The 72089-nt window shown below is 35.6% G+C and overlaps 1 pseudogene across 1 annotated transcript; it reads left to right on the top strand.

The window, feature by feature from the left end:
- The first annotated feature begins 25023 nt into the window (after nt 1-25023).
- LOC307195227 (phytanoyl-CoA dioxygenase, peroxisomal-like) lies at nt 25024-50811 on the top strand (annotated as a pseudogene). Its single transcript has 3 exons — nt 25024-25104; nt 25175-25353; nt 49650-50811. The product of its transcript is annotated as a phytanoyl-CoA dioxygenase, peroxisomal-like (transcript).
- Nucleotides 50812-72089: the final 21278 nt, after the last annotated feature.

Consider the following 72089-nt stretch of genomic DNA (forward strand, 5'->3'; position numbering starts at 1 on the left):
CTTTGAAAAATCTGAAGCATGATAAAGTGACTAAGAGTGTTTGTGTTAATTTAAGAGGCAAACTCTTCTGACACGTTTATAAATTTGTCATTAAGAGTTCACAACTAGTGGTGTCAGAGTTTCTAGAAAGACTGATTATGTCTCATGAATATTAAAATAAAGTGTATTTTAATTAAGCCTTCTAGACTTTATTGCTTGTTTTGTTTTAGATCTTTAAGGCCTCTTAATCAAATGGCAGTGTTTTAATCTAAATAAAAGTACCATCATGCTGGATAATAAATTAATACTTGTGTCTTCTCATTCTGTTTGATTGACGTTATGAGGATAAGATATTTTATACAAATAAGTGATATATTTCACATGCACATACATGTATTTCCAGCCCCCCCTCCACAATCAAGGAGAATATATTTCAGGAAAGAGAAAGCAGCAACTAAATCCAGAATTCCCAGGAGCTGGCCAGGAACTAGAAGCTAGGTTACCAGCTACATGTTGCTGTTCTCCTGTTGAACATTTTAATAGACAATTTCAAGAACATCAAAATGAGACAAGGCTACTCTGTGACCCTGATGAATCGTAACAAAAATAAGCCTAGGGCTTCCCTGGTGGCGCAGTGGTTGAGAGTCCGCCTGCCAATGCAGGGGACACGGGTTCATGCCTCAGTCCGGGAAAATCCCACATGCCGCGGAGCGGCTGGGCCCGTGAGCCGTGGCCGCTGAGCCTGCGCATCCGGAGCCTGTGCTCCTCAACGGGAGAGGCCACAATAGTGAGAGGCCCGCATACCGCAAAATAAATAAATAAATAAATAAATAAGCCTACCCTACAAACATATCTGAATACAAACAAAAACATGAACATTATCTAAACCACAAGAATGGCAAACCTTCCCCTAAAATGGCTATTAAGAAGGATCGCTGCCTCTGTAAACATGTTGGTTTCCTCCTCTGTCTAGTTTTCCATCCTTCTACATGAGATTCATTATAAACCCAATCACAGAATGCTTCCCACCTCCTGACAATATCCCATCCAGGCCAAAACCCCACTTTCTTAAGCCATCCCAAAATTACGTGTCACGTACACATACACAAATGCATAAACTAATTATCTTCAGAAACTTAAGAGAGAGCTGAATGTTTAAAAGGATATCTCAGAGTCTGAAAAGTATCCTGGAAAATTCATATTATATATTGTAGGTTATAATTAATAGAGCTATTTAAGAAAAATAAAATAAATGGATAATTATGAAAAGTTTTTTTTTCCATAGCCTAACAAAAGTTGATTCTTTCTCCCACTACATAGATGGATAGGCAGTAAATATTAATTTGTGATAATATATCAATTTTAATAATTGATAATATCACAAAAATAACGCTGGGTTTTTACATTTTTGTATTTTTAAACTAATGTCAACTATTGTAATTGGGAGTTTTCCTATATTATGGAAGTTATTCATTATTTTTCTTACAGCCTTTGAAATGCCAGTCATTTCAGAATTCCCTTATAATGAAATAAACTGCCTACTGTTGACTAGTCTAAGTCTTACTTCCCATTTCAGTCACTAAACATGAAGAACATTTGCAAAAACTCTTACGTGCTTGAGATGATTCAGAATTATCAATTTTAATCACAAGACAAAAGACAGTTTATGAGTTATTTTAGAGGACGTCCTGAAACCACTTTGATTTACCCCTGGAAATATAAGTATATAACAATATTTGTATTAAATTATTCTGCTTGTGTGATAAGAAAATCTTTGTAGTTACAGCATGCCTGATTTTGCATCTGCTTAAGGGACCTAGTGCACACACCAAAGAAGTCAAAAGTTAAAAACTATTTACAACTATATATTTGGTTATTAAAGTTTTGGAATAATAGAAGTGGCTACTCAGAATTTCTATTTAGTTTCTTCAAACTTCTCATCTAAAAATCAGTTAATAATATAATTGTAGGGGGACCTTGAAGATGGCGGGAGAGTAAGACGCGGGAGACGACCTTCCTCCCCACAGATACACCAGAAATACATCTACACGTGGAACAACTCCTACAGAACACCTACTGAAGGCTGGCAGAAGACCTCAGACCTCCCAAAAGGCAAGAAACTCCCCACGTACCTGGGTAGGGCAAAAGAAAATAAGAAAAAACAGAGACAAAAGAATAGGGACGGCACCTGCACCAGTGGGAGGGAGCCGTGAGGGAGGAAAAGTTTCCACACACTAGGAAGCCCCTTCATGGGAAGAGACTGCGGGAGGCGGAGTGGGGAGCTTCGAGCCGCGGAGGAGTGCACAGCAACAGGGGTGCGGAGGGCAAAGCGGGGAGATTCCCGCACAGAGGATCCGTGCCGACCGGCACTCACCAGCCCGAGAGGCTTGTCTGCTCACCCGCCGGGGCAGGCGGGGCTGCGAGCTGAGGCTTGGGTTTCGGTCGGAGCACAGGGAGAGGACTGGGGTTGGCGGCTTGAACATAGCCTGAAGGAGTTAGTGCACCACGGCTAGCTGGGAGGGAGTCCGGGGAAAAGTCTGCACCTGCCGAAGAGGCAAGAGACTTTTTCTTCCCTCTTTGTTTCCTGGTGCGTGAGGAGAGGGGTTTAAGAGCACTGCTTAAAAGAACTCCAGAGACGGGCGCGAGTCGCGGCTAAAAGCACGAACCCCAGAGACGGGCGCGAGCCGCGGCTAAAAGCGCGGACCCCAGGGACGGGCGGAAGACACTAAGGCTGCTGCTGCCGCCACCAAGGGGCCTGTGTGCGAGCACAGGTCACTATCCACACCCCTCTTCCGGGGAGCCTGTGCAGCCCGCCACGGCCAGGTTCCCGGGATCCAGGGACAACTTCCCCGGGAGAACGCACTGTGGGCCTCAGGCTGGTGCAATGTCACGTCGGCCTCTACCGCCTCAGGCCCACCCCGCACGCAGTGCCCCTCCCTCCCCCAGCCTGAGTGCGCCAGAGCCCCCGAGTCAGCGGCTCCTTTAACCCCGTCCTGTCTGAGCAAAAAACAGACGCCCTCCAGCAACCTACACACAGAGGCAAGGCCAAATCCAAAGCTGAGCCCCTGTGAGCTGTGAGAACAAAGAAGAGAAAGGGAAATCTCTCCCAGCAGCCTCAGAAACAGCGGATTAAAGCTCCACAATCAACTTGATGTACCCTGCATCTGTGGAATACATGAATAGACAACGAGTCATCCCAAATTGAGGAGGTGGGCTTCGAGAGCAAGATCTATGATTTTTTTCACCTTTTCCTCTTTTTGTGAATGTGTATGTGTATGCTTCTGTGTGAGATCTTGTCTGTATAGCTTTGCTTCCACCATTTGTCCTAGGGTTCTATCCGTCCATGTTTTTTCTTTTTTTTAACTTTTTTTCTTAATAATTAATTTTAATAACTTTATTATACTTTACCTTCTTTCTTTCTTTCTTTCCTTCCTTCCCTCCTTTAGACAATGAATCATCCCAAATTGAGGAGGTGGTCTCTGAGAGCAAGATTTATGATTTTTTCCCCTTTACCTCTTTTTGTGAGGGTGTATGTGTATGCTTCTGTGTAAGATTTTGTCTGTATAGCTTTGCTTCCAACATTTGTCCTACGGTTCTATCCGTCCCTTTTTTTTTCTAAATAATTATTTTTTAATTCAATAACTTTATTATACTTTATTTTATTTTACTGTATCTTCTGTTTTTCTGTCTTTTTTCCTTCCTTCCCTCCTTCCTTCCTCCCTCCCTCCCTCCCTCCCTCCTTTCTTTCCTTGGCCTTCTTTCCTTCCTTGTTTCTTTCTTCCTTCCTTGCTTCTTTCTTTCTTTCTTCCTTCCTTCCTTCCCTCCTTTCTTTCTTTCTTTCTTTCTTCATACTTCAACTAATTCTCTCTACGTTTTCTCCCTTTTATTCTGAGCCGTGTGGATGAAAGGCTCTTGGTGCTCCAGCCAGGAGTCAGGGCTCTGCCTCTGAGGTGGGAGAGCCAAATTCAGGACACTGGTCAACAAGAGACCGCCCAGCTCCACTTAATATCAAACGGTGAAAATCTCCCAGAGACCTCCAGCTTCACTCAACGACCAGCAAGCTACAGTGCTGGACAACCTATGCCAAACAACTAGCAAAACAGGAACACAACCCCACCCATTAGCAGAGAGGCTGCCTAAAATCATAATAAGGCCACAGACACCCCAAAACACACCACCAGACGTGAACCTGCCCACTAGAGAGACAAGATCCAGCCTCATCCAACACAACACAGGCGCTAGTCCCCTCCACCAGGAAGCCTACACAACCCGCTGAACCAACATTAGCCACTGGAGACAGACATCAAAAACAGCGGGAACTACAAACCTGCAGCCTGCAAAAAGGAGACCCCAAACACAGTAAGATAAGCAAAATGAGTAGACAGGAAAACACACAGCAGTTGAAGGAGCAAGGTAAAAACCCACAAGACCTAAAAAATGAAGAGGAAATAGGCAGTCTACCTGAAAAAGAATTCAGAATACTGATAGTAAGGATGATCCAAAATCTTGGAAATAGAATGGACAAAATGCAAGAAACAGTTAACAAGGACCTAGAAGAAATAAAGATGAAACAAGCAATGATGAACAACACAATAAATGAAATTAAAAGTACTCTAGATGGGATCAATAGCAGAATAACTGAAGCAGAAGAACAGATAAGTGACCTGGAAGTTAAAATAGTGGAAATAACTACTGCAAAGAAGAAAGAATGAAAAGAACTGAGGACAGTCTCAGAGACCTCTGGGACAACATTAAACACACAAACATTCGAAATATAAGGGTTCCAGAAGAAGAAGAGAAAAAGAAAGCGACTGAGAAAATATTTGAAGAGATTAGAGTTGAAATCTTCCCTAATATGGGAAAGGAAATAGTTGATCAAGTCCAGGAAGCACAGAGAGTCCCATACAGGATAAATCCAAGGAGAAATACGCCAAGACACATATTAATCAAACTGTCAAAAATTAAATACAAAGAAAGCATATTAAAAGCAGCAAAGGAAAAACAACAAATAACACAGAAGGGAATCCCCATAAGGTTAACAGCTGATCTCTCAGCAGAAACCCTACAAGCCAGAAGGGAGTGGCAGGACATACTGAAAGTGATGAAGGAGAAAAAGCTGCAACCAAGACTACTCTACCCAGCAAGGATCTCATTCAGAATTGATGGAGAAATTAAAACCTTTACAGAGAAGCAAAAGCTGAGAGAGTTCAGCACCACCAAACCAGCTTTACAACAAATGTTAAAGGAACTTCTCTAGACAAGAAACACAGGAGAAGGAAAAGACCTATAATAACGAACCCAAAACAATTTAGAAAATGGGAATAGGAACATACATATTGATAATTATCTTAAATGTAAATGGACTAAATGCTCCCACCAAAAGACACAGATTGGCTGAATGGATACAAAAACAAGATCCATATATATGCTGTCTACAAGAGACCCACTTCAGACCTAGAGACACATACAGACTGAAAGCAAGGGGATGGAAAAAGATATTCCATGCAAATGGAAACCAAAAGAAAGCTGGAGTAGCAATTCTCATATCAGACAAAATAGACTTTAAAATAAAGACTATTAGAAGAGACAGAGAAGGACACTACATAATGATCAAGGGATTGATCCAAGAAGAAGATATAACAATTGTAATTATTTGTGCACCCAACATAGGAGCACCCCAATACATAAGGCAAATACTAACAGCCATAAAAGGTGAAATCAACAGTAATACATTCATAGTAGGGGACTTTAACACACCACTTTCACCAATGGACAGATCATCCTTAATGAAAATAAATAAGGAAACACAAGCTTTAAATGATACATTAAACAAGATGGACTTAATTGATATTTATAGGACATTCCATCCAAAAACAACAGAATACACATTTTTCTCAAGTGCTCATGGAACATTCTCCAGGATAGATCATATCTTGGGTCACAAATCAAGCCTTGGTAAATTTAAGAAAATTGAAGTTGTATCAAGTATGTTTTCTGACCACAACGCCATGAGACATGAGATATCAATTACAGGAAAAGATCTGTAAAAAATACAAACACATGGAGGCTAAACAATACACTACTTAATAATGAAGTGATCACTCAAGAAATCAAAGAGGAAATAAAAAAAAATACCTAGAAACAAATGACAATGGAGACACAATGACCCAAAACCTATGGGATGCAGCAAAAGCACTTCTAAGGGGGAAGTTTATAGCAATACAAGCCCACCTTAAGAAGCAGTAAACATCTCGAATAAACAACCTAACCTTGCACCTCAAGCAATTAGAGAAAGAAGAACAAAAAAACCCCAAAGTTAGCAGAAGGAAAGAAATCATAAAAATCAGATCAGAAATAAATGAAAAAGGAATGAAGGAAACAATAGCAAAGATCAATAAAACTAAAAGCTGGTTCTTTGAGAAGATAAATAAAATTGATAAACCATTAGCCAGACTCAACAAGAAAAAAAGGGAGAAGACTCAAATCAATAGAATTAGAAATGAAAAAGGAGAAGTAACAACTGACACTGCAGAAATACAAAGCATCATGAGAGATTACTACAAGCAACTCTATGCCAATAAAATGGACAACCTGGAAGAAATGGACAAATTCTTAGAAATGCACAACCTGCCAAGATTGAATCAGGAAGAAATAGAAAATATGAACAGAGCAATCACAAGCACTGAAATTGAAACTGTGATTAAGAATCTTTCAACAAACAAAAGCCCAGGACCAGAAGGCTTCACAGGTGAATGCTATCAAACATTTAGAGAAGAGCTAACACCTATCCTTCTCAAACTCTTCCAAAATATAGCAGAGGGTGGAACACTCCCAAATTCCTTCTACGAGGCCACCATCACCTTGATACCAAAACCAGACAAGGATGTCACAAAGAAAGAAAACTACAGGCCAATATCACTGATGAACATAGATGCAAAAATCCTGAACAAAATACTAGCAAACAGAATCCACAGCACATTAAAAGGATCATACACCATGATCAAGTGGGGTTCATTCCAGGAATGCAAGGATGCTTCAATATACGCAAATCTATCAATGTGATAAACCATATTAACAAATTGAAGGAAAAAAAAACATATGATCATCTCAATAGATGCAGAGAAAGCTTTTGACAAAATTCAACACCCATTTATGATAAAAACCCTGCAGAAAGTAGTCATAGAGGGAACTTTCCTCAACATCATAAAGGCCATATATGACAAGCCCACAGCAAACATCATCCTCAATGGTGAAAAACTGAAAGCATTTCCACTAAGATCAGGAACAAGAGAAGGTTGCCCACTCTCACCACTCTTATTCAACATAGTTTTGGAAGTTTTAGCCACAGTAATCAGAGAAGAAAAGGAAATAAAAGGAATCCAAATCAGAAAAGAAGAAGTAAAGCTGTCACTGTTTGCAGATGACATGATCCTATACATAGAGAATCCTAAAGATGCTACCAGAAAACTACTAGAGCTAATCAATGAATTTGGTAAAGTAGCAGGATACAAAATTAATGCACAGAAATCTGCGGCATTTCTATATACTAATGATGAAAAATCTGAAAGTGAAATCAAGAATACACTCCCATTTACCATTGCAACAAAAAGAATAAAATAGTTAGGAATAAACCTACCTAAGGAGACAAAAGACATGTATGCAGAAAATTATAAGACACTGATGAAAGAAATTAAAGATGATACAAATAGATGGAGAGATATACCATGTTCTTGGATTGGAAGAATCAACATTGTGAAAATGACTCTACTACCCAAAGCAATCTACAGATTCAATGCAATCCCTATCAAACTACCACTGGCATTTTTCACAGAACTAGAACAAAAAAATTCGCAATTTGTATGGAAACACAAAAGACCCCGAATAGCCAAAGCAATCTTGAGAACGAAAAATGGAGCTGGAGGAATCAGGCTCCCTGACTTCAGACTATACTACAAAGCTACAGTAATCAAGACAGTATGGTACTGGCACAAAAACAGAAATATAGATCAATAGAAGAGGATAGAAAGCCCAGAGATAAACCCACGCACATATGGACACCTTATCTTTGATAACGGTGGCAGGAATGTACAGTGGAGAAAGGACAGCCTCTTCAATAAGTGGTGCTGGGAAAACTGGACAGATACATGTAAAAGTATGAGATTAGATCACTCCCTAACACCATACACAAAAATAAGCTCAAAATGGATTAAAGACCTAAATGTAAGGCCAGACACTATCAAACTCTTAGAGGAAAACATAGGCAGAACACTCTATGACATAAATCACAGCAAGATCCTTTCTGACCCACCTCCTAGAGAAATGGAAATAAAAACAAAAATAAACAAATGTTACCTAATGAAACTTCAAAGCTTTTGCACAGCAAAGGAAACCATAAACAAGACCAAAAGACAACCCTCAGAATGGGAGAAAATATTTGCAAATGAAGCAACTGACAAAGGATTAATCTCCAAAATTTACAAGCAGCTCATGCAGCTCAATAACAAAAAAAGCAAACAACCCAATCCAAAAATGGGCAGACCTAAATAGACATTTCTCCAAAGAAGATATACAGACTGCCAACAAACACATGAAAGAATGCTCAACATCATTAATCATTAGAGAAATACAAATCAAAACTACAATGAGATATCATCTCACACCAGTCAGAATGGCCATCATCAAAAACTCTAGAAACAATAAATGCTGGAGAGGGTGTGGAGAAAAGGGAGCACTCTTGCACTGCTAGTGGGAATGTGAATTGGTTCAGCCACTATTGAGAACAGTATGGAGATTCCTTAAAAATATACGAATAGAACTACCATATGACCCAGCAATCCCACTACTGGGTATATACCCTGAGAAAACCAAAATTCAAAAAGAGTCATGTACCAAAATGTTCATTGCAGCTCTATTTACAATAGCCCGGAGATGGAAACAACCTAAGTGCCCATCATCGGATGAATGGATAAAGAAGATGTGGCACATATATACAATGGAATATTACTCAGCCATAAAAAGAAACAAAATGGAGCTGCTTGTAACGAGGTGGGTAGACCTAGAGTCTGTCATACAGAGTGAAGTAAGTCAGAAAGAAAAAGACAAATACCGTATACTAACACATATATATGGAAGATAAGAAAAGAAAAAAAAAATGTCATGAAGAACCTAGGGGTAAGACGGGAATAAATATACAGATCTACTGGAGAACGGACTTGAGGATATGGGGAGGGGGAAGGGTGAGCCATGACAGGGCGAGAGAGAGTCATGGACATATATACACTAACAAACGTAAGGTAGATAGCTAGTAGGAAGCAGCCGCATGGCACAGGGATATCGGCTCGGTGCTTTGTGACCACCTGGAGGGTTGGGATAGGGAGGGTTGGAGGGAGAGAGATGCAAGAGGGAAGAGATATGGGAACACATGTATATGTATAACTGATTCACTTTGTTATAAAGCAGAAACTAACACACCATTGTAAAGCAATTATACCCCAATAAAGATGTTTAAAATATATATATATATATACATATATATATATTATATATATATATATAATATATATATATATATATATATAGGTAAATTTTACAACATTTACTATCCACATGTTCCATACTACAATTATATATATATATACATATATATATATATAATATATATATATATATGTATATATATATATAATTGTAGTATGGAACATGTGGATAGTAAATGTTGTAAAATTTACCAATAATTTGACTAAAATAATCCAAACTCATGATTAATTTATAAGAAACAATTTGAATTTAATTTAATAGACCCACTAAGGACACGTATTGTGGCACTGATTTTGCATGGAATGACCCGAAACAATGCTGAAATGGCAAAAGCGTGTTTTCAAGAAATAAGGGTATTCGTAAGATGAGCCACATCTGGACATTGCATTTCCAAGTTAAAATTTGTTTATTCCTTTTTTGACTGGATATCTGCACTTTGGTATTTGCAAATTTTAAATGAACGTGACACTATCTTTTCAGGAAATGGCTCTTCACCTTAATACCATTATTTTAATTAATTGATGTAAAGTGAAAACAATGTCTGGATATATCCCAAAGACATCGTGAATTCCAAGTAATTTTGTAAAGAAACAATGAATATATTACTCACCGGTAGCCATTGTCAAGGTCAGTACAGGTGGAATTGTTCTTACAGGGATTCTTTTTGCAGTCATTGAATTCTTGTTCACAAAAATATCCTTCCCAACCAGAAAGGCATTGGTGGTTCTAAGGGAATATGAAAATATACAACCTTTAGGTCATTTCTTATTACTCTTGGTTATTTTTATCTCTGTCAATTTATTATTTTTTTCAATTTTTATAGAATGTCAATACTTGTCAAAAATTACTTTACCGCAGTTTAAAAACTATGTGAATGGTATTCTTTAGTATCTAATTCAATAAAAGTTAATATTTATGTGTCAAGCTCACAATACAGAGCTATTGGTCTTGTTAAAAGTTAATATAAAGTTAGTGTATTAGTAATATGAAGACTAGTGATTGTGTAAAACTAAATAACTAAATGTGGTACTTGGCAACTAGCTCATGAGTTAAAAAAATAACTACAACAAAATAAACCTGACAGCTTTGTGATGTTACTTACAAATAATTAACTTATGTAAGTGTAGTATTGTTCATTTATTGAAATTGTAAAACTTTGCATATTATTTTTCTGAAGAATCGAATTGGTCTATAACAATATTCAAAATACTGGAAGCAAAATTGCTTTTCCTGATTGGGCAAATAGAAAAACAACCCAAAAGACACCTCAAATTATGGTGGGACAGTAATTTATACATTAAAAATAATGTTGAAGACTAGAGCTCTTTTCAAAAAGTTAGAATTTGGGCTTTAATGTTTAGCAATTCTAGATTTAGAAATATGAAAAATTGTAGCATCAATGTTAGGTGTTATCTTGATCTTCTCTGTTCAGTACCAGTAGCCACTGACCACCTGTGGTTATAGAGCATTGAAATGTGCCTGGTCCCAAATGAGGCTGTAAGTATAAAATACACATTGGATTTGGAAAAGTTAATATTAAAAAATATATATATAAAGTATCTCACTAATAATTTTATTACATGTTGTAATGGTAATAATTTGGATATAAAGAGTTAAACACACGATTGTATTATTAAAATTAATTTCATCTGTTTCTTTGGACTTTTTTTTAATGTGGCTGCTAGAAAATTTACTGAACACACATAGATTTTGTTACATTTCTAATGGAGAGAGCTGTGTCAGGTGATGCCAGCCCAACTTTTCACTTGGGAATGGAGTTGAGTCTACATAGTTCTGTGAACACACAAGAGCAGGAGCTCTCTGAGATGGGAAAACATGTTCTGGTGTAATATATTCCAGTACCTTGAGAAGGCCTGGCACCAGTGGACGCTTAATACCTGTTGATTCAACAATGGAAACAATGATAGGAAAAATAATGTAAAATATGAAGTTAGTACACAAAACAGACTTCACAAAGATTCTATACCTTTACTATAGGTAGACAGAAAGTTCGTAGAGTTCAAACATTCCAGTCAACTAACTTTTTTCACCAGAGAAACACATACATTCATGCTCAATGTAGATGCATTTAGGTTACAATAATCCAAATGTATGAGTAGCTCCACTGAGGTCCCAGCTTTAGTTTTCAGCTGCTTGTGAAAAGCAGAGGGATGAGAGTGGCCATACCAAGACCAGATTTTACTCCTGAACATGTGTTCATTCTCCACTCAGAGTTCTCACTCTCAGTACTTATGGTTTGCTGGATTTCAGCAGCAATTTTTTCCTGTGTTCTGCCTCTATCATTGTGAACTTCCTCAGAGTTTGGCAGTATTCAGAAAGTTTTCATTGATTGCATTTAGCTTATTTCTTTTTCCTTCTCTTTTGTGCAAGCGTTACAAAGAGGACTTACATGAAAATTGAAGGTAATGATCATATTTTGTTTAATGCATATGCTATTTGAAATGGAAGCAATTCTATAACAGGCAAGACTAAGCATCTGCTGTAGTGAATGGGGGACCATGACCCAACCTAGTGACAGAAGGGCAGATCAGGATGCAGGATGGATGTCCGTAACCTGTGGACCATGTGAGGTGCCCTTTAGTTATTTCTGGCAATTCACCTTCAAAGGGGTGTTAATTGTTTCTGTTAAGACAAATGCATGAGTATACTGCTGGTTTTTATTTTGACGTATCAGTAGTAATTTGAAACAAATTCAGTGAGTGAGCAAAAAAGCCAAACAAATTTCTTTGCCATTAAAGCCATATATTTCTTATTGGTATTCTTGATGATTTAATAATGAGTAGAAAATTGCCATGCATTTAATGATCTAATTATCACTAAAGTGTCAGGTACCAAAGCAGTGATCTCCAGATATGATGGAATCTGTATGAAACAGAAACAAAGTGATCAAGGAAATAGACATTTTTCTAATATTAAACATGAAAAAAATATAAATGTTGCAGAGAGCAGAATATTAAGTAGAATTAACCCATAGTTCAAGTATTTCTATTCATCTGTTTCTTATTTGATTCAGAAGCATTATTCTGAACTTAGATATTCTTAGTGCAAAGCACTTTCCCAATCAACACTATAAAGTTAATTAATTCCAGTAACTTAAAATAATAAAGCTGACACACTACTTTTAAGCCATATTACCTTGGCATTCCATAATCATATAATAATATTTTGAGTTACTTTACCTGAGGAGGAAAATGTATTTAAATATGTTTACTAAAATGAGTAAAAGTTTGTATAATTCGTGATGTTGGTGTCACATTGTTTTTACCTCTTAATGCAAAGTAGACATTTGTCTTCCTGCCAAATTCAGATAAAAATGTTTTCATAGTTTGAAAATACATAGTGAGTAGGAGACAGGAAAGGCAGAAGATGATAAAAGATGACACAGATCCAACTCAGTGAACTACACAGCCAGTGAGACAGAAGACAAAGTGGTCAAGTTTGGTAGGTATAATAACTACATATATAACACACTCTATATAATATTCTGCATGTAACTATGTAGTAGCAGTTTAGTTTTTCAGGCCATGAGCTAGATATTTTAAATCCTTGTGATCAGTGACAAATATACAAACGTAAGAAGGTTAGCATAATTCTGAATATAAATTTTGAAGTCTGAGAGATGACATTTGAACACCAGCTTTGTGGCTTATTAAATATCCATACATGTATGGGGTATTGAATTTCTATTGCTGTGTAGAAAATTACCACAAATTTAGCAGCTTTAAACATAAATTTGCTGTCTCACATTTTCTGTGGTTCATATGTCCAGACACAGGTGAGTCAAGTCCTTTGCTTAAAGTCTCACCAGGCTAAAACAAAGTATTGACTGGGGTTATGATCTCATCTGAGGCTTGGGTTCCTTTTCCAAACAGTGGTTGTCAGTAAAATTTATTGCATTGTGGCCCTAGGACTTGGGTCTGGTCACTTGCTAGTTGCCAGGCATGGATGGCTCTCAGATCCAGATGGTGTCACATCCTTGGCACATGGCCTTGTCTTCTCAAAGCACAGTGGGGTGGCTTGTTCCTTCAAGGCCAACAGGGGAGCACCTGCTTCTGTGTCTTGTCTCCTTTAAGGACCCATCTAATTAGGTCAGGCACACCCGAGATAATCTTACATTTGATAAATCAAAGTCAGCTGATTAAGGACCTTAGTTACACCTGTAAAATCTCTTTTTCCATATAAAGTAACATAAATGGTAGTACTATCCCACTATTTTCACAGGTCTTACTTATGCTCAAGGAGAGTAGGTTTTACAGGACATGTTCACTAGGAGGTGGAGATCTTGGGGCCATTTTATAATTCTGCCTAACACATCTGCTAACCTACTTAATTTATCTAAGTAAACTATATAAGTTATCTAAGCCTCAGGTGCATTTATACATAAAGTACCAATAATGTCTACTTCATATGCTTATTTTGAGCATTGCATGCAGTAATGATTTGGCTTGGCCTAGTAATGACATGCTTGGCCTAGTGACCAATAATCACCACTAATCAATAGCAACCATTCCTTCCAGGCTTGCCAGACTAGATCTGACAAGGTCAAAGTACAACACACAACAAGTACTGCACTTGAACATAATTATCCATATCTACATTATTTCTTTGTATAGTAAGACCCCTACATACGAATGAGTTCTGTTCTGAGAGTGTGTTCGTTAAGTCCAACAAAGTTAGCCTAGGTACCCAACTAACACAGTCGGCTATATAGTACTGTACTGTAATAAGTTTATAATACCTTTTACACAAATAATACATAAAAAACAAACACAAAAATAAAGAAAACATTTTTAGTCTTGCAGTATGGTACCTTGAAAAGTACAGTAGTACAGCACAACACCTGGCACTTCTTAGCAGTACCAGCTACATCACTGCTGCTTTTACACTTGCTTCTGTACATCCTGGGCTTGAAATAAAGATAGTGTACTACTGTACCCTACACAGTAAAGGATACAGTAAAGTACACAAAAGCACAACCAATTGTAGAGGATCCACGCACGTGACAAAGTACGCCAGACACATGAACTAACTTACGCAACTGGACATGCAAATGCACGTCCACATCTTTGAAAGTTTGAAACTTGAAGGTTCATATGTAAGGAAATTACTGTATGAACAATTTTCATTATTTCGTTATTTTTATTTTATTATTTAAAAGTATTTACTTTTCATTATTTCTTTTATGAACAATTTTTCATTACTATTATTATTATTTTACATTACTTCTTTGTATGAACGTACTGAAGGATAAAGATTATCAGACTAGGAAAACAAAGATGAAAGAGGAGGAGAGAGAGAATCCAGAAATGTATCGATTACAAACACAAACTTAAACAATATGGACAAATTTCAGATAATAAATTAGGAAAATTGATCAAGAAATAGTGGAAAATCTTACTAAATAAGTAAACATTTTTAAATGCACCAAAAAGGGAGATTGACAGTATGCTTACAAAGACAAATAAAATTGCTTCCAAATCTTTAATTCTTCTCTTATGTCATATAGGTGCAGAAAACAGAAAAGCAGGGGAACTACCCAACTTAAATTCTGAGACTAGTAAAGTCTAGATACCAAAATCTGGCAAGCATATAACAAGAAATGCAAACTCAGTCAATCTTATGTGATCAAAAAAAGTAAAATTGAAAAAAATAATTTTAAGTAATTGAATCTAAGAGTGCCTTCAAGATTTGTTCTATTATGAGCAGGTAATTTGTTTTTGTCTTACAGAAATAAAAGTATGCTTCAATAGAAGAAACTCTATTAAAGAAGGAAAAAATGGTTTGACCATCTCAGATTCAGGAAAAAACATTATATAATTCAATACACATTCATAAAAATTCTCTTATCAAATGAGAACTTTTCAGGAATGTCCTTATATTAATAAAAGCTATTTACCAAACAAACAAGCAAACAACAACAAAAAATCCTGCCAAACCTCATTTTGCCAAAAACAACTAGAGAAACTGAGTAAAATACATAGAACAATGATTGAATTCTGAAAAGAACAACCAAAACAGATTGCATCTCATAAATTCTGGAGAGAAGGGAAGCAAACTAAAGTAAGATCACTCTTGCCCTTGATTTTAATGCCAGAACATTTGCTTTCTTAAATTCAGGTAAATAGAAGCAGCTGGAGCTTGCAACAATTTTCCTGGAATGAATATATATATATATATTTGTGTGTGTGTGTGTATATATATATATATATATATGTATATATATATATATATATGTATATATATGTACACACAAATATATGTATTCAACTCTGTTGAGGAGAGAGGTCCATGAAGAGAAGAACAAACAAATGATCCCAAATGTTGAGGAGCAATCATTTGGAGACATTTGTTGTCTAGGGTGAAACTACCCAATGTAAGCAGAAAGCAGCTAAAGTGAATAGCGAAGATTCAGTACCAGGAAAGGTCGAGGTTGGAGTTTAGGGCCTGTAAGATGCAATGGTCCTGCGAAACACTTTTTGCTTTCATGGAAACCCCAAGGTCTAGAAGTAAAACAAACCAGCCAAACTCCCAGCCCAGATCATGCTAAAACCCCACTCTACATTTTAGTTGAGGTCATTGATCTGTGCTCTGTTGTCCTGCCACAGAAATGAAGTGCTCTTTGGAGGAAGTTAACATTAGAGGAAATTTTTCAATATTTGATAACAAAATGTCTGGTATTCAATAAAAAATTAAAGAATGTTGATGACCAAAATTCAAGAGAAAATCAGACAGTAGGAACAGATTATTCAGATATTGTGTTACTGGATATTTTTAAATGACTATGATTAATATATGTGAGAATATAGAAGACAAAATAGAGAATTTCACTAGAAACCTGCTATAAAAAAGTAAAAAAAATACTGTGATTTGGAAATAATAATAATTGAAATTTATTCCATTATTTTAATAAAATCTTAGTAGAGGATTAGTAGTAAATATCCAGACTGAAGTACATAAAGACAAAAGAATAAAGAAGTCAGAAAAAAAAACTGTCAAATATGGGAAATAATAAAAAGAATTGAAATATTAAAGAGGGAGAAGAGAAACTAGATAAGAGCAATATTTGAAAAAATTACTGCCTAAGAATTGTCCAAAGATAACAGAAGACAGTAACCACAGATTTAGAAAGATCTCCAGACCTATGCTGGATTAAGCACAAAGAAAACACTATCTAGGGTAAAACTGCTGATAATGAAAGAAAGAGTAAATCTTAAAAGCAGCCAAAGAACAAAGACACTTACTTTCAAAGGGACATCAGGTCTGACAATTTACTTCCCAACAGTGGAAGCAAGAACCCAGTAGAACAATATGATAATGGACTGAGAGAAATTAAGTGCCAACCTAAAAGTCCACCCCTATGAAACATATCCTTCAACTGGGGAAGAAGAAAAACTCCTTTTAAGAAAAAACAAAGCTTGAGGATTTACTGCAGTATGTAAGATTGCAGGGATTTGATGAGAGACAGCCAGGATTTAAAATCAAGCTCCATGAATTATTAGCTAAATAATAATAAGCCTGCTACTTAATCTCAAGGAACATCAGAAATAATGGTACCTGACTGATGAGGGTGGAGGATTAAATGAGTCCTTAGGATAGGACTTCATATGATATCTGACTCACAGTCAGACACCAGTAACTTAACTAAAATGTTCTCTTACCCGTGACCTTTCCAGGTAATCTAAACTACTCTTGTGCATTGGATTCCTGCTTCTCTGGCATTCTTCCATCTGGAATATCTTCACTTATTTCCCGTGACCTCTGCCCCAACTTTTGAAATTTGGTTCCTCCCTCCAGGTCAAAATAAATGCCACATTCTACCTGAAGCTTTGATCATTTCCTCCAGTATACTTCCCTTTCTCACAATTACTGTTTTATTGTTCATGACACTTTTTATGTATACTAGTTACATACGTGTTCCACCTTATGCTTGGTACTTACCATATTTTAAAATAACTTACTTATTTTATTGTGTATTTTTCTAACTTGTAAAATAGAAAGTCAAATCTGTTTTGTCCACCAATTATCACTATCTTGAATACTATCTTATATTTGACTGAAAGAATGGGTGTTAAATCATGGAATATATATGATATTAATTGTTAATATGTAGTCCAGAAAATATTTTATTTATAATTTCTAGATATTCAGTCATCTCATTTTCCTAACAAGAAAAATTATATTTTAGAATTCCTTTAAATAGCCCTTCCTTACAATCAACTAAAACTAGTTCTATAAATGAGGACTGAAAATCCCAATGAAAGAAGAATAAGACTGACTCCATTATGAAGTGTTTACATATTGAGGTAATTATATTTGATTGTCTTAGCCACAAAATTCATCTTACTTTATGAAACTTACTTTTCGATTCCTGAAAATTTAGATACACACTAAAAGAATAAAAATTTAAAAAACACTTATATTGTTGTCTTTTTCTAATTCATTACTCATATGATCCTAGGAAGAAGGACAAAGATTTAGTTTTTCACTAATAAAATGAAAAAAATTGAAAATCCATAATGAGTTCAGTTCTTGTAAGAATAAAGGGCTCTGCCTGTTGACTTATTGTCCGTTTCCTTTTAATATTATTTTAAGTACTTAGTCTAATCTTTAAAGACTTATAGAATTAACCATAGACATGAAGACTTCCAAATACTGGATAAAGTGATACTCAGGGTTAGACATGAATATGGTCATCTTTATTCTTAAAAACAAACAAGCAAAACTATGTTAACATTATTTCTTTCAGCTGGAGAAAATGATTTATCTTGGTTCTTTAAATCTAAAATGAAATAATATGTATTATTCTGACAGAAAGTTAATGTAATATTTAAAAACAATTTCTATAAAAAGTTATAAATGTTGAATCTGATTGAACATATTCTGAAATAAAGCAATGGAAATATATGTTAAATTGAGTGATAGTTTCAAGGCAGAACTGTTTTAGAAAAACACAACTTCTTTAACTTGGGAAAATCTGATATAAATATGTGAAGAATATGAAAAGCCACACATTAGATGTGGATATTAATAGAGCATAAATGAAACTATGCTGACCTTTTAAAACACTTTCTAAAGGAAATATAAGCCGCTAAGAAATTTAGTCACTGTTTTCATGTAAAGATACTTTTTGCTAGTGATAAAAGAGCAAATTAGCATTTTAGTGCCTATTCTAAATGAGAAAATGACATTAAGCGCAAATTTCCACTTTTATTTGCTATATTCTAGTCAATCTACTCATAAAGTTCATATTATATTCTTCAAAATAATCTCAGCTCTTTGTCTACTCTGCTATTTTGGATCTGTAGTCTCTATTAGCAATCTATTTGTGATAATGTAGCTCTCTTATTGCATGTCCTACCTTCAGAAACTATTTGTGATCCTTTCCAAAGGGTTCCCCTACCTTTAACAATGCTTTTTGTTTGTTTGTTTTTAAAGAAAGAGTTTAAAACTAGAATAAAAGAGCTTAGGCTACCAGCACCAGAATTTTATTCCTCACTGATAACATAGCTATGATGGGAAAAGAGTTTACCTGCCATTGAGGTGTACTGTTCCAGCACATTCTTATATCTTCAATACTGCTTTCCATACTGACTCAATTTGACAACTGGAGATATAATCTATTACATAAAACTTTATCCCCAGGGCATAGATAGTACTTAAAAATACAAAAAAACATAAACTTCTGAGGAACTGTCACCAACATAAAGGTGTCAGAATATGAATGCAATTCTGCTACAGATAGTTTAGATGTTTGGGACAATTACTTTTTGGTCTGAAAGCCAAATGACAATAATACAAGCACACCATGAACCAAAAATCATTTTGCCCCATCAGGCTTTTTCTAAGATACATTGCAGAAGGATGATACATAATTCCTTTTCTCACGCTCAGTTTTCTAGCACATTAGAAAGCCCATAGCATTTTACATCTTTTATTGCTCCAAACTGTCTTAAACATTAGATTATTTGGCTCAGTTATTTTAAAGATTTTTGTTTGTTAATTGTAAATAAGAAACTCTCATACAATCACATTTCCCTAGGGTGTGTAAATAAATAAAGCAGTGAAAAGCAGTTGTGCTCTTACTGAGCAGGGCGGGGAGCCCAGAGCCCTGCTGGTTTAGCTGTCCTAGCCTCTCTCTCTCCACACCAGCCCCTAAGGACAGCATTCACCCACATCAGAGTCTCAAAACGCAGATTGAAAACCACTGATCCATTCAACTTATTCCATTTTATAATGAGAAAGCTGAACCCGTAGAGGCTAATTGCTCAAACTGCTGTAACTAGTTGACGGCATAACAGAATTAGAGGGCTTCCCTGGTGGCGCAGTGGTTGAGAGTCCACCTGCCGATACAGTGGTCACGGGTTCTTACCCCGGTCCAGGAAGATCTCACATGCTGCGGAGCGGCTGGGCTCATGAGCCATGGCCGCTGAGCCTGCGCGTCCGGAGCCTGTGCTCCGCAACGGGAGAGGCCACAGCAGTGAGAGGCCCGCGTACCGCAAAAAAAAAACACAAAAAAAAAATACACAGAATTAGAACTCATGTCTCCTGACTCTTTGTCTAGTATTCACAAATGTAGCAAAAAAATCAGTTAAAAATGTCTGGTAAATTAATACTTTCAGAAATATATTTTCTTAAATATACCATGAAAACAATCTGAGAATTTTGTTAAGGTAACTTTCAAATCATGTATGTTGAATATTCCCTTTTAATATATGAATTCATTTATATATATATATATATATATATATATATATATTCTCTTTTCTCTGTATATTATTAAGTAGCTAGATAGTCTAATTGACACCAAAATGATTCTGTACAAATAGCAGCGACCAATAGTCGTTAACTTTACCCTCATAATAGAGATGCTAAAGGAGAAAGCCCGGAGGTTAACAGTATAACCAATGTTAATCGCTTATAACTGACGTTCTAACATGTAGTTTTAGTTGTACATGCATGGAATAAGGAGATCTACCCTGGCTCTACAGGTGATTTTCAGGTTGGATATGGACAGCTTTCATGCTCACTGAGCTTGATGGTGCCAGGCAGTAGCGACAGTAAATATCATCACTTTGACTGAAGAATGTAGCCAACAGTCACGAGGTGTTTGCAGCCTCAGGATATATGAAAATCAGTGTGGCTGAAAGTTTTCAGACCATGAATATGGAACTCATTTCCAGCATAGTGACCCCAAGGGAAATAAGCATCTCTAGCCATAGAAAAGTAAGCCAGGCTTTTACACAGCAGATGTAGAAGCAAGTACCAAGCAAACAATGTAATATTTGCCTATTGTTTTAGATACTTTCAATAACTCCTTGCAATAGATCATTTTATCACTTGGTAAAGTAAAATAAACTAATGAATATGACAAATTGTTAAGCTATTTCAAATATGGTTTTACAGTTATTTTGACTATTTTATATTATGTAAAACTTTTTGTTCTTGATATTTTAAATTTATTAGGATTTTTAACTTAATTCTGTAAAATTAGGTGGAGGTTTTCTTTAGTTTTTAAACAGAAAGTATTTATGTGTAACACTAGGTAGATAGATGATAGATGGATAGGTAGATAGATACAATATATTGCATATAATTATAGATATATCTAGCATATATAACAATAAATGCATATAGTATATTTCAAATACATTTTACATTATATATATAATCTGAATCTAAAGCTTATTTTCAGAATTATTTAGCAAATACCACATATTATAGTGTTTCTGCCTCTTTTTCCCCCTTTTTTAAACATAATTATTTCCTAACAATTTCCAAGAGGAATTCTAGCACATCACAGTTAGAAGAGCACTGGTTAGAGTCATAATGTAAGACCTAATGTAAGTCATAATTGCCATGACCTTAATGGTTATTGAATACTTTGTTTACCTGTAGGTTGCAGTTCCTTGATAGGAGAGCTGTTTCGTCTTATGGTTAACCATAATGATTTTATCGCAGGTTAATAAGCTACCTTTGCAACAGAATTAGTAGTAAGAAGGGTGAAATAAGAACTCAGCCACAAGTGTTGTAACCAAGAAAGCAGCGGGCAGGAAGGGCTAAGACGGTGTAACAATGCTCAGAAAAGTGTGAACTCCAGTTTCAGATAGCCTCTTGTCATCAGCCTGTTGGGATCCATGAATCCAATAATAATTTCAAGAAGCAAATGTGGTATTCTCAAATATCATTAACTATGAAAGCAAGCCCTCTGAGATGTGTTTGGCATTTTAGAATTTAATATTATTGATTTGATCTCTACTCCCCTTCCTCCTCAGGTAATCAGATGGGTCTTTCTTCTTTTGTTTCTTCTTTTTCTACTTATTTGTTTATTCATTTTGCGTGTGTGTGTGTGGAATCAGGGAATAAAGGCTGTGTTTTCATTCTATCGATAAGTAAATATTTTCTACATAAATTAAACCACTTATGGGTTCTTATATATCTTCCACATATATTAAACCATTGACATAATGTGAATGGAGACAGGAGTGAATCCCCTGGAAGGGTCAGAGTGTTTGGCCTGGTCTAGGAGGCTGCTGCATGTAGGCCACTGAAAAACTCATCTAACTGCTCCTAACTGGTCATAATATTTATATAAATAAACATGGACTAGGTCACTAACTCTTTCAATCTTAAAATGATCATGTTTTTTATTGCTCTATTTAAATTTCCCAGAAGACCCAGGTGTTAACAAGGACAGTGGCTCTGCTGCGCCTAGTGTTCTACCAGCTCTCTAGAGCATTCCTCGTGATTCCTTAATTCCCGTTTAACAAAATTATGTTCTGAAATGACAGCTGGGAACACAGTAAGTTTTTCTTGGAAGAGCCACTGTTAAAGTATACCTTTGTTTCTAATCTCTTAGACCAGTTCATGAGGCAAGATGTGTTTTTAAAAACACACAGAGAGAAATATCTTATCATGTCATAATAATCAATATTTATTCACTAAGAACATCAGATAAATTAATCTTAATGTGTTTTAGTTAAACAAAGTCAATAGCTATTGTCATATACAGAAAGGAAGCAGAGTCTCCAATGACCTTGGATTTGAAGTTTACAAGTACTTTTTCAGGTAGTTTCTTTTTATTCTGTTAACATAAATATTTATAATAAGAGGGAATTTCTAAGTATGAAACATAAAAGTAATTTGTTAATATGTGATAATATTAAATCACTAGTAACTTTATAATCATATATCATATAATCATCTTCTTGCCAAATCATGTAACATTTTAAGCAATCATCTTAAAATTTTAAGTCAAAAATAATTTTGGAAGAACATGTTTTTTCTTTGTCAGAAGTTCTTTCTCTAGGTGTGGTAAGCTACTATCCTGACTAAAAGCCTACCTTCCAAAGATGGTTACTATAAGTATTTCAGCTGATAGTGTTATGGAGATTTCCTTGTATGTTATTTGTTGCTTTATCCCCCTTACTGCTTTTAATATTTTTTCTTCTTTCTTTCTTTCTTTCTTTCTTTCTTTCTTTCTTTCTTTCTTTCTTTCTTTCTTTCTTTCTTTCTTTCTTTCTTTCTTTCTTTCTCTCTCTCTCTCTCTCTCTCTCTCTCTCTCTCTCTCTCTCTCTCTTTCTTTCTTTCTTTCTTTCTTTATGGCTGTGTTGGGTCTTTGTTGCTGCACGTGGGCTTTCACTAGTTGTGGTGAGTGGGGGCTACTCTTCATTGCGGTGCATGGGTTTCCCATTGCAGTGGCTTCTCTTGTTGCAGAGCATGGGCTCTAGGCACATGGGCTTCAGTAGTTGTGGCATATGGGTTCAGTAGTTGTGGCTCACAGACTCTAGAGCACAGGCTCAGTAGCTGTGGCACGTGGGCTCAGTTGTTCTGCGGCATGTGGGATCTTCCCGGACTAGGGCTCGAACCCATGTCCCATGCATTGGCAGGCGGATTCTTAACCACTGTGCAATGAGGGAAGTCCCTAATATTTTTTCTTTGTATTTAATTTTTGTTAGTTTGATTAGTATTTGGTTTGGCATGTTCCTCTTTGGATTTATCTTGTTTGGGACTCTCTGTGCTTCCTGGACTTGGGTGACTATTTCCTCTCCCATGTTATGGAAGTTTTTAGCTTTAATTTTTTTTAACTATTTTCTCAGGCCCTTTCTCCTTCTCTTTTTCTTCTGGGACCCCTATAATTCAAATGTTGGTGTGTTTACTGTTGTCCCAGAGGTATCTGAGGCTATCTTAATTTCTTTTCATTCTTTTTTCTTTATTCTGTTCCACAGCAGCGATTTCCACCATTCTGTCTTCCAGCTCACTTATCCGTTCTTTGGCCTTGGTTATTATTCTGCTATTAATTAATTCTAGTGTATTTTTCATTTCAGTTATTTTGTTGTTTATCTATGTTTGTTTGTCCTTTAGTTCCTCTAGGTCTTTGTTAACCATTTCTTGTATCTTCTCGATCCATGCCTCCATTCTCTTTTTGAGGTCTTGGATCATCTTTACTATCATTACTCTGAATTATTTTTCAGGTAGGGTGTCTATCTCCTCTTCATTTAGTTGTTCTTATAGGGTTTTATCTTGCTCTTTCATCTGCAACATTTCTTTGTCATCTCATTTTGTGAAACTTACTGTGTGGTCTCCCTTGCCCAGGCTACAGGACTGTAACTCCTCTTGCTTTTGGCATCTGCCCCCTGATGGGTCAGGTTGGTCCAGAGGCTTGTGCTGTTACCCCTTGATAAGGAGTTGACCTGATGTTGTAGTGACAAGAGCCTGCCCTGGATATTGTGTGGGGCCTCACTTTTGCTCTGTGGTTGTCACTGCCCTGTTGGTGGGGGCAGGGGGTCTGCTTCCTAGCTGTTGGAGTAGAGGTCCCAGATCTATTACTGAGCTTTGTTTCTGATCCTCAGTGTGAGGTAGGTGGGATTGGAGCATTCTCACTGTGCGAGAAGCCACTGACTCTTCCTCCTCTGCAGCTGTTCTCCTGTGAATGTGCTCTGTTGTGTTCCCTTTCACCCATTGTGAGGGCTCACGTAGTACACTGTTGTTGGGACTGCTCTCAGACCCACCTTAACTGTGGGTGTGCTGGCATTTGGCTCTGGTGTCTCTCAGGTGTTGTTTTCACCAGGCACCAAAGCAGACCCACTGAGGTCAGGTCCTAGGATTGCAGTAGTCATGCACCTGGACCCACTGTGGGAACTATGGATGCAGCTTAGGCTTTGGCCTGGCCTGATCCCTGCATGTACATGCCCACAAAGCTGCTAAAGCCCAACCCATCCCTGCTGCAGGGGCACTTGCTGTCCTTACAGATGTTTTGCAGGCACTGAATTTAGGAGCCATCAGTGGAGGAGTAACTCCATGGTTCACGCAGCTGTGAGGAGGGATTTCAGTGCTTCTTCCTTAGTCACACGGCTCCTGGGATTCAGCTGTGGTTTCGGCCCCACCCCTGGGTGGATTTCCTAGTGCAGGGAGCTATCCATGCCCACCCAGGACAGCAGGGCAGGTCTTGGTACCCACTGATAGATTTCCTAGTTGTGGGGGCTATCCATGCCCTCCCGTGACAGTGGAGCAGGTCCTGGTACCCACTGGTGGAATTCCTTGTGGCAGGAGCTCTCTGCACCCTTCCGGGTAAGCAGGGGTGGGTCCTGTGGCCCACTGACGGATTTCCTAATGGTGGAAACTCTCTGTGCCCTTCAAGGTCAGCAGGGGCAGGTTCTGGGGCTCACTGATGCAATTCCTAGTGGCAGAGCTGTCCATGCCCTTCCAGTTAGTGGGAGTAGGACCTGGTGTCTGCCCACGAGTTTGGAAGAGGCATCCAGTGCCCGCCTCTGGAGCCCAAGATGGTGACAGCAACTCACACCTGCCCCCAGAGCTCCTGTAGGTGGTGTCCTGTTGCCTGGGAGTGCTCACAATGGTAGAATTTCTTATGGTGGTCCCGCCCCTCTCCTTGTGCGCCTCCCAGTAATGGTGCTTTGCTTCTCTGGCGGGCCCAGGCTTCTTCCTAGTACACCCTCAGTTGCCATGGGCCGACCTCTTCAGGTTGCTTCTGCAGCTAACCCTGGTTCTCTCCCTGGGACTAAACTTTGGAGTCTGAGCTTCAGCCCCCGACTGCCACCCACACCGACAGTGGGGTGTCTTAGGTTGGGAAGCACAGGGTGGCAGTGCCGACCATCTGTGCAGGTTACTCTCGGCTTTGCCCTCCACAAACCGGTTGCTGTTCTCCCCTTTTTTAGACTCCGAGACTCACCCTATGTCCGTCTAATTTATCCACTGGTGAGGAGCCTTCACAGGGTACGGGAACCTTTCCTCCTTCACAACTTCCTCCCTGGGGCACAGGCCCTGTCCTGATTTCTTCTTTTTCTATTTTGTTTTGTCCAATCCAGTTACATGGAGGTTTTCTTGTCTTTTCAGATGTCTGAGGTCTTCTGTCAGTGCTCAGTAGCTGTTCTGTATGAATCGTTCCACTTGTAGATGTTTTTTCAATGTTTCTGTGGAAGATGGTGAACTCTGCTTCCTACTCCTCCACCATCTTGCTCCTGCCCTTCTTTATCACTATTATTGAAGATTCTTAATAAAGATACTTTCAAAAATATAGGAAATTAAATATACGTCATTGGGAGTTTAAATATTTTTAAAGTCCAACTTTCCTTAGTGAGATATTAAATAAGATTTTCAAAAATAATATGTATTTATGTAAATCGTAAATTAATTTTTACTTCCACCATTTAATTCAAAAGCAATTATGATCTTTAACATCTTTCTGATTTCTTTTCCCTAAAAGAAATTAATAATTTTTTATAATGAAATTATTATGCAGTATTCTTTATTCATTAAAGTATCTCAACATTTTCAATTGATTTCATTAAACTATTAGATATTTTATGGCTTTGTTTTGCTATTAATAAAATGTGTCAATTTTAAAACTCACATTAAATTATAATAATTATATTTACTTTTATTTCCCTTCCACTGGGATTATTCAAATATGATCATTTTTATTCAACATTTATTGATAAAATATTTTATATTTGGTAAGGTGAATATTGGAAATTTTCTATTACAGTGGCTAGTACTAGCAAACAAATCACCAAAATATACACTTTTTTTCTTGAATGGATGCAAAGAATTATAAAGTTAGCTTTTGTCCCTAAGACGTAAGGGCATGGAATGTTTATACTAATAACGTTAATAACATTTGAGCTCATAAAAATTAATTCTACATAGAACCATTTGTCCTCATATTCAGGAGTAATAAATGAATGTTATTAAATCACATTGTCATAATATTAATAAAGAAAAACACAAGAGAAACAAAAAAATATATAGGTTTTTTAAAATTCCACAAATATTTACTGAATGTATATGATATGACTGGTATTCTAGGTGTTTGTGATTATTTAGTGAACAAAACAAACAAAATATCTCCACTTGAATATTTGCCTAAAAATTACTCTAGTGTTCATATAGATATATCATTCTATTGACCATAAAATAACATAAAAATATCTATTGTCTGTAGGTCTTTTTGCATAAAATATGCAAAATATTTATGCAAATATTTATGCAAAATATTTTGCATAAAAATATTTCCTTACAGATCATGTAAGGAAATAAATTGATATATTTTTATAAAATGGCTGATGGCTTAGCCATCATTGAATGGCTCAGCATACATTGAAGAATAATGAGATAAATAAAGATCATTCAAACTTTTGATTCTTAATTTTAAATGAAGAAGGTAAAATTAAGGGACAAAACATACCTCAAAAAGGTGAATTCTCTAAGTCTAAATTACTCACAACTACCCATGAGTTTCATACACTTTATTAAAGTTTATCACTAACTTTTTCCACATTTATATTATTACCAAGTCTCTTTTGAAGTATTTTGGCAATTGCATTGATTTTATATGCAACTTGACTACTTGATTTTTAAAAGGTTGTTTGAGCAGGAATAATTTTAAGACACAGACACATATATATATTCACACACACACACACACATAAATAGAACCATTTCTAGAGTAGAACATATGTTATATATTAGATTTGTATAGATTGTGAAGCAATTTATGGCTTAGCATTTGTTGCTGAAAGTTCTGTCCTCTTTAAAAATCTGGGACTTCATATAGTAATTTGTAGTCTACTGGCTGCTAAAAATTTGTGTGTGTGTGTGTGTGTGCACACGTGCACGTGTGTATGTTTTGAAAATAATTCATTCAAAATGCTTTTTTTAGGAGTTTCCTTTTTTTTTTTTTAACTAGGTTGAGAAATGGGTACAAACTACCAAGGAATTTTACTCAATCTGGTCAACAGAAAGTTACTTAATGTTTCCCTTAGGGAAAAGACAGAATTAATGATATCTTATAAAGCAGAATTTATTCTGGGTTTTTGCTTCATTATTTACCTAGAAAAGTATCCAGAAAATGGAAGGGATGATTCATTTTTCCAATATGTTAATAGTTTGATAGATTACTTCTAGCTGTGAGAAACTAGACTCCAAACTTGTTTGTTACTATGTTCTGTCAAAATCCCGCAAACAGAAGAACTATGGGATTTCTCTTAGGCTTTGTCAAATGTTCAACATACCTGATGTTTTATTTCAGGAATGAAATACAGCATATTCTCTTTAAACTGCCAAGCCTTGGAACTAACACCATTAATAAGAGTGACTTTAGAATGTAAAGTCAAATATCCATTCCTCTTTATGTGAGGATACAGAGGTCATGCGGTCACTTTGCTAGTGAAGACAAGTACCTATGACAATGTGCGCTCCCTTGGGAGTCTCCAGGAAGAACCTGCTTCCTTGGCCCCTTCCGTCACCTTTAAAGTCAACAGTGTAACTTCGTGCTTCCATCCTTACACAGCCTCCTTCTGTTTTCAAATCTCTGTTTCTCACTTCCTTTTGGAAGTGTATTTGTGATTTCATTTAGGGCCCATCCAAATAATCTAGGATAACCACCTCCTCTCAAGACCATTACTTTAATCACTTATGAAAAGTCCCTGTTACCCTGTTATAAAGTAACTCGCACAGTTCCAGGGATTAAGTCCTGGATCTCTTCAGTCTGCCTACTGTCCATCTGTCTACCCTCTGGCATTCTGTACACAAAGCTAGACCTCTGGTGAGCACATCAAAAACAAAACCTGGTTTTCAAATTAAATTCCATTACATTCTACATTTCATTCTATTAATCTATTAAATTATTCTCATTTTTCCTTAGATATTTATTTATAGTCAGCTACCACTACCATACAACAGGGTTATTACGTTTAGCATCAGTTATGGCATTTATTTTCTATTTAATCTATGTCTCGGACCACATTCATTCCTACTTCATAAGACCCAGAGTAACCTTTCTAAAAATCAAACACAATCATTTTACTCAGCTCTGAATAAGACCCTGTTAGCTGCTACCACTCATGGGACAAAATCTAAACTCTATGTTTTGGAATAAATTGTCCTTTCTAGTCTGACACCAAAACTCCATTCTCTTTTTTTACCACTGCTCAACTTTCCACCCAGTATACCAGGCACTCCAACTACACTGAGAATTACCACCATTATAAATGTGCACTGTAAAATTAACTCTAATTCTCTGCTTGGCAAGCTCCTATGCATCCCTCAAGAAGAAGCTAAGCTTCATGAAGATGTTTTTGTTTGTTTGTTTCTTTCTTTCCCTTCTGCAATGCAGGAGCAATGGCTGCTCCATCTTTGGGTCTCTACACTCATTCATATCTCTGTTGTATCTCTTGTTGTGTGTTATTAACTTTTTAAAATTATCACTCTATCTCTTCAATGTGAATTTGGGCGTGTGGAAAGTACTGTGCCCAGCTCATCTCTGCATCCCCAGAGCCTAGAGCTTGGCAGGAAGCACAGGCTCCCCAAAGGTGATTAGCTGAAGGAACGAGGCCTTAAGAGCAAGTGAGAAAACTACTGCCCATAAAAACAGCCTAATGATGAGCTCTCTCCCTCTCCTCAAGATGCTGCGGTGCTTTCAACTAGATCTCTCCCAGAAATAGTCACTGACTGAACATGAAATTAACTTCTATTTCTGTTTTTTTTTAAATATAGACTTTTACTCCTTATTTCCCACAAAAAAATTTTAAAAATATATAAAACATCTGCTGAAACATACATTTGACTAAGGTTTGCTTGACTGGAATTTTTTTTTTTTTTTTTTTGCGGTACGCGGGCCTCTCACTGCTGTGGCCTCTCCCATTGCCGAGCACAGGCTCCGGACGCGCAGGCTCAGTGGCCATGGCTCACGGGCCCAGCCACTCCACGGCATGTGGGATTTTCCCGGACTGGGGCACGAACCCGTGTCCCCTGCATCGGCAGGCGGACTCTCAACCACTGTGCCACCAGGGAAGCCCTTGACTGGAATTTTTAAACTACCTACTGATACAGTTGTTATATCAATTTTCCACAGCCTTGCCAACTATGGAGATTTTATATTTTCAAAACCTACTTTTCTTAAAAGAGTATGTTGCTAATGCTTGTTATTATTTCAAAATATAGTTATATGACTTTTTCCGTTCACACATTAAATAAAGGAACATGTTTGCAGATTTCTCTAATTTTAAAACTTCTGTATACTGACTTAAATATAACTCTCTCAATCAATCTGTTTTTTTCTTAATTGAAGTATAGTTGATTTACAATGTTGTGTTAGTTTCTGGTGTACAACAAAGTGATTCATATATATATATATATATATATATATATATATATATATTCTTTTTCATATTCTTTTCCATTATGGTTTATTGTAGAATATTGAATATTGTTCCCTGTGCTATGCAGTAGGACCTTGCTGTTTATCCATTCTGTATATAATAGTTTTCATCTGCTAGTCCCAGAAACAGACTCACAGACATAGAGAATTTCTGGTTTTGAATTATCGTTATCAATGAGAGAGAAAGAGAGTGCCTGCTTGCTTTGCACAGAGGCATGAAACAGTATTTTTTCCTAGAAAATAAAGTAAAATAATCACATCAGCTAGGTCACCTAGGCTACTCAATTTAGCTTCTCACATTCTACTTACTAAAGGCTGGGTTGCTTGGTTAATGTTTATTTACCTTACTGGTCAGCCCTCGGGGCTGTTGCTGTGGGTGCTGTAATGGACCACCCAGAGTCCCCTTCCTCTCTGAAGCCCTCCTCTAACCCCTGCTTCCAGGTGATAATCTACAGCTGGGTCCTTCCCTAGGCTTTGTCCTTGCCTGATGAGAGCTGCTTTGGCCAATGTTGTGTCACACCGTCCACCCGCCAAGCCATCCCACATCCAATTACTGGTTTATACAGAGGTACAAGACCAAGCCCCTTGGCTTTCATTCGAGACATCTCTGAAGGGCACCCCAGCTTGAGTGCTTTCTGTGGGATTGCCTAAGGTCTCGGCTACAGCATCACAGCTCAGCTTGTCTTTCTGTCCATTTCTCTTTCCTTTACTCCCTCACAGATATTGCTCCCAGAGGATTTCACAACAAACTCTCTACATGAAAAATCTCATCTCTTAAACAGTTTCCTGTGCAGTCCCATCTAAAAGAGGTAGAGCCAAAGTGGTTTAGCACGTGGACTGAAAAATGGCATTTTGGAGCTGGCTGTGAGTCACCTGGAGAAAAAGGACTGTGGTGGCTGTAGGTGTAGTGTGAATGAACCCAGAACCCAGTGTAGTAGTGCAAGTATTCTGTAAGATGTTACAGCAAAACCTGAAGGAACTTTTTGGACAATCCAATACTATCCCTCCCTTTGTTGGAAGATGACACCAAGATCACTGTCTTGCAAGATAACATGCACCTGCACTCCACTAGGACTTAACCCCGCCTAGCTGGAGGTGTCAAGATCACATGACAAGACTTCCAGACCACATCTTCCTTCACATAGAGGTCACTGGCCTAGCCCCACACTTACAGAGGCAGTGAAAAGTATAGACAATTGTACCAACAGTGGATCCTCAAAGGACTAGTGGAGTCTCACCTTGGCACCACTCAGTTTGGGACCCTGTGACTTTAGTAAAGCAGCTATTTGCATAGGAATGCAATATATGTTGACTATGAATGGTAATGTTAAGTATTCCAGATCTTCTGTGTAATCACTTTATAGTCAAAGCCCACTTTCCCAATTCACCTCTAATTTACATGAATCAAAATTAAATGAGTGATTGAGAAGAACTGCAGATTGAAAAATCTGTAGACATTTTAATTACTAAATATTTTTCTTATATCACATATCATTTAAAAACATGATATTATGGGCTTCCCTGGTGGCGCAGTGGTTGAGAGTCCACCTGCCTATGCAAGGGACACGGGTTCGTGCCGCGGTCCGGGAAGATCCCACATGCCGCGGAGCGGCTGGGCCTGTGAGCCATGGCTGCTGAGCCTGCGCATCCGGAGCCTGTGCTCCACAATGGGAGAGGCCACAACAATGAAAGGCCCATGTACCGAAAAAAAAGAAAACAAAGACAAAAAACACATGATATTATGCAATAAATATGGATCAGATTTCACTACTATTTCATGCTGCTATTATATATGTCTATGTATTAGTATATACATATATGTATATGTGTATATTATATATGTATAGAATAGTATATATTTTATATATAGTATATACTATATGCTGCCATATATACATGTATATATGTTTGTGTACCTATAAATATATATATATATAGTTATAGTTATTTTCATAAGAGGCAAGAGTAGTTAGGTTTGAAAACTCAGTTTTCTTTGACAAAATACACCTGTGGGAAGCTCAGCCTTTCGTAAAACACGAGTATAGAAGGCATCTTGTTCAGTCAATTAACAGATACTTACTGACACCCTTCCACATTCTAAGCACCAGGCACACAGTAATCAATAAGGGAGAAAGGGTCTCTCAGATCACAACACCATCAGGCTTACAATCTGCTAGGAAGACAATGAGAAGGAGGAAAACACACACACATACACATATATGTACACACATACATGTGCACACACACACACACACACACACATACACACTGTGTATAAAATCACCAGAGTCTGTGCCATGAGGAGATATAACAGCTGGTCCCGAGAGTGTTACAACACATGTTTAACAAAAACAAATAATTTAGCTTGGTGGGTTAGGTGATATTTTTTTAATCACATTTTATGGTAAAGAGTTTTTCTGTGTGTGTGTGTGCGTATGTAAGAGTCCTGAGGGAAGGGCCTGCATACTGCTTACCATTCTACCTTCAATTCAGAGCATAACATTTTGAGTTTTGATTATATTTGAATCAGCATACAAGCTGATCTTGCAAATAAACCAAAAGCAATTGGTTTTGCTGTCAGCAAATGATGTCAGCAATTCATGAAACATTTATCAACTGAAGTCAGTGCTAGCTTCTGCCCTAGGTCTTGAAGACTCAAACTGTATACTAAAGTATGATTGCAGAAACCAAATGATGAATATTTATTTCCCAATATTACCTAAATTGTTTTCATAAATATGCACCTTGTTTTTCATTTTTTTAATGAGCTTTACTATCATTTCCAGGTGAAAGTGATAAAATGCCCTTTTGTCTAAATATGAATATATAAAATTAAAATATAGGATAGAATAAAATATATTAAAAAATTCCTCTTTTCTTCTCAAAACCATATCAAGTTTTACATAACTAAAATGTAGGGAACAAACATACATTGAGAAAAGTATATTAACAGTAGCATGAAAAAGCATTTTGCATTTAATTACATCATCAAATTAAATATACAAGCATTTTAAATAGTCATAAGAATTCATATGTACATTAACACAATATTTAGGTTTTTAAAAATATTTATGTAGATTAAAAAAAATAGCCTTAAGGAACTGCCAGAGACATTGATTCAGAAATTGTATAGGCAGCCTAAGCAACAGAAAGAAATCCTGGCTAAGTTAACCAAAGGAAAGAAAACATATGACAAGAGAGAATTTATTTAAAGATTATTAGGAGGACTTACATAAAGTAAGGGAAAACAAAAGCTCCATAATGTAAAATTCAAGGCAACTCCTATGATCTCAAAAGGTTAACTTTGGTGACTTTATCTAATCACCTGAGGTACTTGTTAAAAATGACAGATTCCTGGGCCCCAGCCCAGAAATACCAAATCAAAATACCTGGAGATGACCTCTGAGAATCTGCTTTTCAACACCATTATGAAGGGTACTTATACTCTTTATTATTTATCATTAGAGTGACTCTGCTCCAATATGCTGTTTTTCTACAAAAGTCAAATATTTCTGGGAGAAAAATCTTCCCCTAACCTGCAAAACAATCTATACACTCTTTTTTTCTTATACATATTACATTCTACTTTAAATTGCTATTATTTATATGAACATAATTTTCTCTCACTTTTCCCATAACTTATAAGTGTATTGAGGTCAGCAATATTATCTTTTTAGTCTATGTATATCTCACAGTACAAAGAATGAAAACTTTTAACATATAAGTCCTTAAAAAAAATTAATTGAATTGAATGAAATTAACTTCCCATATAAGGGTGATAGCTTTGTGGGTAAGAATACTATGTTGAATGGATATTTTGGTGTGTGTGTGGCTCTAAAATTTTTAAAATTAATCATATTTTATATGTAGTAGTGTGTATATGTCAATCCCAATCTCCCAATTTATCCCTCCCCCCACCTTCTCCTTCCCCACCATAACCATAAGTTTGTTTTCTGTACCTGTGACTCTATTTCTGTTTTGTAAATAAGTTTATTTGTACCATTCTTTCCACATATATATATATAAAATAGATAACTAATAATGACCTACTGTGTAGCACAGGGAACTCTACTCAACACTCTGTAATAACCTAAATGGGAAAAGAATCTAAAAAAGAGTGGATATATATATATGTATAACTGATTTATGTTGTACAGCAGAAACTAACATAGCATTGTAAATCTATAATAATATTTAAAAAAAATTAATTCTAAAGGCTCTTAGTCCATTTTATGTAAGAGAAAAAATATATGGCAGGCTAATAGTTAAACTCACTTGAAACCACATTTTCCCAAAGAATAAAAGGCAGAATCAATGATTTTGTCTCTCATATATATTTAGTAAAATATACTAAGTCCCTAAATCTTTTTACTTCTCTGAAAATGGCATTTGAGATTGATTGGGTTGGGAACTGCACACATTTTATTATTATTTATCTGCTTACCCTGTCATCTATCTGAGAATTTCTAAGGCTGATTAAAAAATTTACTGTTTATTGGTTTATTGAATAAGACATAATAATAATAATTTTGTTTCCAACAATGCCCATCTGTATTAGTTTGCATGAAAAAATCAGCTTTCCTTACAAAGGAGTGCATGATTATAAATAATGTTTAATTCAGGACTCAAAGCAACAATTTATCCTCTCTGTGAAATAAGGAGTATTTCCCAAGAGGAAAGACCTCTGGTTATTCTGAAAATGTATGTGTCTACAACATATGAGATGGAGACATCTCTTAGGATATTTTTTTGTTTTAAAAAGTTTTTCTTTCTCTATTGCAATTCCAACTTCCCCATATATATCACATTCACATAAATAATTGTCCTTTAAAACTAATAAACCCCTGAAGAAGAACTGACTGTTAACAAATGGTCATTTACTGAAAACATAGCTAAAGTGGATGTTACATATAAATGAAGGGTTGTTAAGATCAGAGAGGTCACATAGTAAATTTCTGTACCTTTTATAAACTCCTAAAAATCCCTCCTTTTGATTTTCCTACTTCATAAAATTTCCTTCAATTTACTAAGCAAAGCATAATCATTCAGTAATACTTATACTGAAAATAGATTTTATGTTAAAGAAATATAACTTAGAGCCAAATATTGTATTAAAATTTGGAGAATATTTATATGCTATTATAATTTTTATAAATGATTTGATAAAACTTTTTAAGCTATATTTTAAGTAATAACTATAGATTAATTATTGCATTAAGTTCAAGTAACATTTTTAAATAAACTACTTAAAGTGAAAATCGTATTTGACTATCTTTATACTTATTATTTGCTTTTAAATGCATGCATTATAGTGAAACACGTGCGTTTTAAAATAAAAAGGAAAAGAACTAAGAATACAAATAATTATTGCTGAAAACCAGGTGGTGATGTAAAGAAGCTGTCAGATTAGACATGTTCAGTTATATTTCACAGTTGCTTTTTGGGAAACATTTCTTGTCAGTTGTTTAAAAATCAGTATGTGATGAATATAAAATGCGGTATGCTCAAAGTGGAATGGCTTATAAATTTATAGTATTAGCCTATTTCATAATGCAAAGACCTATTTTTAGCATAACCATCTTGTCAACTAATATTTACTATATGTTATGAGATCCATCTCCATTCATGTAGAGAGAAAAGAGAGGTATGATTCCGTCTCAAATGTGTTTCAATAATTTTATGAAGCAGCCAATGTGAAATTAAAATGAGATGGAAATAAATTTCCCAAAATATGTAAATAAAACTATATTAGCATATTAATTAATATTACAAGTGCTAAAATCATGGTAAATCTGGCAGGATGACTTAGGAAAGTTAGGTGACTATCTCCTATGGAAAAGAAGAGAAATCACAGTCGCTTTCCTAATGACATCTAATAGTGTAAAACTAATTGGGAAATACATTACACTTAGTACTATTTTTCTTTGTTTTGGGGGGCTAAGAATTTAAAAGGAGAGTTCATAAATACGGGATGTTTCTCAGGCCTTGCCTGGGAAAGATTGAGATGAATCTATCCCATTAGAGTTAATCAAAGGTCCTAGGAAAGCACTTACTTTAAAACATATAGAAGTGAGGAGAGCTCACTATGGACAATATTTGGTAGCAAAGAATCCAGGCTTTCCCCACTGTGGTGTCCCAGATGAGAATATTACTCAGAAGCAGGAAAGCAAATTTAAATCAGGACGTACCCAGAGGAAAAAATTCAAGGCCAAACCTACTGTGGTTGGAAGAAGAAGTTCAAAATCCTAGATGACACAAAAGCTTGATGGCTGTACTTTTCAAACTTTAGTGAGATTAGAATTTCGTGGAAGGCTTGTTAAGGTTTTTGGGCCTCACTGCAGAGTTTCTGATCCAATAGATGTGAGATGAGGCTTGAGAATTTGCATTTCCAAAAACTTCTCTGGTAAAGAAACACATTTTGTCTTATAGGATCTTAAGACCTTATCATTAAAGAAAAGAATAGAAATAAAAGTAAAAGCAGTGTATCTTCCACAATTGAGGTAGATGCCCTACCAGAAAAACAAACCACCACAACAAAAAACACCACCAAGTTTTGGAGACCTGAAGCAAAGAAAGCTAAGATGTGAAACTAATTATTTAGAACAAGCTTAAAGATGGACATTGGCTTCAGCTGGGAGGTTTTCCAAGTTTCCAGGGGCAACCAGATCAGGGCATGAATCCGGGAGGCATCTGACTATAAGTTAAGAGTGAGGGGAAAAAGCAAAGATCAGTTGTTGACAGGTAGGTCCTGTCAATTATACCAGTGACAGAGTAGAATATGTTAAGGGGGATAAAGAAAATTAAATAACCCATGAGGACCAACGTCAAGGTCAAAAAGTTGAGCAAAATACTTATTGTATATATATATATATATATATATATATATATATATATATATACACACATACATATATATATATAATCAAAATGACTCCTTTTGATATGCAATAAAAATATGTTTAAGCAATATAGTCTCATGAAAAATGAAGGATATTTTCAAAGATATATAGTTACCTAGATTAATTAACAAACATGCATTACAATTTTGAGAATTGTAAGCTGCCATTCTTGGGCCATCGCAAGTTATTTTCCATATAAGATGAAGTCAACATCATTGTGGGCATTCCTTGAGATGTCACTATTTAAGAGCCATGCAGTCCTCGGGGACACCGCCAAACACTATGGTCCCAGGTAATCGTATATAATAGAACACATGTCAAGTAAAACAAATGACACATTTTGTTTCCATTGTTTTTGGTTTTGCCAATCAAGAAAAACAATACAGACAGGATATCTTCCCTGTAAGGGGCAATAACAGAAAATGTACTACAAGCTTATTCTTTCCCTCCACATAAAATACGGCAATGCTAAATTTTATTATTATTTCCATGTGCTACAGTAATGTCCAATGATTATGGAAAAATGATCTTAGTTTAAATCCCACCCTACTCCCTCAAGGCACTAAAAATAGTGCAGAAAAATTTCAGAGGAGCCAAGTTAAAACTAGGTCATAAACAGAATATGTGGCTGTTTCATGAAATAGCCCAGAACGTGTGATAAGGATGATCATATTTTTAAATTAATCTTTAGCCTCAAGATAATTCTCCAGAATGCCACAATAAATATATAATATATTCCTTTATATGCTGTATTTTTATGGTACATTATTAATGAAACATGAATTATTAAATGTGTATTTTAATAATTAGTGGCTGAATTCATATCACAGCATGTCTGATGGTAACAAATATAGTTGTTTTTATGCAGCTGCATTAATGCATGTATTTTAATGTGTCCCTATCTCTTTTACATTAAAGAGCGATGTAAGTTTATATGTGACATATGCTTTGTTAAGTTTTATGAATTAGACAATATAAGAATATCAAGAGGAAAAGTAGACTCAAGATCATTAGCAATGTCAAATTGAATAGGAGAAATCATTTTAAAGTTTTATAAAACTAATGACTTCTCAATAGGCCTAAGGCTTTAATAGCTGGGATATAGTTTCTAGTCTTCAATTTCATTAAAATGTACGTGGGAAATGGTCCATTTGAGTGAGTTAAGACAAAAATTTCTTGAGGTTCATGATACCCTTAATTTAGAATGAGAATAGGTCTTGAAAGAGCATAGGGCTTTACAGATAGGTACAGCTCTCACTGTAAAAACAGGAAAACTCAGACCCAGGTAATTTAAGAGATGCCATACTTTGTCCATAGAATCAAATCAAAAAGGTTTGATTAGTGAATCAGTAACTACAGAATTGCCCTAAGGTCACAAAGCCAGTATTTCTGAGCAAATACTACATATGTACTGAATTTCAGAACACAGATCTTTCTACTGTGCTCAGCTGACTAATTCAGAGCTTAATTTTCCTCCTTTTTTAATTCATCCCTTCAGCACATAACTATTGAGCGTCTATTTTAATCCAGGTGGTGTAGTAGGCTCTGTAGATTCAAAGATGACTGATTAATGACCCTGGCTCTCAGGAAGCTTGTGTGGGGAAATAGGACAGGTAAGCTCCCTGCATTAGAATGCAGTGTGGCAGAGCAAAGAACTAAATGCAAGGAAAAGAAAAAACTTTAGTCAGACTTTGTCAAACTTCTATTCAAAGTCCTTCATTGATTCTCCTCCTCTTTCAGAGTAAAACATGGAGCCTTTGTGAGAACCTACTAGGTCTGTGGTCATCTGCTTCCATTCCTTCTTTCTGAATCATCAACTCTCAACCATCCTTTCTCACTCTAGCCACACTCACCTCCCTTATTTCTTGCAGACCCGAATATGCTCTTCCTTGGAGAATCTGACACCTGCTGTTCCCTTCACCTTGAGCACTCTCCCAAGATCATCCATATGGCTCACTCCCTCACTCACTTTTTTCAGCTCTTTACTTCAATATCTCCTTTTACTTTTCCTGATCACCTCACAAAAATAGCAATTACTTCCATATTCTACCCATATATTTCCTCATATTGCTCAGGAAACTGTAGCACAGAAAAATGACATAATTAGACCAAAGTTACAGTTTATAGGTGGTTGAGCCACAATTTGAACACAGCAGTCTGGCTTCAGTCCCGAGATCTCAGCTACTTCATTTTACTGCCTCAATAGTAGTGGAATCCAAAGAAATGGAGGAAATATTGCTGACCATTTTTAAAGGGATACTCTCAAGAAGGTTTCCTTTTGGGCTAGAAGAGAGTGATGGGATGTGTCATGGAGTAAAGAGGGCATTAAAAGTGACAGATGAAGGAGAGAGCTTGCCCTGCCAAAGCTGTTGTCAGATGGTACCAGCTGCAGTGACTCCAAAGAATTACAACAACAAATAAATCACCTCACTCTAGTAAGAGGTACCTTGTTAAACCAGATAATCATAGATTTTAGGAATATCAGCCACAGTAGTACCTGTAGCAAAAAAAGGGGAGCAGAGAAGACCAAGCCAGCAGCACTATCTCCCCTTTCTCTCTGCAGGGTTTACGTAATTAGTGAGTGTAGTTGAAATGTAAATATAAGGATTTAGGAAGCACAACTCATGTTATACTTTTTCTATCTTTGATTACGTACCACCATATGGTATCTTTTTCATCTTGGTCAGTACTTAAAATCAAGTATTTTCACAAATTGAAATTAGAAGCTGACTCAGATGACTATGCCAAAATTCAACAATTAAAAATAGGTGATGGCACATTGAATTACACTGCACTCATGAGTCAATTATAATAAATTTAAAATAAACAAATATTTCAGATTAATAATAAACAATATAATATTTAAAATTATTTTTATTTACTGTATTATATTTTTATTGATATTTCATGTGCATGTTTTTATAATTGTATTGGTGGAATAAGTCATGTAGCATGTAATTTACACATAATTCATATTTTAGAAAAATGTGAACAAAATATTTTATTTATTTATTAGGGAATCAAAATCAAAGAGGTTTGGAGACTGTTTACAAAAGTTTGACCCAATAGTGCCATGGATATCCATTGTCATTGAATTCAACCACTATGGATATATACAGAAAATTTTAAAATGATTTTGAAGAGTTTTTAAAAACTTAATTTTATTAAATATTAATAACCTAAAGTAGATATCATTATTTAGAGTTAATGGTAGATGTCTTAGAAAATGTATAAACATAATTTATACAAAAATTTTCCAACCATTTCATTGCAATGAATTTATACTTAATAAATTAGAATTTTACAGCAAAACCCCAGATGTAATTATTAATAATGTATAACCTTTAAAATAATGTATAATAAATAACATATAATAATTAATGTTAATATAATAATAACTAATTAAAATATGTTTGTATGTGATTTACATAGAATATTTTTCAGCTCTTTGTTAACAAGATCTAAATATATTTAGGAAGTGTTTTTTAAAAAGTCCTTGTAATGCTTGTCAGTACCAGAGAAATGGCTGTCAAGCATAGATCTATTAAATAAATAGATATCATATTATGAACTTCATGTCAGTTTTACTTTTCCTTCACATTGATATTCTGGATCCTTTAAAAGATAAATTATTCATACTACACCTCATCTTTTGATATACTTGCAGAGTATAACTACACAGGAATTAGCTCTGAAAGAGGTCATCTACGGGCCAAATGTCAACAGGAATCTTTGCTGCCTACACAGAATAAGGTACACTGTGAAGTAAGAGAGACTTACTTATCTGAACCTGTTTCAGCAGAGTGTACTTTTTCTCTAGTGAAAACATAAAAGAAGATAGATCACTGCATTATGTCAATTAGTCTACTCATTGTTCAGCATGAATATAAGAAATGAGGAAGCATATGAGCTACTTGTGTCAGGATAAGCAGATAGATAATAAATACATATACACTCATTTGAGTCTACTACAACACTAAAGTTCCCACACTATGCACAAAAATTGTGCTCAGAAAAGTACATTAAAAGGATAAGATGAAAAAAATTGCTGGCCACAAAATTTAAATCATTATTTAAAAGATATTGTTATTCTACTATGAAACCTGTTTAAAGATTCCACACTTTTTTCTTTCCCCTGTAGTTTCATTAATGAGGTTACTGTAAAATGGACATGCTGATTTTCTACCAGGAAAAGAACATTTTCTTTGTTATTGTTTCTAAGTTTTTTATTTATGTAAGGGTAACTTCCACAGCTTGGGTCTTGGTGGAAAAATATCCTGTAGCCCAGTCTTTAAATGGAGAGCTCATAAATCCCTGGAACAGAGGAAGATCAGTTTGGAACAAGCTTTCACTATTTTGTAGGGTTCAGACACCAGCACTGTAGACATTTGGTGGAGGCCATCAGGTACTAGTAAACTGAGAAAGCACCAAAGGGGAACAGTGTCTAAAGCACGGAGAGGTCACCAACTCCAGGAAGGCTTTCTATGTCACAACTGGCCTGGACTTACCAAATACCCTGGTTATTCAAAAGAAGATGGACATTCTGATTCAAATATGCCATTTTCCTGATGTTAAATTTGGAAGGTAATTCAAACATAAACCATTACAGAACAACTACCAGAACCCAACTACAGTCCTCTCAGGACAGATTTAGTCCCTAGGCCTCCACACAAACCACCCTTCTTCTTACTCTTCCAAGGATGGAGAAGAGATGACCCCATTCTGGACTAATTATCCCACTGGATGACTTATCTTCTAAAGGAGTAGATAAGTTATTGAATGATCAATTGAAAACTAAAATATATGAGACAGTATTTTCCATATAGTTTTCTGGAACAGAATATACTGGTTATGGCTCTTTTAGTAATAAAATTCAAAATAACTTTTTTAAAAAATTGCTGTTTTTTTCCTATTTTTCTAAACTGTCTTCAAAAGAATGTGCAATAATTTTGCAATTGGATTTTAATGTTATTAAAGTGTTACTTAGAGAATTTCAAAAGGTAGCTCAGCACTCTGTATAGTAATCAATTTTAGTATACAAGAAAAATAAGACCATGGAATTATTTGAAAACATAAAAAAAAATTAGCTAGTATAAATAATTGTTAGATAAGACATAACTTTAAATTGGAAAATATATAATTTCTTATAAACTTATTTACAATGTATTTATGACATTTTGCACAGTAAAGAAATCTGAACTACCTCTGCATCTTACACTGCAGCCCAGGGTCTCTTTTGCTGGTGGGCTTCTCCCTCTGATGTAATCCAGGTTTTAGTGTCATTCATCCCTCCAGCCCACCCCCACCAACACCACTCCAATTGTAAGAAAACAAGTTTCTGCTAGCAGAAATGTTTCTTTCCTAGCTTCTGGAAATTTCAAGTTTTCAAGAATTTTTCAGATTCTCTCTCCCTTTAACAAAGAAATGATAAACTATTTGTAAAATTCATGGGATCTATAACTCTTGATCAAGATCAGAAAATGAATATATATTGGTTCCTCCCTTTACATCACATTTATTAATTTTCTGGTATATCTTTTGCATTTATGTGACAAGGAGTATCTCCTGTTTTATGACTACACAGATATAGGACAGTCCTTGTATAAACTGTTCCAGTAGGTAGCAGTTAGACTGATGCAATCACAGGTCATCATTGAGAGCAAAAGCAGACGGCCACTAAAGACTGCTTTTGTCAAAAAATAACCAGGAGCCTGTGAAAAGGTCTTAACCCACAGAAATATTATGACTTTGCTTAGGGCTAGAACTTCTCCTCTTCTGTCTGCCTGTTAATTGCATGAACAAGAAGTAACAAATGATTTTCAGGTCTGACTAATTAAGCCCCTCAGTAAGCACCTCAGGCTCTGGCCCCACTTGTTTGGTTAAGTCACCAGTCTGGAGAAATGGGGAGATGCCCTCCTTATTTAATTCCTGCCTTTTATGGTTCTCTGCTCCCCTCCACAATCTAAGCAGTTCTAGAAGAATTTACTTGGAACAATTTTGTCTTCTTTTATCTAAATTAAGTCAAACTTTTTATCTAAGGAGGAATAAAAAAACAAACATTTTTTTTTTCTACAGGAACGTCTCAATACGCATATATAATGATTGATACGTAACTTGCTCTACAATAAGATCTGATTGTATTAGGGTTTTACAGACATCTATACATAAATCATAACAACACTGATTATAGTTTGGTTTTGAATTTTGATTTGCATGAGTTATTCATTCGTTTCCCCTTAGAGACAATAATAAGGGCCAAATTACAATTGGACAATTATGTAACAAATTGAAAATGTTTTTCTACATTATATTCCCTTGGATTTTTATAGTCTTAATTTTAACATTGTTTTATATTTGGTTTAAATTCATTTATTTTTAAAAGTGTTTAGTTTGTCTTAGGATGCCAAAATATACTTAAATGTCAGACCAAAGAGTTAGTGTATTTGTGGATATATTTATTACAATTCATCACACAAAATTTAAGAAAAAAAATTGAGAGGACACATGAAAGAAATCCATTGATTAGCTAGTTAGATTGGCAAATTTTAAGAAAAAAATTTTCCTCTCTCTGTGTCCACTAGAACACAGTAAGAACAAACTCCCTGGTGGCTTAAGTGCAGTAATTGGTACCACTTCAGAGTGACCAGGGGCTCATATCCTTAGAAAATGTTTTCAAAATCTTTGGATTTTTTGATGTTTGATGATCAGTATATTATTCCAATCCTCAGTAATGAAAAAGAAGCCATGGGGCAGTTACTTTTCTCTTAGGAATTTTTCTTATTAAATTGAGGGGTTTGTAATTAAAATTAATTTCTTTTGGTAAATTTTGAGTTTATTAAAAATATTTATAGCTGGATTAAAATACAATACCTTAAAACCTTTTCCCATTAAAAAACTCATTCACTCTTATGTGTATACAGAACATTTAATAAAATATCTTAAAAGCCAAATTTTGAGAAATTTTACACTTCAAAATTTAAATTTAACTTATTTAGTAAGAACGCATCTTCAATAAATAGCTCTAGTATTCAAGCTTTAATTTGTATAAATACATTTTTATGTTATCACCTTGGGTAATTTCTGGATTGAAGTCATTCACTTGACATACTCCCAGTCATCTGAAGAATGAAAATTGGACTTCAAAAATCTGCGGCAAGGCAATAAATCCCTGCTTTAAGAAGTGAGGGACAGCAATGTCCTCTGAATTTTTCCTCTTAGACTCCTCTCACCTCATGATACTACCACCAACTCTCACTTGTCTCTCAGTGCCTATCGCTAGACTCCTCCTTAATTTTCCATGCCATTCCAGTAATGCTTCATGCCCGTGACCTGGCTGATTCTGATTCAGCCCATCTCTCTCTTACCAAATGTAAAATAGCATAGCAAGTTCTAAAATGCATTGTACGACAATTACAGGGTTATATCTCACTCCAGTCACTATAGCCATTAAATGAGTTTGCCAGCTGAGTATCCCACCAAAGAGGAAAGCCGTCAATTTTTATAAGATTGTGAATGTTTTCCATACTATGTTTCTGGTTCAGAAGTAAACTATTCTCTAGTAACCTGCTTGTAAGCCTAGGAACTGACGTTCCTGTGTTCCATTACCTCTCTTACGTCCAGGGCACTTGTACCCAGATGCTGTAAGTTTCTCTTACTGAAACTACTGATGAAATGACTGTATCTTTTCTTACCAATATTCCCTCTACAGCTCTGGTTCTCTGTCAAGCTTTAGCAAGAACAAATGAACAGCAGTTCTCAGTTTGCTCCAGGCTGCTTATAAAATTAAAGGTCCAATTTACATCACATAGGATTTGTATCTGAAGCTCCCATTCAAATCTTGGAAGAAAATCTCAGTTGGGTAGCAAGAGGTTGGCTTCACACTCTCAAACTCCAAGTACCCTGCAAATATCAAATCATAATTTAGTAGAAACTGTGTACAGTCATCCCTCGGTATCCTCCAGGGATTGGTTCCAGGACTCCTGAGGATATCAAAATCTTTGGTTGCTCAAGTCTCTTATATAAGAGGGTGTAGTATTTTCATATACCCTACACACATCCTTCTGTATATTTTAAATCCTATGTAGATTACTTATAATACCTAATACAATGAAAATGCTAGGTAAATAGTTATAAATACTAAACGTTATGTAAATGGTTGCCATTGGGAGGCAAATTCAAGTTTTGCTTTCTGGAACTTTCTGGAATTTTCCTTTCTGAATATTTTGTCTCTTAACTGGTCAGCCTACTCTTTCCAAACCAATGTCATCTAACAGCCACTCCTTTGATGACTAGGGCCTTTGGACTTGCTTGTCAAAACCAGCTAAGGAGATTACTTTTTCCATAGAAAGTTTCCACTTGAGAGAGAAAGCAATGATTAGCGTCCTAAGTCTCTACTTTAATCCTAAATTTACTTTTTATTATTCTAGCTCTACATTCTTTTCAGTTCCAGTTAATCTGCAGATAAGAAGCTGGCGCTTTAATTTTAGTCTCTGGCTGCATTACCTCTGAACAGCCCATTCCCTGAAAGGGTCTGTCCTCTGAGTGCTGGCTTCCATCCAGGTGAGCACAGGCTGGATGCTGAGTGCTGCTCGAGCCAGGCAGCCCAGTGACCACCAGAAGCCTGTGTTTATGCACTATGGCTCTGCATGTGAATCTTCGGTGATATACTTTAAAAACACAAAGCCTAACACCTCGTTCCTATTTCCTTAATTAGAATCCCCAGGAAGTGAGTCCCAATTAGCAGGTATTTTCAGAAATGGTACAGGTGATTGTGGTGTGTTATGAAGTCTCTGAAATACTGATTTGATCTCAGGATTCTCATCGTTTTTAGTTTTGTGAGTCCTGTGGGCAGCTGAACTCAGGCTCTGATATTTACAGAGGCTCAGCGAGGCCTAGAAGAGAAGGAAAATACGGGAGATGCACAGGATCTGCAGACCATTCTAACTCTGCTTTACATCACAGTGTGACCATGAGAAACCTGGTTTATTTCCAAGAGGCTTGTGTTTTTCTTTGTAAAATACATCTTCTATGATATACCGATAAACTATAAAAGCAGTCCTAGAAAGGCACACCACAGCACAGAAAATAGTGGGATCTACATTTTCTGACATGCAATTAGGTCTTGATTATATATATATTTTAAGAGTGACAGGATCAGTAATAACACTCTAGACCTATATGTCTGTATATATGTTCATATACTCATTCACACTTACATCTATGTCAATCACATGGGATTCTCTTGAGTTTTTGTTCCAGATTTTTTTTAAGTATAGAAGATGGATTTTTCATCTTAGTCTTTTAAGTGTAGCACTTAGATGACAGGAGATCTTCTTTCTCTGAGAGGGCAGAGAAGGCCAGCAACTAAATCAGGGGAACTAACCTGGAAGGCTGTGGCACTAAAATTTAGGTGGAGTTAGCCAGATTAAAGGCTTGATGTCTGAAGAGAGACAGATGTATGAAGAGAGACGGGTGGACGTGTTCTGCTTTGTGTCCATCAGATGCAGAGCATTTCATCAGAAATGTACCAATCTCACATCAAGTCTTAAAGGATTGCCCGAGAATCCCAGCAGCCTGAGATCATGTAGAACAAAAGCTATCAGCAGTTGCCAAATCCATAGAATCTTGGGATGAGTACAGACTCTATGAGATTCTTGTGTGTGTGTGTACGTAATATGCTTTATATGTATTTCTTTAAAATTTGTATCAGAGTATAGTTGATTTACAATGTTGTGTTAGTTTCGGGTGTACAGCAAAGTAAATCAATTATACATATATTCACTTGTTTTTTTTTAAGATTCTTTTCCCATATAGGTCATTACAGAGTAATGAGTAGAGTTCCCTTTGCTATACAGTAGGTCCTTGTCAGTTATCTTTTCTATACATAGTAGTGTGTATATGTCAATCCCAATCTCCTAATTCACCCCCCCCTCTTACATGATATTGCTTATATGTGGAATCTAAACAATTCCACATACAAAAGGGTACAAATGAACTTATTTACAAAACAGGAGTAGAGTCACAGATGTGGAAATCTATGGGATTTTTAGTCTATGAGAAATCTAAAATAAGCTAAAGAGATAGAGATAAAGACCTACCAATTCAATTCATTCATCTATCCTTTATTTTCTCTGTCTCTCCCTCTCTCTCATCCTCTCTCTCTCTCCCTTCCTCCTTCCTTTCCTCCCTGTCTCTCTCTTTTTCTGCAGCCACAATTAAATCCTCCCACTCCTCCGCAGAATAAAAAAATATGGTTTATATTTGTTAATTGCTTTATACGTGGCAGGCAATGTGTTAAGTATTTTACATTCAGTATCTTATTTTATCTTTATAACAATCCTGCAAAGTAACTGTTATTAATATGTGCATTATTATAATGAGCTGAGTGAGGCTTAGAAAAGATAAGTGACTTGTTTGAGGTGGCACAGCTAGGAAGGGAAGCTGTGGGCCTCAAAGACCTGTCCCCTACATGCAAGCAACCTTTGGTTGTGAAAGGCATGCTGCACAACCTGACCCATTATAATCGAGAAAATGCAAAGACCTCTCTCTGTTATTCTTAACAAAAGCTTTTCATCAGTTTACATAAGGAAGCTATTTATCTGCTAGCTGTAATTAATCTTTATGTATTATAACCAAGACAAGTTCATATATGAAGTAGTTAACCTGGGCTCCAGAACTTGATGCTGGAAACCTCTTGCTATCTGTTTAAATCAGGATGGTTGGCAAATGGCTAAAGAACAAAGACATATTCTCTTTTGTGTGTATGCACTGACATGTGTATGCACATTTGCGCACATGCTTGTTTTCACATATGCATATCCACTCTCTTATTCAAAATTCCTTACACTCTTCACAATTGATAAACTCCTCACAGACAAATGGGGGATTGGGATGACACAGAGTTAGAACACAATGGAGCTCTTCATTGATGGAGATGAAGGATTTACAGTTCTTTGGTCACTGCTCTTGTCAGTTAATAATATACTGTTAAGTCAACCTGTTCTTCTGAAGGAAGATGTGTGTTTTTTCTCTTATTATCTTAAAAACAGTATCTGAACACAACATGAAAGCTTTCTAAAAAACAGTTTTATATAGACTCAACCACTTAAAAATGGCATCCATGTAAATGGTAGAAAGAATATTTTTTAGGAAAAAAAAATAAATTACTGTGTAACTATTCACTAAATTCTCAGAAATAAATTGTGAAGCCCAGAACTGAGTCCTAGTTATAGTGATGTAAATACAACAAACAATAATATAAAAGTACAATGCTGGTATTGAAATACTTTGACGCTTAACCTGTCTGATAATGCTTTGGAAATAAACCTATTTATTGATGTGTTTTGGCTAATGTTGGCAATGGAAATTGTATTCAACCAATTCTAAATCATTTTTTAAACTGGACTATTTCTAGGAACTGTGAACTGTCCACTTTTACCGGAGACTCTGAAAATGGAAAATTTCTCTCTGATTAGTTACATTGTTAGACAACAGTTATGAAATTCACACTGCTCCACAGATTTCTAAACCTCAAAACTCAACCATCTGTAAAATTCACTTCTCTCTAATGAATCTTGGAATAAGAAAGAAGGAAAAATATGTCTGAGCTTCCAAAGTAGATATCATAAGTCCAAAGTATTAAAGCTCATGTATTTCTTTACTCAGGTGGATCAACAAATCTTTTCTAGGATCCATTTGTTTTTGCTTTACATATAATCCTAACAAATTTGGTTATGTGTTTCACTACCATGACAGACTGAAAACAACAGATTAGAGATGAAGAAATGGGGTGCTTCAGACAGACATATTAGCTGATCAAAATTGACAATTGAGGGGAAAACATTGAAAGAATTATACAATCATCAGATGAATGAACTAAAATTCTATATTCCTCTTGGATTATACAAGGAAAACAATTCTATAATCTACCATATTGTAGAAAGGAAAGAAAACTGACACCCATCACATTGAACTACTTTCCTAAATGTAATGTTAAATTATTCTCAATAAATTCTTAGACTAAAATCTGTGTAATGAAAAGTAAAGATCTGGGTAACAAATTTTTTTAGGCAAATCTTATTCTACATAAACAATAGTAGGACATACCCAAAGGACTTCATTTTGTGTCACCTAATCACTACAGTGCCATTTTTAACCATGAGTTTGGTTGTTAGCTGATGCATCATGATTTAGATTAAACTTTTTTGCTATATATTCATTACTGAAGGCCTTGTAACTAATCAATTTAATCAAAAGACTTAATTGAATTTTGGGATCACATTAAAATCAATTAGCCATTGATTATTTTTTAATGCTCTCAAAATGATTTGAAGCATTATATCCAACCTTTATGAAAAGTTATAATTTCATTCACAAATTTTCTGATTAGCAAATGTCAATACATAAAGAGACTGACACTTCACTGTTATTGCAAGTGAGGCGAAAACAATATATTATTATGTGCTTCAGAAAAGAACTGGTATGAAAAAGTTAGATTTATTCCCTTTGTCTTAAAAACAAAAGCACTGAAGCCTCTCTAGCCTCGGGGAGGCGAAGCCGCTCTCAGAGTTAAGTGGGGCCAAGGCCCAGCCACCGGTGTTCCCCCGAAGGCCATGGACAAGGACCACCCCTCCCCTGTCTGCATATCTTGTTGTGATACCTCGGCACCACCAAGCCGAGGCCATCATAGCCCACCCCACTTCAGGGGCTGTTTTTCCTGCCAGTTTCCATAGTCAACAATTCCAGTATACTCGTGAAAATAAAGTTCTAAGCCTAGAACAGAGAAATTTATGAAGAAAATGGGTTTCTTGTCATTAAAAATTTGGTGACTGATGCTGATATTCAACACTTGAGGGATGAGTTTGACAGAATCTGCAAAAAGGTGAAACCACTGGGATTGATGGTGATGAAAGATGAGACCATTGCAAAATCACAATATATGCCAAGTGAGAAAGTGACTACCAAGGTCCAAGATTTCCAAGAAGATAAGGAACTCTTCAGGTATTGCACCCTCCCTGAAATTCTGAAATATGTGGAGTGCTTCACTGGACCCAATGTTATGGCCATGCATGCAATGCTGATAAACAAACCTCCAGACTCAGGCAGAAGACATCCTGTCCGTCACCTTTTGCACAAGGATCTGCACTATTTCCCCTAAGACCCAGCAATAGCATCTTTTGTGCCTGGAAGGCCATGGAGAACATTGACCAGAGCAATGGCTGCCTGGTTGTGCTCCCAGGGACACACAAAGGTCCCTTGAAACCATACGATTATTCCCACTGAGAGGGAGGGTTTAACATCATATTCCACGGGGTCCAAGACTATGACAGAAATAATACCCGGGTGCACATCATGAAGGAGAAGAGAGACACCATTTTCTTTCATCCTTTGCTTGTCCCTGAATCTGGTTCGGAACAAAAGTCAAGGATTCCAGAAGGCAATTTCCCACCATTTCGCGGATGCCAACCACCACTACATCAATGTTAATGACACCAATCAAGAAAACATTGGAAAGGAAGTCTTAGGGTTAGTCAGTAAATCTATGGAGTGAAAGACGTCAGCCTGAAGGATGTTTGGGAATTTCGAGCGCACATCGTGATAAGAGAATCAACCTTTCAAATAGCCCTTTGCTAGAACTCTTTTAAAGAAAACCAAGATAGAATAAGGTGTCGGAGAAAAATGTTTTCTCAATGAGATGAGATAATCTTCTCTATTCACTTGTTAATAAAATCAAAGTGCACGGATCTAGTACTTAATTGCATAGGGGTAATTTTGCAGTAAGGTGGGGTGGTTTTAATGGATGTAAAAACAGTTAAAGTGAAATATTACTGTTTTAAGGAAAACTTGGGGTTGGAACTAATAAAAGTGATGTATAATTGAAAACAAAACAAACAAACAAAACAGCCCAAAAGACAAAATCACTGAAACAGATGGAATAATCCAAAAGAGAAATCATACATTAAATGTAAGATGCAATGAAATATGCTGCTAAAAACACAGGGGATAAATCTCTCGTTTTTTTTCAGACTGTCCTTTATTGCTCATATAAGGTGCTAAACTGTGAGTTATCAGTACACATGAAATAGTAACCTCTGTACTCCACCCCAAATACCAGAAAAGTTTAGAGCTGGAAAGTGCCATCTGGATACCTAGTCTAGTGATTCTCGATAATTTGTGATCCCTGTGATTCTCAAAATCACAAGGAATCACAAATTATCCAGGTGTCTGGATTCAGCAGCTGAATCAGAATTTTAAGCAATTGTTCCCTGGTTAAGAACAATTGAGTCCAATTCTGTCATTTGATTGAAGAAACTGATAACCCAACTAAAAAGTCCAGTAATAGATACTTGCTTATATATATTCTGATACTTAAATAAATTGGAGAACTATATTGCCTTTAAATTTGTTTCCATATATAGTGAATTTGAGGAATGTTCTAATACTTCTTAATTTTATGGATCTAATAAGTTAAGTGGCTTGTGGTAAATCATAGAACAAATACATGTCAAAGCTAAACAATCTCCAAACTTCCTCTTTACTCTTTAAATTACCAAAAACTTGCAAGATATTTAACCTAATAAAGTTTAAAAATGAACAAGAAAAAACCTCATTATTTGGAAGTTTAATAATTTAGGCGATATTTTATAGGAACTATGACTTAAAAACAATATTAATATACAACATAGCCATAGTAAAGATGGCTCATGAGAGCTAGAACATTTGACACTTGACAAATTTTTTCATACTCCTATATAACAGAGCAATTTTTGATAATGAAATGTGTAACTATCTTCTTTGACTACAAAATTGGAATTTTTCTTTGCTCCATCAAGGAGTATTTAGGCAGTTCTTTGTGTTCTGATGATTCTGGAGTTCCAAGCGCTGACACTGAGTCAGAGTCTTGGTGTTAATTTCCATCAAATGAGATTAAAGCAAATCTTCATGGAGAGGGAGGGTAGCAAAAAATGAAGGTTTTGTGTCTGGACATAGAGCAGTTGGACCGATTCCACTCTGATGGAGGGTTTGCAATCCTTGAGAGAGAGCAGAACATTTTAGTGGTTCCAACAGATTTGCTGAAGGGGCAACTGGGACCTGGTCACTAATTAGCTAAGCATCCTGCACTTGGGTGCAGGGGTGCAGAGATGGTACCAGGAGCCAGATTTGGTAGGAAAGGATTAGAGTCATTGGCAGATTAACCTGTTTTTGAAAAGGGCATGGGGATGACACAATGGGCATTTCAGTGGCAGCCAAGATGAACTGCAAAGCAGGGCTATTGCCCTGCTGACTCTGCCACCCCAGCTTCGACTCTATAAAATAAAAGGAAGGACATGGGCAACTCTCAAATGACCGACATGAGTTTTGCAATCATATGGTGGGGAAGGTAGAGACAATTTTATTTTTCACTAGAAAACACATAAGTTCAGTTTGTTTTTTTTCACCTGACTGTTTGGGAGAAAATTTACATCTGTAATATGCCAGTATATATAATATGCCTAAGTTTTAAAATAGTTGTATATGAACAAAATCTTTCTTCTTTCCACATATTGGTTCTACTGCACTATTTTTGTTTCTCCTGCTGTAATCAAAATTAAGTATTCATTATTCATATAAGATACAGAGGAAATGAAATTAAAATGAGAGGGAAAATGCTAGAATAATTTGATTATACATATTTAAATAAGCATAAGGAAATAGTCATTCTCAAATACATATCTAAGAAAGTTACATGAGGGAATAAATTTTACTCTACCCAAATTTAACATTTGTATCTTATTATGTGCTATGTATTCAAAATTTTCTTGTTTTTCTCCAACTGTTTTTTGTAGGTTCACTGAACCTTAAAGAAAGGGAAAGAAGAAAATGGTCTTGTTGTTATCAAATACTTCTCATCTTGGTTTCAAAGTCTTCTGATTTTCTGCTTTTTATCTAAAGTCACATTCATGATGCTACATATAATCATAAGGAAATGCTGCAGATTTGAAAATGTTCATTTGAAGTTACAGCCATATCAAGTTCAAAGAAGAAACACGCCTCATGTCAACGGCATTGCCTGGGTTGCTTTGGGGAGTTCCAGCCACACCACAAGTAGGCTGCTGACTCTTATAGTCAGGTATGAGTGCCTTAGACTGAATAAAGTCATCCTTCTGTTTATTACAATTATTAAACATTTTGTAGAAATTATGTACTCTATTTCTCTTCCACTTTAAAGGCTTCAAAGAGAATTTCACAATTGTCTTTACTAATGAGTCAGTGAAAGAAAGAAAATATGAAACTCAGTTTGGATCTTGCTTTATTTTGATTACTTCTGTTGTCTGCTTTAGCCAGGTTTCATTTCAGAATTATGAACTTTTAGCTCTTTTTGCCTGACTTAGTGTCTTTGCAATGATATTTTGTTTCAATTTATTATTATACTATTATGTACTCTTTATTCCTTATACAAAGATGCTATATTTAGCATAATATTGGTGCAATAATTAAGTTAGCAGGCTTGGGTGCTCAAACCCTATATATTCTAAATGAAGGGCAGGCCCTTTACTGGCTCCTGGAAGACAACCTCTGGGCCTTGGAATATCCTGCCTGGTAACAGTTGTGTTAGATACCTGACACCTTGGGCTAGGCCCAATAGTTTTGCTAATGATGTGATTTATGACGAAAGCTTTGTTTTAAACCTGGGGCTTTGGTCCAAGCTGTATCAATTTGAACAGTGCAGGAGGTGGAGCATGGTTAGCTGAAGTCCATGTCTTGTGACTGACCTGAATTAAAACCCTGTACACCAAGGCTTGAGTGAGCTTCCCTGGTTGGTGACACTTCATTCATCTTGTCACACATCATTTCTCAGAGAATTAAGTGTTGTCCACCAAGCTCCACTGGGAGATGACACCTGATAGCTTATGCCTGGTTTCTCCTGGACTTTGCCATTTTGCTTTTCCTTCTGCTATTTTTAATCTATAAGTTTTCACTGTAATAATCTCTTACCAGGAATAAATCAGTTTTTCTGAGCCTTTCTAGTCACCTATCAAATCTGAGGGTAACCTTGGGGCCCAGACACAATATCTAAAAGCTATCAAATGCTTTGAACATTCTTTCATTTTTTAAACGATCTGTTGTCTCCATAACATCTTCTCTTGGAAAGATATCACCAATCCAATGGTATTTTTCTTCTTATAATTGATATATAAATTATAGTTAAGAATTAGGTAATTTCAATGATCTCCTTGTATATTCTAATACATTTAAATCAATTAATAAAATATGATAGCAAACTTTATGTAGTTTGAGAATTTTATTTCCTTTTCAATCCTGATGCTTTCTGTTTGTTTGCTTGTTTTTTATTCTTCCCTTCCCCTGGTCTTTTTTATTCTTCCCTGCCCCTGGTCTTTATTGAAGTATAATTGACAAATGAAGTATATAATGTGATGGCTTGATATATGTATACATTGTGAAATTATTAACGCAGTAAAGTTAATTAACACATTGATCACCTCACATAACTACCTTTTTAGTGATTGTAATGAGAATGCTTAAGATATACTCTCTTAGCAACTTTTAAGTATACACATAGTATTATTAGTTATAGTCATTATTAGATTATAGTCACATTAGATCCCTAGAACTTATTCAGTTTATAACTGAAGACTTATACCCTTTGACTAGCATCTCATAATTTCCCCCAACCCCCAATTTCTGATAACTACCATTTTATTCTCTGTTTCTGTGAGTTCCAATTTTTTTTAATTCTTATTCTTCTTTATTATATTATAACAATTTCTGGAAGTATGAGTCAAGATTTTAAACTAATACTTGTCTAGAGTTAGTCTGAATAGCTTCTTATGGGCAACTTATAAAATGGATAAATGAGAGAATACTCTACTTAGAAGTTCTGTTCTTGGATATGATGCAGCTCCTAAAGTTGCAGTCCCTGACTTGTCAAAAGGCTGTCTTAGTATCACACAGATAATTTCTCTCAAGGTCAGGTATAGAAATGCAATCTTATGATTATGGATATGAAGCTCTTTCTACTATAATAAACTTCTATTATTGCTGAAGTTATGGCTGAAATCATAGACTAAAAGTTTAATCACATTATAGAAATTAGATGATTTACCTGCAAATCAAAGGAACTTTGATTCAAGCTATACTTAAAAATGTATCATAAGTGATCTCACATAATTAGATCCAAGGTTGGGCAGGCACATGGGGGTTCAGTCAGGAGATCAACAATGATCTCCTGTCTCTCAGCTCTGCTGCTTTAAAGGTCACTCATCACTAGACAGCACCTTGTCCCTTCCTTGGGGCCTGAAAAGAGCAACTGCAATTACACATCTAAAATACAGATGTAAGAGGGTCTAGAAGAGGTATGTACCTTTTACATATCCTATATGCAGGTGAGGAAACTTTTTCCTGGAAAGAATTCCACTCTTACCTCAGAGACCAGCATAGGGTGACAAACTCAGGCCTACAGGAACCCCCCAATGTGGGATGGGATTGAAAGACTTAGACGAAGAATCTGGAATGAACAAAAACAAAGCAACTGGACCACACACATGCCTAACAGTGGCTAGACTACCCCTGCGCCATCGATGCGTCTGGTCACGGCTATCCAGACCTTAGTTATAATTCTTCATTTAGGTGTCTGCCTTCCTTGTACAAGGAAACAAGTAGCCACAAATTATCTTTTTATTGTTAAAACAATGTCAGTACACTGATAGTTGAAATATGGATGAAAACAGATCTGTTTTTCAAAGCGTTTTTTCCTAACTTCAACTAGTGTAGTCCTTTTGTGAAAGCCAGATCTGATGCTACAGCCTCAGCTCTGAGCCTGCACTGGTGTCACAGCATTAACTTGTGTTGCCTGTCATATATTTTCTAAAGCAGGTCCATGAATCCACCTTGAGTAGACATTTTTTTTTATGTCAGGCTTCCTGAAAAATGAGGAGCCAGAGGGCCAGAGGGGATCCCATTGATTTGCCAACTGTGTCACAGTCTAAGGCAGAATGGCACATGCTTGTGACAAAGGCGATGACAAATGGATATGTACCGAAGGGACAGCACCAACGCAGATGAATGAAGGAAATGATGGGGATACAGCAAGCGATGGAAATCAAAATAGAATGCAAGATTATAAATGACGATGAAATATATAACATATGTGTATACAATACCTTGAGTTAGATGAAAGTGGTTCCTATAAGATTAACAGCATTTTTAGAATAACTTCTGAAATCTTACACAAACTCAATGTCACCAAGAGTAGTGAATCCAAAGAGTAAACTACTCATTTTATAATATTTACATTAACCTATATATGGTGGTAAATAGAATATCCTTTTACTACTAGGTTAAGAAAATATTGCTTGAGTTTCTGTTTTCTAATCTTTATAAGTATGCACATGTATATATACACATACCAACATGCAACAAAGGCAAATGTCAGCTATACCTGTAAGGGTTAATTTATGCTAGCCCACATTCAGATATATTAATAATATTCATGGATACTAACCAGACGCAGATCTTTGCAGGTAGAATTGTTCTCATGGGCATTTAGGATGCAGTCATCAAAGTCGTGTTTACACCTCAGACCAGCAGAGCAGAGACTGCATAAACAGGAGAAGCCATCAACCACTGAAAGCAACAGAAAGAAAACTCTTAACATTCCTTTAATCATGGTATAATGTTAATTACCCTAAAGAATGTTGTATCCATCTGAATGCATTTCACTTTTAACCAAAGAAAGTGTGAATTTTTATATTTTGTACTCCATTACACAATTTTCTACAACAGTTTCTAAATAATTATCTTGCTCAGTTCTGTTAACTTAAAAACTTGAATTATTTGAAATGAGAACAATCACGATGAATATATGGTAACAATTTGCAAAGCAACAATGAAAATATCCCGTTTTCTCTCTATCTCTTTTGTTTTGTCAGTAAACAATGCCTATGGTAAATGGGTCACTTTTGTATCATTACCTTTTACCAGATTGTTTTAGGTTTAATAAACAGGAAGTTAACTGGTTTATAAAGTTCTTTGTGTGACAAGGTACTTTAAAGTGCAAAGTGATCTGAAAGTTGAAATAGAACTACTAAACCTTAGTTAAAAAGAGCTTTCACATTTCACCATAATCTTTTAAAAGTAATGATCAGAATCTGTCCTCTATTTTACCATTAATGATGGAAAAAGAACAGTCTCTGAAGCATCTCAAGGACCTGATGGCAGCTTGATCATGGTTGCAGCAGGCGGGATTGGTGCCTGGGTCCCCACCATTCCTGAGACCCACAAAGCAGTCGCACTGACTCTGTGCCGCATGCCTGTTCCTCATCCTACTCTCATTAAACGAGTAGGTCCTGGGTGGAAACAGCTTTGTCAATGCACTGTGTGGCTTCTAGGTTTCTGCAGCCAGGATTCTGTACAACAAATGTAACTGTGGCCTTGAAGGAAAGCAAGACAGCCCATGGCCACCAACCAGAGTCAAGGGAGACAGAGTTGACAGCTCTTTAGACAAGATTTTACTTTTCTTTTACTTTACTTTTTTAAATCAAGAAACCTAGTTTTTAGCATCTCATTGAAAATAAATGATTAATAAATATACAGCTATAGCTATAAATAAATTAATGAAATAAAATGGTATCTGTTGGTGTATCTTTATATTGTATATAGGACATTAGGTATGTTAACAAATTAAACCCAAATGCAATACAATATGTAATTAAGACATTGTGGAGTACCATGAGTCATAATGATATTTTTTGAAATGTTCATGATTATAAGTCATGTTGGATACTGATGCAAATTGGCAAGTAACAAACAGCTGGAGTCAAATTAATGTCAGCATAGATGCAGATGTTCTCCATGTAGATAAATGATAAACTCTTTTATAAGAAAACTTACAGCAAAAGATAAATTGAAATTAACAAAGGGTCTGAAAGACAGAGTTTACTTTCTGAATGTTAACTATTCTGGGTTAGGAATCTAAGAAATGAGCTATGGGTCCAATGAGAACCTAGAAAATTAAATTGGTTACCGTAGGGAAAATAAACAAACATAATTTGTTTAAAGTTTAAAACAAATAAACAAATTGTTTTTCTCACGTCTAATTTGTTAACTATGGACTATGTGATAAATCACCATTTTATCAGAAAATACTTTTTAAGCATATTGACTTGTTTTGTTGTTATTATTTTTACCAGAAAATACAGTCACTGTATTTGTATCAGTCTTTGCTTATAAATATTCCATACTACTATTTTGAATTGAAATTTTCATCAGATAAGACTTATATTAATCTGTATGTATTATTCATTCTATACTTAAACATGAAACATCATACTTTAGTTATACTGAGTCAAAGTTTCTGGTAACATAAAACTTTGTGGTTAAAATACAGAGGTGAATATTTTAATAATGTACTGCCAATGTGATGAATAACCACATAATTTTTGAGATTTATAAATTGACATATACATATTAATAATTGTTTCTCATATATAGTCATGTAAAAATACTACTACTAATGTGAATTCAAAATTTTGGCTTCCCATGCTATTTTATTTTTGAGAAAGTGTTAAGAATACAGTGTCATAGTTTTATGCTGATATCAGCTTACATGTGTGATATAATTTTTAATAAATGTTTTAGTTCTCTAGTAGTTAAATCTCCTTGGACATTGTCCAAAATATATTATGGATAATGCTATTATAAAATATATCAATATATCAGGTATCCAAAATTCACATTTCCATAGTATATAATGTATGATCTCCAAAAATTTAATAGGTAGCATTGTATTATATGTAACATATTTGGCAATTGTATTTTCTTATAGTATAAGAAATTAAGAATTAAAATATTTACAGAGACTTATAAAATTATATATATATTTATGTCACTCAGAACATATAAGAAGTGGCCATATATAACCATATATTACCCTGATACTAGGGCTATCTAGATCTAAAAAATTTGTTGACCTCTCTCTCAGGCATACAACCATGCCTTCCTTATTTCTAGTGAGCCCCAGAAATTTGAGAACAATTCCCAACACCCCCAAAAGCCTTTGGGTTTGAACTCAGAAATAAGATAATAGTGAATTATTTCAAGGTAATCTGAGAATTTCACACATTTTAAAACACAATCTTTTAAGTACCAAAATCTAAAAAAAAAAAAGACAGTAATATTGGTTTAAATCAGGAGTAGCAAAGAGGTGGCCCACAACCCCAAAATATATTTTGCTTAGAAGACACAGTGTTAGAACAATTAATTCTATATTAATATCTATGTAGATATTACAGTTTGCTAGGGCCCCACCTCTACCTGTTATTTTAAACCTGGGGTTCTTCACCCAATTAAAAAAATTATTACACTTCTTAAGGACATGCATTTGCAGATATTTGATTTAAAAATCACACTTTCATTTAAATGATACCATTTAAAAACAAAATACCTTTCTATCAAAATGTGCTTTTTCATACATTACTTTATTTTAACCATTTATTCATTTAGTGAGGGATCATGTAAAAATTGCAAAAATATATTTTAAAAGAGGTTAAATAAGGCAAAATAAGATGGACATTTTTTCCCAACTCCTTCTAGCTCACTGTCTCTTTCTTTTTCATTTTTTTTTTCCTCTCTCATGGCTGTTAGCCATATCCACTTCACAGGGCTATTTTATGCCTTGATTTTCCTGTGTCCTAATAAAATTATCCATTATTGGCATGCTATTCCACAGAATAATCCATGTTCCAACATTCAATATTTCTTTTTTCCCTTTCCTTCCATTTTTTCTTTTTTTCTTCCTAACTCTTTCTTTTTCCTTTGTAAATTTATATTCCTTCAGGAATACATATTTCAGTAGGAAGAAGTATGTGTGTGTGTGTAATAGATGGGCTAAAATAATTTTAAATCATTGTAAATAGTGCTTTCCCGTACCTACACATAAATACTTCAAAAAAATCTACCATTAAAAAGCAAAGAAAAATGGTTAATTCTCACACCAGAACATAGAGGTCACATCTCATTAAATTTTCTCATTTGTTACCATTATGACCCACATAAATATAAATTAATTTGTCAGAATTGGAGTGTTTTGTGAAAATAATTGGCACTCATTTTGATATTGAAGGCCGATAACCTTCACTAGATAGCCATGGTTGCATCCTGAACTATTCCATTCCTCCATCAGAGAGAGTCTTAGTTGACTGCTCTATAAGAATGGCTGTGGCTGAGTGAGTTCAAGGTCATAACCAGGTCCATGCAAGCAGGACTGACAGTGATCTCACCCTGGGGACCTGCAAAGCCCTCCCACACTGACACTGGTACCCAAGGGGAAATGCTTCCAGATCCATTTTCTCTCTACACACAGATCCATTCTCACAAGGATTACTAGTTTCACAAGGTCCAAATTCACAATGAGAAACTCAAAGGAAAGAATCAGTGTCAGTGCATATCCAATGAACAAGTTCCCTCTGGCATATTTCTGCATAAATGCATCCAATTTAGTCTCTAGGCAATGACTCATAATTATCTTCCATATTATCATTGTGATCCTCTCTCTTTCTCTACATTACAATTTAAGAAAGAAATGTTATTTATGATTACTATGCTTCATCTAACAAAGTACCAGCAGGCAGCAATGTTAAATGACAGCATTTTTAAAATACTATTTTGTTTCTTCATACTTCTCACCTCTTGTTCAATAATGTTCTCTGAAGACATTGCAATTAAGAAAGTACATTATTAATGATTTGATGCTTCCTTATGTTTTATTTCTGGTACCCTGGAGGTTGCAATCATTATAAGTTTTGCTTGATAGATTTCTTGCTACTCTCAAAACAAATAAACAATGAAAAAATGTCACTGTAATAAGCCTTCAATCTTAAGACCAACACATCAGTCCTGAAACTAAATTTTAAGTTTTACTCAGATAATATAGAGAGATAAAGTGATTGTCATTGGATGAAATGCACACAAGTATTTGGAGATAAGAAATAAGCCGACTTGACCCAAGGGGATCCAGATGAAATAAAAAGTGAGGCGTAAACATCATCAAATTGTTCATAAAGCAAAATCATTATTTGGGTGTCAGTTTTCCAGGTATAGTTAATATATGTGGATATTAACTTTTTGGAAAGTATTTAATTAATAACATTTATTCTCCAAATTGTAGCATATAAGTATACATATACGTTCTAAAAATGCCTGGCTGAATACCTCAGAGAAGAGAATGTCCTGTAATCATTATGTCCTTTAACTGCTCAGCTTTTATCAGTAATTTTGCAACTATAGGGATCAGGGTATAATACAGAGAATTGGGATATGGGATAAAGTTTTCAAAGTTTAAAAGTACAGTGGCAATTGATAAAACTATGGTGGTCCCAAAGGGCCCTAGAAACTACCGAAGACAATGATCTATATACAGTGAAAAACCCCAAATGATAGTTAATGTCCAAAAAATAAGAGCAATAGAAACTGGACCAAGTTGAATAGAAGGATTTCAAGTTTCCAAGGATGGTAAAAAGAACTAAAAATACAACACTACTTCCAAATAGCATAGAAATAAAGATTTCCTTCAACAAAAAATACATTAAGTGGATATTTTTTGCAAGAGCTATGGTAGGCAGTATGGAGAATTCAAATAGGAAAAAAGCCTGTTCTTTGTCTTTAAACCATTATGATGAGATTGAAGTGTACTGCAAATGATACATTTCTGGATACGATTTTATAATAATGAAAGTATATTTATTTGTAAAATAAGAGAAATGACATTGAACAAACATATGCCAGAAACACATGAAAAAATGAATTATCCTTAAGCTCTCATACACACCCTTTTGTTCTAATTACCTACTTCTAAATATTTAATTGTGAGAAAAGGTGTTTTGCTTTGCTAGTAGGAAGTTAATTTAGCTTGTCTCTTTCATAAATAATTTCATGCATATAATCCATTCAAGTGCTGAAGAATAATATATTCATATTCGAGAAAATACTCATACAAGAATCTGTTTTACAGAATAAGCATGAGTTCACTGCACCCTCAATGCCGTGCTGACTTGTATATTTATTTCTTATACAAATATTAAATGAGTCCCTACCATGTGGCAAGAAGTGTGGTAGATATTGGGGTTATAAACAATGAGTGGTTTAAATCAATGCAGTGTCATGATGGGTACATGTGGTCAGTTTCTCATGCTAAGGAGTCACAGTGGTGACTGTGATTCTGTGCTATCAGAATCCTAACAGAGCCCCCAAGATCCTCACCCCTAGCGTACCTGGGTTGTAGAGTCCTCTCCCTTTGAGTTGGGTGAGATTTGCCAATGTGATGGAACATCACCCCAATGATTATATTACATTATATTGTGGAAGGGATTTGTGGATATAATTACTGTCAACTGATCAGACAAGTTGGAGTTAATCAAGAGAGAGATTATCTTGGGTAAGTCCCACCAAATCATGTAAGACTTTAAAAGACTTTAAGACTTGAAAAGAAGTTCGTTCATTCTCCTGCTTGCCTGGAAGGAGCAGAATGAAGACTGTGTTTTGGAGAGTGCCACATGGCAGGGAAGAGCCTGTGGTTCCTAGGAGCTGAGAATCTTCAGGTAAACAGCCAGTAAGAAAGTGAGGCCAGAGAACTGACCTCAAAACCACAAGAAACTAAGTTCTACCAACAACCAGTGAGCTTGGAGAGGAACCTGGGCCTCAGATCAGCTCACAACCCAGGCAAATATTTGACCTCAGCCTTGCGGGACCAGGAACAGAAACTCAGCTAAGTCACACCCAGACTTCCGACCTGCAGAAGTTGTGAGATGATAAATGTGAGTTGTTTTAAACTGCTAAGTTTCTGATAACGTGTTATATAGCATAGAAAACTAATCTAATCACGTATAAAGGTAACTAAGGCATTGTAAGTGACACTGGAAAGCTTCCTGAAGAGGTAATATTGGATACACCTAGAGGTTGTCATACTGAGTGAAGTAAGTCAGACAGAGAATGACAAATATCATATGATATATCTTATATGTGGAAGCTAAAAATAAGGCTACAAATGAACTTATCTACAAAACGGAAATAGAGTCACAGATGTAGAAAGCAAACTATGGTTACTAGGGGTGAGAATGGGGGGAGAGATAGATTGGAAGATGGGGATCGACATATACACACTACGATATATAAATAGATAACTAATAAGGACCTACTGTATAGCACAGTGAACTCTACTCAATACTCTGTAATGGCCTATATGGAAAAGAATCTAAAGAAGAGTGGATATATGTATATGTATAACTGATTCACTTTGCTGTACACCTGGAACTAACACAACATTGTAAATCAACTATACTCCAATAAAATTTTTTAAAAAATAAAGTGAGTCCTAAAATAGTGACATACATTATCAAGGCTAGATAGAGGGGTAGGGAGGGCATTCTACAAAGAGATGAAGACCAGAGGTGAGAAGTCCAGGGAATTGAAATCAAATAGTTCTCAAGGGAAAACAAAGCAAGGAAGGAGATGAGTTTTACTGTATTTCATTGATCATAAGAGGCCATTGACTAAGAGACTTTATTGTACGTGCCATTAAGGGTACTGTAGTAAACTGAAAAATGCCTTCCCCTCAAAGGTATCCGGGCCTTAATTCCTGGAGCCTGTGAATGTTGCCTTATATGGTAAGCAAGGATTTGCAGATGTGGTTAAAATAAAGATCTTGATATGGTGAGATTATATTGGTTTATCAGGTGGGCCCCAAAAGTAATCACAAGGGTACTGCAAAGGAGAGGCAAGAAATTGAAAGACAGAAAAAGATAGGATGATTAAAGCAAGAGGTTGGGCTGATAAAAGGAACGCATCTCAGCCAAGGAATTCAAGGAGTCTCTAGAACCTGAAAAGGTAGGAAAGTCTTCAGAGAAGCCCAGCCTTGCCAACGTCTTATTGTAGACTTCAGGCCCCAGAACTATAAAAAAGAAAATTTGTACTGTTGTAGGTTTGTGACAATTAGTTACAGCACTCAAAGGAAACTAATGCAAGGGTGTAAAAATTGCCAGTTAAGTTCTGACAAAGTGATCAATATATCATTATTGTAAAAATGCACCCCAGTGTCAAAGATGTTAATGTCATTATGTGATAATGTTAGTGAATATGTGAGAAAAATGAGGATGTGTTAAATGAACTTCACTAATTTGAAATGATAGCTCTGTAATTTGAGAGAAGATCATAAAATGCTTTATGATCCACAGGACTTGGATCTGTACATACTGAAAAGCTGTTAAAACCTTAAAAATGACCTTAAATAGTGGTAATGAAGTATCCTTGGCCTTTTTATACTGAGAATCACATTGTATTTCCAAGTTGTATGTAAATACATATATAATGTTTATTTTTCCCCTGAGGTTTTGTTTCCTGAAAACTATATGCTGTTAACACAATTTACAATTGAGAAACCAAGATAATATACATTTTATTTGCATACGTCATTGGTAGGAAAAATTAAAAACCTATTTTCACTAGCTTCTTTTTACAACTATGCCTTCAATTTGCAAAATCATAAATGCTGAGCTTTCCACTAAAATTGCATTATTAGTAGTAATGTGCATTTAACTGAACTATTTTTCCTCTGGCTGAAATTTGCATCAATCAAATTAGTATGTTACATTTGAGTATATGCATCATTTTCAGTATCAAGTTCTTTATGATGTTGTTAAACTTCTTAAAGAAAAACACTATTTTTAAAAGGTCTAAGTGAATGTAGATGTTTATAAAAATGTGAAGATGCTAAGCCTGAGTCCATATTAGTCTAGTAGTTTGCATTTTAATTTATGATGATTTATATAAACTTAAAGAAAACTGACGTTTAAAATTTTAAAGTGATAGCAGAATGCAGATATTTATAGAAATGTGGCAATGTTATAAGTTAGTAAATAATAGGTTAGGGGCTATTTTTCTGTCCTATAGGAGTCATATAGGAGGTGTGGCAGTAATAAAGGCATAATGTCATCCACTATAAAGATAAATGACATGGAAATGAAGTCATCCAACTTCTGCGATCTGCAAGAAAAACTGGAAAGAATCAGACTGGATATTATAAATTTTGTCTCTGCAATGAGAGCAAGTGATATATGGATTGAGTAAACAGTAGTGCCTAATGAAGCATACCTCAAAATATTAAAGAATTACGTTTTATATCCTCTTAAAACCCATTATGAATCTACTATCCAAATTCCAAAGCGCTTTTTAATAAACAGAAAAGCTAGATCATACTATATGTCTTTGATGGATATTAGGTGGTAATGTATTTGTTGTGCATTGTAAATGCCCAAAGAAGGCTACTGTTACCTATTAGCCAGAAATTTCATGCAGTTCAAGGAACACTGAGCCATGATTTTTATGGGAGATATGATTTCTCTCATAATCCTCATTTACTTGTAGTAAATGATGTAGATGTATTTTACAAATCATAACTGTATATGAGAATTTATAATTTTTAAAAAACAATAATAAAATTGTGTATATTCAGGGTGTACAACATTATTTGATGTACGTATTCACAGTGAAATGATTACTGTGATCATCTAATTAACATATCTTCTCACAAGGTTATCATTTTGTGTGTGTGTGATGAGAACTCCAGAAATCTAGAGTATTACTAACTACAGTCATCATGCTGTATAATAGATCTCTAGATTCATTCATCCTACAGAACCACAGCTTAGTTCCCTTTGACCAACATCTCCACATTTACCCCACCTTAGGGCCCCTAGTAACCACTGTTCTACTCTCTAATTTTTGTATCTTACGTCTCAGATTCCATATATAAACAAGATCATGTAGTGTTTTCCTTTCTGTCTCTGGCTTATTTCACTTAGCATAATGTGAAAGGTTCATCCATGTTGTAGCAAATGGCTGGATTACCTTCTTTTTTTTTTAAGGCTGAATATTATTCATATACAAACCACAATTTCCTTATCCATCCATCTTTCCACAGACACTTTGATTATTTCCATATCTTGGCTATTGTGAATAATGCTGCAATGAACCTGGGAGTACAGATATCTCTTTGAGGTACCGATTTCATTTCCCTTGCTTATGTACCCAGAAGAGGATTGTTGGATCATTTGGTAGTTCCGTACTGTTTTCCATAATGGAAATATGCCAATTTACATTACAACCAACAGTGTACAAGGGTAGGTTCCATTTTCTCAAAATCCTTGCCAACAGGTTATTTTTTATTATTTTCGATAACAACCACCTTAACAGGTGTGGGGTGATATCTTATAGTTTTAATTTGCATTTCCCTGATGGTTAGTAACATTAAACACCTTTTTATGTATACCTATTGGCCACTTGTATGTCCTCTTTGGAAAAACATCTCTTCCTTTTCCCATTTTTAATTGGATAGTTTGTTTTTTTGCTAATGAATGTGTAACTTCCTTATAGAGTTTGGATGCTAACTTTTCAGATACATGGTTTACAAACTATTTTCTCCCAATCTGTAGCTTGCTTTTTCATATGCTGCATATTTTCTTTGCTGTGCAGAAGCTTTTTAGTTTGAGGTAAGTACACTTGTTTATTTTTGCTTTTGTTGCCTGAGTTTTTTCATTTCATTTTATTTTTTACTTAAGAAAACAGGTTGACACTTCAGGCTGAATTCAAACATATCAATTCAATTATTTTCAGCTTAATTTTATAATTTACTCTCTTCAGATAATTTTTATTATTCTTTAGAAACAACATACCTTCAAGTAAGAATGAATAAAATATTAAAATCCATGTTTAGATATGGTCTTTTAATTTCTTATTAAATATGTAACAAAATTATTTTATCTCCTATAGATATTAATAAAATACTTTGTGGGTAATTAAAGTGAGAGAGAACAAAGCAGCCCCTTCCTGGGGCTAGCTGAGCTGAACTGGCTCTAAAATCTGGCTGTGCTATTCTGCTGAAGGTAACTCATTTCATGGAATACCATCATCAGACAAGGTTTCTCTGTGTCCATGAGATGAAAATAAGATCCCTCCATGCCCATGTCTGTCCAATCACAAAGCAAGAATATTGTCCAACCACAAAATGGTTCAACACTCCTCCTTCCTGCCTTTTCTGCTGCTTCTTTTTTTAAAATAATTTTTAAATTTTTATTTATTTATTTATATTTTTTATTTTTGGCCGCATTGGTTCTTCATTGCTGTGTGTGGGCTTTCTCTAGTTGCGGCGAGCGGGGACTACTCTTGGTTGCGGTGCGTGGGCTTCTCATTGCAGTGGCCTCTCTTGTTGCAGAGCATGGGCTCTAGGCTCACGGGCTTCAGTAGTTGTGGCTCACGGGCTCTAGAGCACAGGCTCAATAGTTGTGGTGCACAGGCTTAGTTGCTCCACAGCATGTGGGATCTTCCCGGACCAGGGCTCGATCCTCTGTCCCCTGCATTGGCAAGCAGATTCTTAACCACTGCACAACCAGGAAAGTCCTTCTGCTGCTTCTTTAACCAATTACAGCTTTAGCCTGATCTGTTCTTCCTATCTTCAAGTTAAGTATTTTAAAAATACTCCACCTTCTAACAACACTCAATGTAGAGTAAAAACCAAACTTCCTGGAACCATCTCCAAATTTACTAAACACAAGCCCAAATGCCATAATAAACCCTAGCACTAAAATGCTCCCAAATGGTCCATGGCATGCTCTTTCCCCACTGTGTGGAGCCAAGAAACTCAACTCTGTTCAACTACAGTTGAGTTTCTGGTGGTCTTTGGCTGTGAGGGTCTCAATAAAAGAGACTTTTACTTAAAGCTAGAAATAAGAGACCACTTATGTCTACTATCTCATATTTGAAAATATCTACAATGTTACCACAAATGTATAATACAGGGTGCATGAATTTGCTAGGGCTACCATAACAAAGTATGAGAAACTGGGTGGCTTAAACAATAGAAATTTATTGTTCTCACATTTCTGTAGGCAAGAAGTCCAAGATCAAGGTGTCAGCAGGGTTGGTTGCTTCTGAGACTGTGAGGGGGAGTCTGTCCCAGGCCTCCCCCAGCTTCTGGTGGTCTGCTGTCCATCTTTGGTGTTCGAAGGCTCACAGAAGCATCACCTGATGTCTGCCTTCATCTTTACAGGTCCGTCTCTCTATGAGCATATGTCCAAATTTCCTCTTTTTATAAGCACACCATTAATATTGGAGTAGGGCTTTCCATACTCCAGTAAAACCTCAGAGTATCTTAACTAATTGTTTAGGAAGTAATTCTATTTCCAAATCAGGTCACATCCTAAGTCACTAGGGAGTTAGTATGTTAATACATGAATTTGGGGGGAACACAAGTCAACCAATAACAATGTGCTTTGATGTCAATGAGGCATAAGGCTTTTTTGTTTATAAGCTTTTTAAAAGACCACGTTCTGATCCTTCACTGAAACTGCACCACTGAGGATGTAAGTTCCTGAAATTCTTCTTTAATAAAGTCTACCTGGTAATTTCTATTCAAGGCTTCTTTTGTTGCTCACATCCTGACAAAAATTTTTGTTTCACCCTGAATGCATATGTTTGTCATTTATTAGTTCTGATTTTTTTGTTTGTTTTTAAAAATTGTATTTTTTTTTCTTTTTGCCATCTTAGCTTAAGTTTTATTCTTTAAAAAAATCACAGGTAAAAAAATATCTTTTTGTGTATCATTTTTAATTCTGGAAATAAAAAAGAAAGCTTATTAGATTACCTCAATGCATACAGATTGAGGAACAGAATAAATGACAGAGATGTAAGACAATATGAGACAAAGCAAGAAAGTCTTGCTTTTTTAAGATTTTATTTTAAGACAATGTAAATTTTAGATTAAGACAAATCCATTGATAATAATGTCAGTCTAATAGGAATATTTTTAATCCTTTATAATACATTTTTATGAAGCTAGATACCCCATAGAAGCATGGATGAAATATTCATATCCCTTTCCCCTTCTTCATCACTTGTGTTTCTAAAGAAATATAATTGAACATCATCTCTCTTAAGCCAGTCTCACCACCACTTTCATTACATTTGTCCTGTTATATATTTTTTTGTTCCATCTATTTTACAAAAAGTTCAGCCATCCACACAATATAGTCTGTGGTTAAGAGGATGAACACAGGAATCGAAATTGTATACTAGAAAATATCTATTTTATACAAAGAGAAGACAATAATTGAGGATACTGGAACAAGAAAAGATCAAACACATAGAAAAAATAGCAAAATTACAGGTATAAATCCTACATTATCAGTAATTATGTTGAGTGAAAGAAGCCAGTTACAAAAGATCACATATTGTACAATTCCATTTATAGTAAATGTCCAGAATAAGCAAATCTCTAGAGGAGAAGAGCAGATTGGTGGGTGCCTAGGCTTGGGGCCAGGGAGGAAGATGAGGACAGACTGCTAATGGGTACAGGGTCTCTTTTAGGGGCAATGAAGTGTTCTTATATTAGTTTTCAGTGATGGTTGCTCATGTCTGTAAATATGCTAAAATCTGCTGATTTGTTCACATGAAACAGGTAAATTTCATGGTATATGAATTATATCTCAATAAAGCTATTAAATTATAGAAGGATAATATTTCGTTTTTTAATAATTTTAACTGATATTCCTGCTATACTTTGATTGGTCTCAGGTCATCCCAAATGGAAGGGAATCTTTTTTTTTTTCTGTATGCAGGCCTCTCACTGTTGTGGCCTCTCCCATTGCGGAGCACAGGCTCCGGACGCGCAGGCTCAGTGGCCATGGCTCACAGGCCTAGCCGCTCCACGGCACGTGGGATCTTCCCGGACTGGGGAAACCCGTGTCCCCTGCGTCGGCAGGCGGACTCTCAAACATTGCGCCACCAGGGAAGCCCAGTACTGCTTATTTTGATCCCAGGATACAAACTTCAAGATGCTGGCTGTTAGTCTGATGAGGAGCAGGTGAGCTTGGGCCCAACAACCCCTTGCATCCCAGTGCTGTGATATGTTGCACAACGTGGGAAATACGATTCACTTAAAATTAATAGAAAGTCTTTGCTCTGTAAGCAGAACAGTAGCACTTATCAGGGAACACATTCTAATAGTTCAGCTAGGTCCTTGCCTTGTCGTTTTCCCAATCCCATATCCTAGTACCACTGACAGGATTAAAGTTTTCAAGAATATTTTTCCTGGGACAAGCAATTTAAATTTAGATTCCAGATTAAGATATGGGACACAGTGATTCAATAAATTAAGCAATCTTAAGTAAAAATAATTGGTGAGGGTAAGTTTGAAAAACAGAACAATACTGGCTGAGAGTAAAAGAGGCTCCTATTGTCACATCCCTCAGCCTTCGTCTATAACATAAACTTTAATATCCCAAGTGGGCTTGTTTTGTCATGAGATTTTAAAAACTAATTTTACTTTGGAAAATAAATGTGAATTGGTAGCTTCTGTAAATTTCTACTCAGAGTAAATTAATACAGAATAAAGATGACAATGTCATAGAAGTATTTCTGGGGCTTGTATGTTTAGGGAGCTTTGACTCACTAATGAGTCTGTATAAGGCAAACCCTGACACAGGATTTGGGTAATATAATAATGAAAACCACTTGGACCTGAAAGCAGACCATGTACTATTTTAGGTAATTTACATTTGCTGACTCATTTTATCCTCACAAGGAATCTGTGAGTAGGTGTTATTATCCCCACTCTTAGGGGAGCCATCCTTTGACCCCAGCCGCCAGGCCCCAAGGTTGTGAATTCAGTCATAGCGCAGTGCTCATCCTCATGTTTCTCAAATCTGCTTTTTTTTTTTAATCTAAGGAATTTCAGGTATTTTCATGTTAATAATTTTAAATTAAAAAATCTACTTTTGTTTCATATTTAATCTCTGAGTTGCCCATCAGTTGAGCATAATAGGCTCTGGTGAAAATTATTACTTTTTTAATTCTTGTGATTCTATGCAAGCAGCATATATACATGGCTTTTTAAAAATATCCCAGATATTAAGTTCTAGGGACAAACATTCACTCTTATTTGAGAGTGCTCTGAAATGACTTTAAATAAGCTTGAAAAAAGTTAGCTAAACCTCTAGGCATTCATTGAATATTAACAGTCAAATGATTTCAGCAATTTCATGGCATAAATGCACAACTAGGGTGATTAAGGGCAGTGAATTTAGGATAAAGCCTAAAATTGAATTGAACAGAAACAGATGAATTCCTATATCTTACTCCTATACAATAAAACTCTTCTTGTATGCAAAAAAAATTACTATTTATGAGAAATTTTGTCATGTTTAAATTTCCAAGAAATAATATTCTTCTGAATATCTTAGAGATTAAATTATTCAGTAGACTTTACAGAGTATATTTATGTCCATTATAACGTTGAAAATAAATGTGCATCATCCACAAAATATATATTTGTTAAACATATTTGGCCACAGCAAATTTTAAGAGCACTGAGTTCTCTTAAATCTATTATATCAAACATGTAAACCATCAAATGTCAAAGATGAAGCAATTACATGTTACCTACTTAAAACAACATGGGGAAAGGCATGCATCATACCTACTAAAATCTCTGAAGCAGAGAAAGTGAATTGCTTTTAAATAAATGGGTCTTAATGAATGTATAAATCTGGATGATTTCTCTATTAAGATATACATGATATATGAATCTGGGCTTCTTATCTATTTAACTATTATAAATTTAGAGAATATTAGCTATTCAAGAAAGAAAAAGTAAGAATTCTTTCTTTCAGCACATACACAGTGAGTGCACGTGATGTAGAATTGGTAGTCTGATGGAGATAAGTGTTCAAGCAGATAAAAAGAAAAACAGGGGGGACCTTCAAGATGGTGTAAGAGTAAGACATGGAGATCATCTTCCTCCCCACAAATACATCAAAAATACATCTATATGTGAAACCACTCCTACAGAACTCCTACTGAATGCTGGCAGAAGACCTCAGACCTCCCAAAAGGCAAGAAACTCTCCACGTACCTGGGTAGGGCAAAAACAAAAAGGA

The sequence above is a fragment of the Stenella coeruleoalba genome, assembly GCF_951394435.1.
Source record: "Stenella coeruleoalba genome assembly, chromosome: 12".
In the NCBI taxonomy this organism is placed as follows: Eukaryota; Metazoa; Chordata; class Mammalia; order Artiodactyla; family Delphinidae; genus Stenella; species Stenella coeruleoalba.